Below are 72089 nucleotides of genomic sequence, written 5' to 3'. Positions count from 1 at the left end.
ACAGTTATTACATCTGACCTAAAATTAGAAGCATTTTCAACTTCTCTGTTCTCCTGCTAGAATATAAACTACACAGGACAAAACATATTTGGAAGAGCTCCCTTTGCAACAACTGCATTTTTCCTGCCCTGAATGCCACGGCAGTGGTGACCACCTGCACAGACTGGCTGCCAGCTGTGCTTACAGAACAGTAAATAAGTTTCATACAGCTCAAATTATTTCCATGGCTAGTTCCTAAATCTTGCAGCATCAGAAGGCCTTAAAGCAGATATTCTGAAAAAAAATAAGGCACACTGAGTGTCCAAAGAAATTGTGCCTCTTGAATCAGCTAATTACCTGCATGATTAGTCCTGTTCCTCATGACATTGGTGTTAGAGCCCTAAGACAGAAACATATTTTGCCTTTGTCAGATTTTGCTCGAAGCCTGACAGAATGTAAGTAAAAAAAAAAAAAAAAAAATAAATTGAATAAACAGGTACCATGAGATAAAAAAAAATGTAAAAAGAACGCAAAAAACCTGGATGATGTCATCAAGGCACATGGCTGGGACCCGGTGAGGCTGGATCAGGACCCCAGCTCAGGTGGGGCTCAGCTGGGCTCAGGACTGTGGGTGGAGAGGATGCTCTGGGCCACCGAGGCCCTGAAACACCCTCAGGGCTCTGGCACCTTCTGTACTCACAGCATATCCACAGTTACTGTTATCAGAGCCTGACCATACAAATAACCTGTCAAATTAATTAGTCTAATTAGATGAGTGCTCAGCTCGATGGTCACGCCACAATTTGGAGCCCAGGTCGAGCAGGATGTGCAGCTCTGCTCACCCTCCCTGTGCTGCTCGTGGGTGGGGGTGTACAAATAACAAATACAACAAGAGAAAACTGCTACAAATCTGCTTTTATTTCTTGCTTGTAGTTAAGTACATTGAAATTTTTGGTACATTGAAATTAAACACTTAATTTGTTCCAGCATTGAGTCCTTTGATAGTTATAAACAAAATTCTTTTGGAGCAACTCCACTGTTACAGCACTTAACAATAATTTTTGATTCCAGAAAAGCTTTGGGAAAATGAGGAGATGGGAATATTTTGCAGAAATAGCAGGAAAAATTAAAGCCAGAAGTTGTCACCATTAAGAAAGATAAAATGGGATAGGTGAAGGAAACAAGCAGTTTGTTCAATACTTCGACTCAATTATCACACCTATGACAAGAGTATTAAGGGCTAATCAATACAAGAGTGATATTATGTAGCAATACTTTAACGGGTTACTTCTGCAATTATTTTCTGGCAGACAAAAACCTCAATCCTTACTTTGGAAGAACAAGTCGTTATCCTTAATTTCAGAAGAAGCACAAAACAAGTTTTATGCTTAGGAAAACTGAAGTCCAAGATTTCCTTATGCCAGTGCTGGGAAATGGGCTCACTGAAGCATCCTGGAGACTCTGGTGAGCCATCAGGAATAACCACTTAAACCCATTTATGATTAAGAATAAATTCATAAAAACAACTATTACAAAGAAAATTAAGAAATGGCATGAACTGCTCAGATTATGTCAGTCAGCAGCACTTTTTAAATGTGTTTCAGTCAATTAAATCATATCAGTGACTTTTTATTGGTACTGATTAGAACCTATGGATTGGTCTTTTATCAGGAGCAGGTTTTAGCATACTGTACTTTAAGCAGAGCTCCTGTTAACATAAATTTTAATATTTCAGTGCCTTAAAAGAAGATTAAGTAGTTGAGCAGCAGACAAAATAGAACAATTTGATGGATTACATTTAAATCAGCCAAATATATTTTAATAAAAAAGCCATTTTAGACTTGCTTGTTTTCGAAATACCCCACACATTTTGAAACCTCCTCTGTAGACAGAGAAGTGTGTGTAAACAAAAATATATCCAGTATGAGCAGCTAGATAAGGTCACTGCCTGACGAGTGACATCACTTACCTAAAGTGTTAAGCATCTCCAAATGGTATGTTTGGTTTTTTTTGTTTGGTTTTTTTTTTTGTTTGGTTTTTTTTTAAAGACAATCTAATTTAAAGTGAATTAATGAAAATGACAGCATAAGGAAGTATGTGATGCTTGGGGATATGGTGCTAGAAGGGTTTAGGGGGTATTTTTACACACATTTTTATAAGCCCACTGAGTAAATCTCCGACTTCAGCCATTGTTTTTGGACATGAAAGAGTTTGAAAATCCTATTAACATCTTTGTGGAAGTGCTCTGGCAGTACTGCTGCCACAGAATAATGTATTTTGCATTATCACTTATTACAGCAAAATCCTAACTTGTGAATCCAAGGGAGTTCCTGAAATCATTTCTGCAAAATTATTCTCCTTTCCTTGCAATGTTTTCCATCTCATGTATTACTTTATTGTGAAAATATAATGGAGTGCATGACACCAGTCTCTCTCCTTCTCTTAAAATAACATAGTTTTGTGCAACTAAGAAAATGTCAAATTTACTTTTTGTGTGGTTGTTCTGCAATCTGTCTAAGTCACTCTATTTTTTTTTCTCCCTGGAGTTATTTAGCAACTCCACTTTAAATGAAATTTGGCCTTTCAGAAACATAGTTTCAGTCTCAGTTACTGAAAGATTTTGCTACTGGAAGGGATGGATTTAGAGAGCAGTTTCAACAGTGTTCTTGTGCAGCCTGTGTTTTTTTTTCCACTATAGCTGTTTAACAAAGTAAATCTCAACTCTGTGCATAGGTAGCAATGTACAGAAGAGAGAATGTTTCTGATTTTCAAATTTAAATCCTACTAGTGACATTCCTACCCATTTTGAGGTGGTATAATTTGGCTACAATGAAGACTTGTAATCCTAATCAGAGTAACTCAAAGGTTTTATTAAAAAATTAACTAGGAAGAGAATTTTTTGGAAAACAGAAAATTCAAAGAGACAAGGAAAGCATATAAGAAGAAGGGACACCTGCAATGTTCTCACTTCCTCTTGTGTCCCTGCAGGTGATTCTCGCTTTTGGGTTTGACTGCAGTCAACTCAGTGACTTTCCGAGATGCTGCAAACTCTGCACAGTCCCCAGGAAATTCTCCTCGTTATTTCTGTGGCCTGGCTGCCTTTGCCCAGCTCCTGCAGCACTCCCAGGCTCAGCAGGGGCTGGGAGCAGCCTCCCAGCTCTCTGCTGGCACCATTTGCTCGCTCAGACCTGGAGTCTCTGAGTCTCTCTCTCTTGAGCTTATTCCCTCACTCCTACAGACACAAGAGCAAACTTTCCCCCCACTAGAGATTTCTGCCTTACCAGACTTCTTAAAAGAGCACAGTAACAGAGAAAAAGGAGGGAAGAGCACCAATATACAGATATATGATCACATTTAAACATCATGCTGTGTTTATGCACACATGGTGTTTCTCCTCAGTTGAATGAGTTATATGCTCTCTTCAGACCAACCTTCTTTTTTGGCAATCCCTGAACATTGCAGGTATCTAAAATTCAAAGGGAAACATTCCTTTCAGAATAATTTACCACTCCTGTGAGAAGAGTCTCTTGCCCCCTGAGCCTTAAAGTGGATGTTGTATGTCCAGCACAGACATTTCTCTGTGGCAGCACAGCTGCTCTGCACTGGGGAGAGGCAGAATGAATCAAATTACTGAAACTTTAAAAATCCAGCAGGGTTTTCCCAGGGGACAGAATGAGCCACACAATCCATTTGATAATGTCTTCTGTTACACCTTGAAACATCTCACAGAGAAGAAGCTTCATGGTTCTGCTCAAAGAGCAGCAGCACAGAGCATCCAAGGTATCCAAGCTTCAGGAAGCAGAGCAGGAGCTTTGGTTTCCATGGAGCTCTAGGGATAACTTCACTTTAACTAAGATCTCATAACTGCACCCCCAAATTCAGAATGAACTCCCCAAATACAGGGTAGCAAGGCAGGCCAGCCCAAGGGCTCACCACATCCATCACTAAGGTTTTCCAGCAAGGATTGCAAGGCTGGGGTGCTGTGTTTAGAGATGTACATAGTTGTATAAATCAGAATACAGTAATCAAATATCATCATTCTTGAGTGCCTTCTTTTGTGTTTAAAAATATTATAATAACTCAATCTGGATAAAGAGAGAAAAGACATAAAAACCATGGGAAAATGCAGAATGGTCTGGAGCTATAAACTGTTCCTGTGCTCTGCAGACAGGTAAGAGCAACCTCTGCTTATGCAAATGTAAGCAGCAATGGATGTGAATTAACTTCCACAAATTAAATCCATCCTATGACTTCATCTTGTGCTTTTGTTTTTTCTCCCAGATAAGCAATTAACTTTTACATCTCAGTGCCAGCAAGAATCAATTTGAAATTTGCAAACTGTAGAAAATTATGATGGAATTTCAATGTTAAAAGCAGATTAAAACAGAAAAGATTTAATATCAGGTTGGAAGAGTAAAACACAGCTGGAGAATAAGTTCTTTTAAAAAGAATCCACAAACTCATGTAAAAGCTGAACGTAATTAAGATGATGGTACTTTATAATGTTGTTGGTTCTATTCCAACTCTGAAATCAGCTGATAAATCCTCTGTGGGCTTTGGTGGCTTCCACTTCTTCCAAAAGCTTTCACTGAGGGGAAAGGGAGATGGAGAAAAGGGGGCAAAAATACTGGAAATACTTCAGCAGCCAAAGGGGTACTTGACATGTCTGGACTAAGCTTGGGAAAAATAATAAAAAATTTAAAATCATGTCAAACTTAGCTCATAAATTCTAATCAAGAGTAAAAAGTAAGATCCCTTTTATGGGCATGTTTTATAAAAATGATTTTTTTCTTTTGATTGCTAGTTTATTAGGTGTCACTTCTAATTTTTCTAGTGTAGGAAGGAAAAGCCACCTATGATACTGAAAAATTGTGCTGTGGCTAATATAGAAATAACACAACAAAGGCAAGAGTTTCATTACTATTTTAATAGCTATGAAATCACCTGCAAAAATGTGCTCTGTTAATGTCTAATGACTGAATGTCAAAAATCTTTCCTGTCAAGGTCACTGTCCCAGAAAGCACAGCTGAGCCACTCACACACTTGTTGAAGGAGAAGAGCAAAAGTTTAACGAAGTTAATGATACTACACAGTGGAACTTTCTAAGATCTTTATGAATTGAGAGAGACAAAGAGTTTGCAGCCTGTAGGAGTGGATGTCATGGTTCATTTCTTCTGTTTTGTGCTATATTCAAAATGAGCAGGAGCAGCAGCATTCTGACCATGAATTGTTTCATCCATTATTTATCATAAATTTGTTCATCAATTTTATTTCAGAAGAAACTACCTGTGACTTTGGGACTGAAAGCCAACCCCACGCGAAAGGTAGATGTTGCCATTGCTTATACAAATTGATTCTGCTGTGATCAATAGTTCCTATTGTGGCCTAACTACAAAGCTCTGAGAACCAGGAGAAGCTACACACACACACACACACACACACAGAATGTTTTTAACAATCTTCAGTAGATTGAGCTATTCATTGATCTCTAGTGTTGCCACATTGGACCATCTGGTCCTGTTCTGTTTCTGCCTCATGAACTAGGAAAATGAGAATTCCTTTTCCAAATCACAAGTCACAAGACTTAAATATTCGGTGATGAATTACTACAGAAAAAATTAATTAATAGAACATCTGCCTGCCAAGAAGATAGAGTGCAAGGAACTAAACTGTTACAGTTCCTGGCCCAGATTCCCCCATTATTCTGGCAGCTAACAAAGACCAGAAGGCAGATGGGTCAATCTAGCCAACAATTTTTTCATGATGGTGTAACTGTCACCTGGCAAATGGAACTCAAGCACCAACCTCTTTCTGTCTGTGCCTGCAGCAAGCTGGGTGCTCTTCCAAATCCCTCTCAGCATCGATCACTGTCTTTGGGAGATTCTGTGACTTTGAAAGGCTGGTACTAAATTACCAAAGTACACAAGTCCCAGTATGTTATAACGGCTTTGGAACAATGAAGACACCACTGAAAACACTTCTGACATCCCAGAAATTGCTACTGCTGATGTCAAGCAAAAGGCACTGTTTTTACACATATGGTATGGTGACTTCAGTTCAATAATCTGTAAAAGTGGATGTCATGCCTAAGAATAACTAGCTTCAAATTTTTTTTTTAATTGAGCATTTGGAATTCTCTTATTCAAATCAAATATGCAATGCTTTTACTCCACACCACCTCTGCATTTGCCTTGAGGTGTCAAGGGTCATTGTTACTTTGGTAAGAGGTCTTTTGACTGGCAAGACAAAAGAAAATGTTTGTTCTGAATAAATTCCAATTTTTTATGTTACAAATGAAGTGAATGGAAAACTTCTACTAATGATATACTTCTCATTAGCAGATTGATCCCTCTGCTGTGGTAATCAAATAAACATTTTCTTCCCGTCAGTCATCACCCATTTTTATAACGACCATCACTGCCCCCATTTTTTTTTTTCCTTTTCTGAAGCATAACTTGAGATTTATCTCTGTGAAATCTTTCCAGTGGGTTTGCCGTAAGGAAGCTGATGGACAGGCCTCCTGGTGGGCTAATGGAACTTGTTCAACCACAGAACTAAATCCACAGCCAGACATAAAATCCTGCAAAGAGAAGGCCACTGCCTGAAGGGAAGAAAAAGAACTGAAACTCGTGATTGTGAGTGGTCAGCACTAACTACAGAACTCCCCTTGGGGGTACAGACCTTGAGCTCTGTATTATTTTAAAATAATTCATGATTGACATCATGTAAGCATGGCTCAGTCACTCTAAATGAATTCTCTTGAGGGCACAGCCTCCAGATAATTCGATGGCAAAAGTATGTATGGGATCATAAATTGACCTATTATGTATAAAGTGAAAAGAAACAGCATAAATGGGGGAGCCTGCAGTGAAAGAGAAATATTTTTCAAGCTGAAATGGCACCGGAAATCAATATGGCACAATGAATATGGAATCTCAGAGTGCTGTTCCTACAAGATTGTAAAGAGTAACTATCAAGGACCAACATTTTCTGCTTTGTTCTCCAACCTTTTAAAAAATCCCTTGTTTAGCTATACTTGAGAGATGAGGCTTTTAAGATATTGGATTTTTAAACACAAAAGCTACAGCATCTCAGCCCAGATCTGAGGCCAAATCTCTTTCTGGAATTATTCAGGACAGATTCTCACTGTGAAACGAAAGAAATTAGGGCATTAAATATCTGATATGACACTTGCAATGAAATTGAGAGATCAGGTTATGACCAAGTCAGTATTTATCTCATTGACTTCTGATATGACATTGGCCTAGAGCATTCCCAGCTGTAAATTTCTCCAAATTCAGGGGTGAAAGCAGTAATCCCCATCCCTCCCAAACTCCAAAGCTGAATTTTAATGTCCCAACTGGTCTGGTCAGAACTTAAACACTTAACGTAACCTGGCCACTTGCAAATGTGCTGAGAGATGCCAGAATCACCTACTGATAAAGTATTGTAGGAAAAATCAGGGGATAAGAATGTTTGAAACCCTGTGATGGCATCAATCAAACAGGTAAAACCACTGACTTTGGTGAGTTGGGTCAAAAGAGAGAGAAAGAACACTGTTTAAAGAAGAGTGAATGATTTTTCAACTTCAGAATAGATTATTGCAGTTGGAAGAGACCTACAGTGATCATCTTGTCCGAGAGCCTGACTTCAGCACTGACCAAAACCCCCAAACAAACAAAAAAACCCCTCAAAACCTTTACTGGCAAGGAAGCAACACTTGCTCGCCATTTGCACCAACTCTTGCCCGCCTCCCAAGATAAATTTTTGTGCCTGCCTTCAAGAAACAACAGCAAAATATCTGAAAATGTCAAATCCTTTTAGTTCATCCTTTCAAAACCCAAAAAATGTTTAAGAATTCCCCTTTGGCTTGTTTATAGCAATGATGGAATAGAAAACCATGTTTTGTCCTCTGTGTTTCTTCCCAGGAACCCTTAAAAGTTCGGTTTCAGGAGTCTGAACACTGTGCTCAGTGACCTTTTGCTGCACCATGTCATTTCTGTCTCCTGCAGAGAATTTCTGTTCTTTTTGTGGGAAGTCTGGGGAGAAAATTTCACAGTGAGAACTGGTGATTACACTCAAGCTAGAATAAGTTAATGGAAAAAGTCACCACAGTGTTCCTTACACTCTGTTTAAAATACTGTCCCTCTTGAGCCAAATAAAGGAAATTTCCACTTGAAGATCTGCTCCAATATGAAAAGTTCATTTGTGATAGTTATGAAAATAATTATTTCCATATGTTGAGAAGAATCCCTTTGTCAAACAGTGATTAGTTTGCTGTTATCACTCACGTTATTCCTGTAAGAATCTGTGCTGCAAAGATTTAGAAAACTCTTCAGAACCATGGTTTGTGCCAATTGTTTGCGATTCTTCTTCACATACAATTATACCTCTATTATCATATTCAACCAACACAATCACACAAGTAGCCTGATAACAGAAAGAAATGTAGATTATATTGTGCCCAAACATAAGCACCTTATACACTGTCAGAGTGCTTATGAATCCAGCCTTGTTCCTGGAGCATAAGCCCTGGAATCAGCAGATAAAATTCTGTTCTTTTCTTTGCCGTACACTTTGCAGTAATTGCATTACATCTTCATGTCTTGCTTTATCCACAAGTACATCACGATAATTTCCAGCTCAGTGACATGGACAACCTAGAGTATTTTAAAGGCATTGGGGAATTTGAGAATCTAGAGAGAACTGTGATGGAGATGTAAATTACTGTTATGCCATGCATATATTCTCATTTTTTACAGTATTATCTGATGCACTTTGTATTTTGAGCTAACTTCCACGTTCCAGGATAATTTTAAACGCCACACTGTTCCATTATGCAGGCGGAGATGAAAGAATAATTTTCAAAAGAAATAATTTTTTATGTTCTTTTCCAGCCATCTCATTTATATTTATAAGCAAATTATATTTTGGGATGCAGAGCTGTTTTCTCCCTCTTTGCAGGATCTCCTCATTCACAGTGCCTGGGTTGTATTACAGCTTAATCCAAAGACTACTGAAGCCACAAGATGAGAAAGTGAGGTCTATATCCCATGTTTGTCACTGCCTTGTCACCTCAAATAAATAAGCTGGAAATCTAACATATAATTCTCAAAATGAGAAGGTTCTGATAACTGGATGCAGATGTACCAGGAAATCTTAAATCAAAAAGTTTCCACATTTAGCTCTGTCAGGTTTCCTCCCTTCTTCACATCCTCGTGGGGCTGACATTTACCAATGTTAAGTCAAACTCTACAAAAAAAAGCTGAAAAGGAGTTGTTGGAAAGATTGACTTCATTAAATGGCATCTGCCTTCAACCCAGACTACAAAGCAGCACACAAAGGTGTCTGTGCACGCTGCTGGTGCTTCACTGACATCTGAAGAGACTTCGAAGGGGTATTGACCTGGCAGCTGTTGTAGCAGCAGAGTTTGGTTTTCTAAGCTAAAGCAAAGCAACTCTAAGCATTTTTCTGCTTAGAAAAGTAAGTGCAAGAAAGAGGGGAAAAAATCACTCTGGGCAACTTCTTTCTGCAACTCCGCCCCTCCAAGAACACCATAAAAATATTATTATTTAGGAAAGCTTGACTAAACATATTTTCTCAGCAAAAGTGATTGATTCTTGCCCTTGGTGAGCCTAAGACACTTTTTTTCCCAGCAGACAGCAATATTCTGTTAAGTGGCAATAGTAGCAGGAGGCTGCATCACTCACAGTCCAGAACTTGCTCTTGGCCTCTACGTGAGGCAACATTCTCCCATCGTGGCTGAAATAATTCAACAATTCAGCAACTCAGCTGCAGCCGATCTATCCCAAAGTTCCTGGATGTTCTTAGCCTCCAGATTTCAACTCTTCCTCCAAATTCCCACTACTTTCAGCGGTGCAAATGGAAGGTTTTTTCTCAGATGCAGAGCAAATAGCTGAAAGAAAAAGATTGCTACAACTTGTGCACACACAGGTCACAGAAAATGAGAAATTCAGTCAAAGCACTGTCAAAAGAATAACTTTTGAGTGATCTAAAAAATACCAGGTCTTCTGATCTTTCTGACAAGACTGTTCTGTGAAAATACAGTCTTTTGTTTTTCCAAAATGTAAAGTACAGAAGATGACAGGTAACACACCCAGAACAAGCTTCTCAACTCTACCCCTAGAAAGGAGACCTTCTTCAAAATACCTTAAAAAAATCCATTGTTCAGTGGAACTAACAAACAGAAAGGTTTCTAGAAATTGACAGTAAAGCCACTTTTTCTCATCTCATCACATCACACTCTTTTTCAGAATATTAAAGTTTTTTTTACCAGACATTTTAATTAAGTGCAGACTCCCTTCACAACCTTTTTGGATGGACAAGGGTTACTTATACATTGAGAATAAAGGATCCAATTTCTTTGAAAGCAGGTGTCTGTATGTACCTAAAGATTAAAAGAGAAATAAAAAACCCGTAGGAACATACAACAGTACAAATATCAAATTGTCACTGTGGATCTGTGACAGAAGAAAACATCCTAATGAGCTCACAAAAAACCTGAAAGTCCCAGGAAGAGACACGTGGATGCTGCAATGGCTGTGATGAACCAAATGAGAGATTGGATTCCTTTAAATTGTTATGTCAAAAAATCCTGGGCTGATACATTTGCCAGATGGAAAAAATAGTGAGTGACTGCTGAATAGCTTGTGCACCTTTGAAAGAGTGACCTGAAGATGGAAAGAATCACAGACATTTTCTGAGTGTTGTCTGCTTAGTCCTGGTGATGCCGAGCTGGAGTTTGCAATGCAGCAATATTCTGGATAATTCCTGGTGCTACCGAGGAGAGAAAGAAATCCTCACCAGCCTCAGGGACTTCAGCAGGCCTCACTTCAGTGTGTGAAGAGCAGAAGGAATAAGAGGAAATGATGAAAACATTATAGTAGTACTTTTCCAAGGATTTCTCTTTAATTATTGATTATAAAACCCCCATATTTCTAGATACTTAAAAGTCCTTTTAATATTTCGATGGGTCCTTTTGCCCTGTAATCAAAGCCCATATTTTTGTAGAGAAACAAATCAGACTTCTCTAATTTTAAGGGGTACTATAGCCATTATTGTAATAGATACAAATGAAATTGTTTGTACAACTATCAATAAAATTTTATATGATTAAATCCAAGTTGTGGAACACTGAGGGTAATACGTAATATGAACTACTCTCAATGTACCAATTGAAATTTGGTTCTGATAAACAGGAACCTTAACCAAAGGTAGGTGCAGTGGTTTTTCTGGTGAGGAATTCTGGGAAGAAGACAAGAAATGACTGTTTCTGCCTTATATTTCTTATTCTGACAGCATTTTGTTTTGTCAGGAGCAGAGTATGGACCCAAAGGTGAGAAATGAGTACATTTTTTCTTTTTCTTCTCACAATTCTATGAAAAAACCCAACCAAGAATATTCAACTGCAGCTGTTATCTTTGTTGTGCAAGTTATTTTTACAAAAATGTAAGCTTCTTGTGTTTATATAAATTATTTAAAAGAGGACATGTTAATGGGCTATCATAGTTTGTTTTCTAACATCAGGGATTCTCCATGGGTATGAAGAAAACATAATCACACATATGGTGGAACTAAAATGTACTATTTTTCTTGAATGAAATTCTCTTGTTAACTCAGCAGGCACTGCATGAGATCACATATCATTTTTCAACCATCTGCACATCTCACAGTATTACGGACAGAAAATTTCCATTATTCAGCCAGTAAGACTTTATGCTGGGTGACTTTTAAGTGTGGATTCACTGTAGTATCTTTCATCATTGGAGGCAAATTTGGCATCTATGCAGACGCCACTTGCATTTTTATAGCTTTCTATTGCAAGAATAAACTTCAAGTCTGTCCTCTTGCCACTCTTGTTTCTAACACCTGATGGATGCAACATTCCAGGTAATTTGGACACATGAACTTTTATATCACAGGCAAGTTAGGAAAATTCCTGGCTCAAATTTCAAAGTAAAAGGCACTTTAAGAAACATCAAGAGCCCTTGATTGTGATTAGCTGTTTGATAAAAGAGAAACATAATAAACCAAATAAAAAACAATCCCCCCCCCCCATATCAACATCTTTTTTGTCAAAAGATCAGAAGCCAACATGTTAATGAGCTCTGTTTTATGAAATGAAGTCACTGCTGTTAGTGTTCAGTGACTTTTGATTAATTCAGAGATCGTTTATCACAGTACAGCCTTAGTGAATTATGAAATTTAAAGACTGTACCAGGAATATCAGACCATGCCTCTCCTTTGGTGTTGTTGGCTATCAGGGGGACTCCAATCCCCAGGCACTCTGTTACTCTGCCTTTTATCCCAGCTTCTATTTTCCACTTAGAAGTCTCAATATAATACACCCATGAGAGGACGTTTTCCAGGAAGCTCTGACATGACATTCTTGTTTATAAAAAATATTGTGGAGATTAAATTCATTTTAATATCCTGAGTCTGTGCAGGTCTTCTTTCTTACTGGGGATATAGCACCTAATCTTTGAATACCCTGAAATTAATTAAGAATGTGATGAGTTTTACATGAAAGGGGTTTTTAACCTGTTCCTAGGCTTTAATTATTTTAACCTGTTCCTTAGTATTCACAGCTGACCCATTTGGGAGTCACTGATTTTTTAGAAACACGGTGGAAATTCTGTTTTTAAAGGAATATGCCAATCTAGCTGTAGCCAAGTAGTTGAACAAATAAAAATCAGGAATGGAGGGAAACACCTGAGCCTTTTCTTACCATAACTTAGCTTGTGGGTTTTCCAACTAGCCCTGCAGAATTCCCTTTGCACTTTCATTGTCTGCACATGCAGCATTAATGCAGAGAATGGACAACAGTGGACTTCAAGCAGACCCAGTGTAACATCAAAACAAGGAGGAAGGACAAAGATGTTCCACCTCAGCTCCACAACAATTGAGGGCAACCCAATTCTTTTGTTTCCATGACAAAAGCACACTGATGAGGCAATCAATGCTTTTTGGGGTCTTGTCATAGAACTCTAGTAAATGCAAGGAGTTAAACATTAGGTGCACCAGCAGAAACTACTGGATTTGGGTAAAGACCATAGTCTGAGAAAAGCTGGTACTACTGGGTTTTTTTACCACCCAGCTCCTCAATATTACAAACCAAGTAATGGGGTCAGCAACAATGCTTCTGTAAAATTAATTTGTAAACAAGAGAGCTTTTCAGAGGGATCCAGCAGCCCATCAGCTGAGGAAGTGCCTACAGTTAAAATCCTCCTTTCTTTCCCTTTCTCTCACTTTCTCTAAGCTGGGTACTTCTCATCAGATTTCATCTAAATAATATTTTGCTTTTTTTTTCTATCAAATTATTTTGTTTTGCCCTGCATACTGTGGTAAAGAAAGGCATTAACAGAGCCTTAATTTGCCTGTGGCTTGCTTGGTGATACTCAAATACAGCGATTTTCCAAAGAGGTTTCCACTTGTGTGGGGGTGGATGTGCGTGACACCACCTCTGTTCCATAAATGGCATTTGTCCTTTATTTCCTGTCCCTCATTTTTATCTCACTTTCACCTGGCTGGATCAGCAGTGTTTTTTCCAAGTTTCCATACAGACTTTGGCCTCACCTGCTTGTGTGAGACACTCTCAGGTGCTGCTCTGCAGTGCCTTCAGCCCTGCTCCAGCGCTGTCCTGGCTGTGTCCCTGCTCCATACATAATGCCATCTGCGCCCTGGAAAAGTGCCTCTGCCACTCCTTCTCTGCCTCTTTCCCAGCTCCACACACACTCAGTGATCAACGCAGAGCAGCCACAGCACTTTGTGGTCACAGGCTGTTATTCTGATGAGCTTTTAACTGGAACTTGCCATCACTGAACTTCCTACAAAGCACAGCAAGGGTTGTACCAGCCAGTGACCCCTTTGCTGCAGAGTATTATTAATTACTGCATCATTTGTAATTATCACATGAAACTGTAATGGCTGATTATTTGGAAACCTAATTTAGTGACCAAATACTGACAGGAACCATATCTTTTACTATTTTTCATTAGCAGCTGGTTGTTTTAACTGCAGGCTCCACCTGCAGAGGAATAGGTGTTCTCTGCAGATTCACATCCTGCTGCTGAACCTCTGGAATTTTTGCAGTACACTGAGATCCATTCCTGGAGTACTGTGCATGCAGAAAACCTGGAAAACTGTGCCCTGGATTTCAAATTTTCTTCTTGGCTCTTTTCCAGCTGTGTTCCCTCTATAGTTATGACTATATTTTTTTAAAAGGTGGCCATGCACGGTTTCTTAAATCCTGACAGACTGGTTCAAGAGTTCTTGCAGCGTGGTTAAAGATTTCTTACATTATAAAATCCAAATTTTATCACTTTTTGACTTTATATAATTTATCCGTGAGTTTTCTTTCCCTTCAAGTAGATCTAACACCTGATTGACATCCGCTTTTCCATTTACCAGTCCTGTTCAACATCTAATTAGTACCCATTTTCCTATGCAATATAGATGTTCTGTAGAGGACCTTCTATTCTGGCTAACAGTGAAACATCAAAATTTCGAGGCTAGAGACATCCCAAAGAGATGGTAACCAGGAGTCTTTGTGCAGCTAATTACAGCTTCAGAATATATTCCATGGTTAGTGCTCTCTTTTGAACACAACAGAAGTTATACAATGTAGGATTATAAACACAATGTTAGACAAGAGTGTTTTGTCTAAATATTGCTATTTAAAAATGAAATACCACCTGTAAAAAAAAAAAATCTTTAAAATAACGTATGTTAATATAATTAAGAATTTTATTAGCATTTACATTAACTTCCACAGCATCAAATTTTTGAGACTATAAAATGCTATGAAACATCTTTTTTAAGAGAACACCTGTCTAAAACGTTGTGCTGAAGGCCCCTGACCTGAATAAAGGTGAAAACCAGCATGGTTACCCTATTTATTGACATTTCCTTTTGTTGCTGTTGCTAAAACCATTATCTTTTATTGTGTTCTCTATTTCCCTGCATGACATTTTTAGCATTGGCAAATACTGTTGTTTAATTATTTCTAAGGGGTAATGAAAATATAAAATGGGGAGTCATTATCTGTGTGGGAGAACAGCACTGGGAGCTTTTACTCATGAATTTGTCACAAGGAAATGGGAGTCAATGCTGTGACAGCAGAATAAAGGGAAAATTTTGTGGGATACGCTGTCCCAGAAGGATGCTGGATTTAGGACAAAAGAGGTAAATTACTCTGGTAAACACAACACCGCTGACAGATCCAGAATACCCCACACAGGCCTGAAAAACAGATCCTAAAAAATGTATTGGCTACTGGGAAGAAGCTGGAGGAAAGAAGAAGAATGGAGAATAAGAATTTTAGAAAAAGCAGCTGAGGAAAATGTGGAGCTGGTTTTCCTTGTGTGTAAAGATAAAGACACAAAGGATCAGAGGACAGACAGAATCCCTCATGCATGAGAAAAAGCTGTGGAGCTTTTCAGTGGTTCTGAACTCTAGGCTGAAAATGAAGCATTTGCAGAGTCAGCTTGAGCAATGCTTTGCTTTACAAGAGCATGTACAACTTCCTGCAGTTCACATATTTAATTAAGCTCATTTGGGGATGAAATTAGGTATCAGAAATTAGAATAAAGCTGAAACTAAATATGACTTTGAACTACACTAATATCTGAACTTATAATACGCTCTGCTGGCAATGTTGCATTACTATAGATGTCTGTGTTATTGTCATGATACATAAACATTCAGGCACCTGAAGAATGTGCTTTAAACTCACGTTTATTGTAATTTGCCAAGCCTCTGGTGGTTAATAATGCAGCAACCCTTGCTTAGCATTAGCAAAATAATTTAAGTGAGTGTTTTGCAATGTTCCATGAAGAGCATTAATGCAATAATACATTCTAAGTACTTAAAAAAAGGAAACCAACAATACAGCAATACAGCTAAAAGGTCTATTAAATGAATGCAGAAGTAGCAGGCATCATAGATGACTTGAACTAATGTTTTTAAATTAAAGTTCCAAGAGCTGATAGGTTTGAAAACTATCCTTCTTCTGAAAACAAGGAATCGTGACAGAAACCAGTGAAAACACAAAACTGCAAATGCTTCATCATGAGAATTCTATGATTTTCTTATTTTAAATATGCACTTGAGGTGACAGAGCAGGTTATATACATATTGAGCCACTGCTTAATAGCAAATACCGAGAACTGTGACCTGTCATAATGCAGGATTTGGAGATAAAATGACAATGTGACTCATCAGCAAAAGATAGAGCTTCATATAGGAATAATATTCCCTTCTAGTTATCTCACCACATTGGTATTTTCATTTTGGGCAGTAATAACTACTCTTAAAAATAAGTTTATTTTCTGAAGTAGGACGAAATGGATGTTTTCATTTCAGAAACACTCATTATGCAAAGAGGGAATCTTGAGACTGCTATCACAGCAATTCATTCTTATGCACATTCTTGTCAAATATTAACCTCGTCTGCAATGCAAACAGCACCAAAGCCAATGGAAGGTGTGCTCATTGTAGGATGCTGCTGCACAAGCTTTCCAAATTTGACATCCAATCCCACAGGTACAGAGGATTAGGAATCATCTGGTCCTGAGGATTTGACCAAGGAATTATGTAGCAAAGACTTCGCTCTCTACTTTTGCCTCAGCCTGGTTCATTCCCCAAAATGTGTGTTGCCACCCTGTACCTCTGATCAATTCTCCCAAACTGCTGTTGGAAAGCATCTTACAGGATTTTCCTCTTGAAGATTCTACTTCAAATTATGCTCCACATCCCACATTCTGCTTATCCAGGCATCGTATCACAGACAGACCAAACATGCCATTTTCCTGATGAGCAACCAAGAAATATTAATTCAAGCATTTTTTAAAAATTCCTGCTGTCCGAATGTTGATGAGAATATTCCTATGAAACAGCTGCTGTTATATGACTATGGAGAAGGCTATTGATCTAGGAAAATAGTGGATAAACTCTCTCTTTGAGCTGTTTTTAGTGGTAGCTAAGCTTGAAGCATATTTTATTTTTATCATATTTTAATGCTCGAATAACCGGATATAACTCCTATTTCTTGTATCCTGTTTTTCTCCCTAATTATAATCATCCTGTAGTTAATTACAGAAAAAGTGCTAATAACTTGCATTATATCAGATAAAATAAATTCTAGTTTGTGTTTCTGAGTGATAGTTAATCAAGTAGTAGAGAGTTGGTTAAATGTTCCATCTCAAGCAACCACAGTTCACCAACACCTTTCCATTATTCATTGGGTAAACCATAGAGCTACTCTTTCCTATCAAAGTGGTATTTTAGTTACTCAATAATTATGAGGATTTTATTCACATTGCTAAAAAAACTACAGGAACATAAAGCAAAAAAAAAAAAAAGGTATCAGGTCTTTGTTTCACCAATTCCATGGAATCCCTCTCCACAACACTCACATGATGCCCCACTAAATAAACAAAAAACACCCCCAGAAAGGCTTGTTCAGAGAATAATTGTCAGAATCACTAAATAGATGGAAGAAAACTCATTTGGGAACTGCAGACCAGGGCTGAAATGGACTCGTGGCTGTTCAGTCTGAGGCAAATAACAAACATCCGAGTCTGCATTCCCAGTAATACTAATTAGTGTTTTTTAAATTATGTGATATTTCTAGGTGGCTTATTATTATTACCAATACTTATGAAAAATATTTATTCTATGAAATATTGTGTGAATACTAGGTTACTACTAAAACATACATTTTTATGGAAAATGCACCTCTCAAACTTAAGTACTTAAGTCATGGAAGCTCAAGAGAAAACTTTATTTTTATGTCTTTTAGCTTGAGGGTTCCTTATGACAGAGAGTTCTCAATGCCAGCAATGGCACTCAAATCCAAAGCTTTCTTCAAGTTGAAACTGAGTGCTAGACTGACAAAAATATTCTGCTAGGTTATTTCAGTTATTTGAAATCACTTACTTGAATTGTCTTGAGGCTGTTTAAGAACATTTTCTGGAGCAAACAGTAACATGAATTCTAAAAGAAACTCACATTGACTGTGAGGAAATTAAAGGAGGAACCTCCAAATCACTCCAGTACCTCCAATAAAGTGGCTCCACACAAAATAACTAAAAAATATAAATTCCATTAGGGTTAAAGAAATCAGAAAGGGACAAAGAATAAATTAGAGTATCCTTCAAAAAACTGAATTCATTCCTAAGTGAAGAACATGGAAAAGAAAAACTCTGGCATGGTAAATGGAAACAGGGAACACAATGAAGATCCATCATAAATTCAAGTCCTGGTGGAAGAGGCTGTAGAGCAAATTCAGCAGAATTATGAAGAATAAGCTCCTGGATAGTATTTTACACAGGAGTTCTAAAAGAATTCAAGCATGAAACAGTCAAATTATTCACTGCAATTCAACTCAAAACTGTCTCAATAACAGACAAAGATATTTCAGTGCCAGGGGCAAATATGACACCAATTTTCCTCAAAGACAACTGTGGCAGAGATATGAAAAATTACAGCAAATAAGCCCGGCTTCCTTATCACCCAAACTGGCAGAATTTGTAATAAACCTCCATTTATTAACAGACACCTGAATAAAGAAGATATCTTTAATGAGTCAACACAGCTTTTGTTAAGAAAAGGAGTACTTTGAAAATAAGTAGATAAAAAAATTGACTGATACCTCACATTCCAAAAGACCTTGTCCAGAAATGTCTCTAATACTCGGAAATATTGATAGCTGTCAGCAGTTATTGGAAAATATGCCTTGAGGGAAAGTAGGTCTTTTGAGTAGAGAAAAACAGTTACTGTTTTATGAAAAGTAACATTTGAAAATTAAAAGACAACTTGTCAATATATCATATACAGAGGCAGTTGCATTCTTAGCACAATAGAGTTTTCATGCAGTAAACAGCAAAAATAATTTGACTGCATTGTCCCAAAACACCAGAGAATGGCAATACATAAAAAATGAAAAAGATTGAGTAGCTGGTCATTTTCTGGAGCACAGAGTAATTGCATTTTGCAAGTTTAATGACGGTTCACCTGTGCTCTTCAGGAAAACAAGAGATAGCTCATATATATGTGCACATATAAATATATGTGTATTTAATATACATGCAGTGCATTACTTTTGCATATAACCACAGGAGGTAAATTAGATTTAACAATTTCTATATAAATTTTAGCCTCACACTGATTTCTTCATAAATCATAACTTCAACCTCAGTCAGCTAACGAGTGCTTTCAAAAAAACCTTAAGATGCTCTTATTCCAAAAACAATAATTAAAGGAAACTGAAAACATCTCGTAGTCACTTAAAAACAAAAAAGAAAATTGAAAACTGGTTTATGGTGAAGTCTCAGAACTTAGACACAGGCACCTAGAACAATGATTATTTTAGGAAAACAGTTTCTGACATCTAGGTTCAGATCCCTCATTCTTCACTCACCACGTGCCTGGAGCCAGGTTTAGCTCCTTTCCTTGGTCCTGCGGGTTTTGGCAGCTTCATTTTCCAGACAATGACATCAGCTCTGGATCCTGCTCTCCAGTGTCAGACTGTTTTCAACATCATTTAAAAGAAACACACGCCCATGGTGAGGTGCTTTGGGTTCACACAGGGTGTAGCCAGCACTTCTCCCCAGTGTTCCCAGTGCTTTTCCTGCCAAGTTTGCAGTCACTGTATTTAAACTCTTTTACTCCTCAGGAACTCATATTAAATGGCAGGCCCAGGGGGGGCTCAGTGGCCTGGAGACTGGGACCAACTGGGAAACAAGAAAAAATCACAAGAAAACAAAATGAAACTGGGCATCCTCTAAAACAGAGAAAACCAAACAATAATTAAAAATATGGAGGACAATATTCCCCATCCTTTTGAGATCCCATCTGTTTCCATCCTAGTGCTGACCTGGAAATACACTTGGATTTTCCTCAAATGAAAAAAATTCTGTGTCTACACATTACATGCACACACTCCTTCCCCTCCCCATTCCAGGAATGACATTTTCCTTTCTCCCCAGTGTCTTGTCTTATGCCAATAATGCATTTGGGCTATAAGGGACTGAATTAGGAGGCAACAGCAACTGTAACATAGAAATGATAGATCATTTTCAGATTTTCCTAACAATGAAAGGAATTGAATATTTCATTAACATTATTTTCTTTCTGATTTTAAAGCTTTGGAAACTGTTACAACATGTTTATGTTTGCATTTAAATCTATTTCAAATAAATATATGGTTGTATATAAAAGGCAATTTAAATACATATAATGATAAAATTAAGTTCCATTACTGCAATATTCTTTATTTTCTACCGTAACAATTCACCAAGATTGTTATCCTTTTCATCTTAATTGGGTAATGCATTTTCCTCAATGCAACTGTTTGAAAAACAAACGCTAGGTTTCTTTGAGGCAATTTGCAGACATTGTTAATCTCTGTAGCAGTTATGATGCGTATTTTCCTCCACCACTTCCATGGTATTTTACTATTGAGCCACAAACCCCTCATTTCACATGTGAAATACGCCACTGCAGTTGCGTTTTTTTCAGCAATATTTGTTCTTTTTTCCCTTAGAACTCGTAAACAGCCAGACAGCCACGAAACAGAGGAAAGACTGAAGTGTGCCAGCTCTCGAGAGTGTCCCATATCTGCTCTCCTTCCTGACAGCTGATGGCTGCTAAAGTCTGAGGAGCTGCATCAGGATTTCTGATGGAATTGGGAAAAGGACCCTCCAAAAACACAGCAATTATTTGTATGTGATGTACTTCATGCAATCACGTGGGTCTAGGGGCAGCTTAGAAAACCAAGTTAGAAAATAAGGAATGCAAAAACACCTTGGAAATCACTTGTCTCTGTGCCCCCCTGCTGCTTCTTTGCTGCTAATTTTATGCATATTGCCCTTGCAGCAGGGTTACTTGGACTTTTAGTTTGTGCTAGGTTTGCCTTCTTTACTCTTCCCTACAGTTGCAGTGGTACTTCCACACCAGTGAAGCTTTAGAGGGGGGGAAGTGATCTAAAAGTGAGGGTGATGATGGGCGCAGCACTGGCACCCCTCACCTGACCTTAATCCCCTTCCAGGGGCTGTGGTTTCTCCAAGAACCAGCTGAGTGCTCCCAACATTTCCCATGCCAAGGCAGGCCAGGCTTTAGCACCTCTGTGGAGGAGTTAAAGTTAGAAAAGAACTTAGAGAGCAGGACGTGTCAGTTTCTATCCAAGTCCTTTGCTAAACCACCTTCTGAATTTTTTTGGCCTTTTTATAAAGAAAGGTCTTGGCAGCAGCTTTCCACAGTTGGAGGCTCGCTACTAAAGAGCAGATGGACTATAATTCATTGCCTTTATTTCCCAGCTAGTGATAAGGTATCACCTATAGGATCCCTTGAAGCTCCTGTTTGGCTGAGTAGATGATGTATTGTCCTCCTGAAGGATTTTGTTATGACAATTAGGACTTGGATTTAATGAAATCTAGTTTAAACAATCCAAACAGAGAGTTAAGAGAGAGCCACACAGGGTATTCAGAAGAGTCTTATACCTAGAAAAGCTCTTCATAAACCTAAGTTTAGTGTATTTTCATAGAGCATTTAAGATCTCTGATATTTCAGTGTCAGAAACAAATTTCATTTATCTATTTGGAAGCAATAACTTTTATTTTTACAAAAATTACTCCTAGGTAATTAGGATTAAGATCAAGTCTAAATCAAAAGAATACAGAATGCTTTGTATAAATGGCATAAGCCTGGAGTAAAAGTTGGATAGGAATAGATGATTTATACTGCTTTGGTTCAGTGACCAGGGTTCAAAGTCAGCCAAGGATAAAATCAAAGTAGGTTTTTCACTCTGAATAATATAAATGTTATGTGGAAAGATTTATATTCTGAATGCTATCTAAGCAATTAATCCAAAGGGAATTATTTATAATTGCTAATTAGTTAGACAACTACAAACGATATAGTATGGAATTATATATCAGTTCTCTTCTCAAATCTTGTGGGCTAATGTAATTGTGTTCCATTAGTATAAATCCCTTTACAATGGAGATTAAAATAAATGGGACTGAAACTTCCTTGGCTTCTGCTTCCAGTCCTGCTGTAATGTATGGTTTGAGCCCAAATCCCCTAATAGGATGATGCTGCCCAGCCTAGGGACTCAGAGGTCACAGGCTCTTACCAAAGTCTGGGCTCTTTTCAACAGGGGCTATTTACTTCTATTTCTTCTAACATTTCCTTCCACTGTTTATTTGTTACTTACAAAAAGAAAGAAGCAATCTTCTACTTTGTTTGCTCTCTCCCATTCCATCACACACAACCCTAAATACGATAAATAACTTTCACTTTTCTGCAGATATAAAAGTGCCATTTCTATTTTTGTATTTCCTGAAGATAGAAATTTTTACCACTATCACTACAAACATTTATATCAATTATTTGAAGTTATTTTGCTTTTTGCTTCACTGGGAGATCAAAAAATTGTCAGAAAAGAGTACGGGCAGATTTTAGGGTTTTGTGGGGAAACTCACTGCTGTTAAATTCCTTCTCTCCTTTGTCAAAGGACACTTCCAGAATGGATAATTTACACAGCAAGCAACATGAGAATGGTTACACTGAGAACTAGATCCAAATACCCTTTCCTTATCCACAGAAGCACAACAATGGTATTGGAAGGATCTCCTGTTGTTTTCCATACACTTGGACATCCCAGACTCCAGGAGCTGGAGGGGTGCTACAGCTGTGCCCTTCTCAGGAGCTTCCTGAGGGAGAGGATTCATCCCACAGTTACTGTAGCAAGACAATGGAATATTAATGGAATATTTTCGCAGACATTTCAATTAACAGCAACAAAAATTAATGCATTATTTTTGCAGCTCTTGGAAAGTTTGTTGAACTAGAAATAATTTGTCCTGCTAGGTTGAAGTCTCCTCCTGAGACAAGGCTTTGGAATTTTCCACAGTTCAAAGTACTTGTGCACTGTAAAATGAAATGACCCTATTAATCTACATTGAAAGAATTTATAGTCAGCTTATGCAGAATAACTTTACCATTTCAAGAGCAGCAAGAACTTGATTTACAAGCTGCTACTCATAAAGAAGGTGGTTAACATTTTCTCTTTCAAGCAAGTGTATAATTTCCTTAGGGTGATGGGACACTCAGCAGGGGTTTGTGCCAGAAAACGTTTGAGAGTATAAACTACTCCTCTCTGCAGAGCCTGCCCAGTTACAGGTGCTCCTAGGAAGTTTGGGGAAATGGCAATGAAAGGGAAATCAGCTGTAACTCTGAGATCAGGTGTAGCACAGAGGGACAGCTCTGCTCCCTGGGACTGGACAGCCCCTTGGGTGGCTCTGGACATGGGACAGGTTACTGAGAGACCACTTCAAATCTAAACCAATTAATGATCTTGAACTGGCCTCTGTGTTCTCTTTGGGATTCTCTGAAATAATGACAAAAGGCAATGGAATCAGATTCAAGTATTTTTAATCTATTAGAAAATTCCATGTGCATGCAAAAAATTGATCTCTTGCACTGAACTGTAGGTTTGTACTGCCTGCTGCGCTGAAAAAATAGGTAGATACTGTGAAAATGCCACGAAGAAGACATAACACTGTGCCTAAAAAAACAGACATAGAAATTTCCTTTTGGGAAACTGGCTGAGAAGTGCACCAGAAATACTAACTAAGCTAAAGTACTGCTGTATTAATTAGTAATTTAGTATGCAGAGTAATTCTGAGGGAGAGACAACTAAGTAAGTCAAATAAAAAAGCCCAATAACCACTATTAGGAACTCATTGATTTGTTTGTCCAATTAATTTTAAACCTAACAAATTGCTGTCTGCCATGTGACTGATCTCTGACAAATTCACCATACTGAGTGGATGAAGGTATTTGCAAAGATTGGACACCAATAAAGCAGGATATGACAGTATGCGGGTTTAGATCTGTTTAATTGGAATTTCAACAAAATTAAATTGAAGAATAAGGTCAAAGTAAACTAGTTCTGGTTATTGATATAAATTTCATGTAGCTACAGGAAGATATTGAAGCAATTTATTTCAATCTAAAGTTTTGATTCATTGTTAGATATGTAATTAAATTTATTTTGTAGAAGCTTTACAAATACCTAAATCTTCATGGTGAAATATTATCCCTGTAACAGAAAAATTTAAACAAAACAAGTCATATAGTTATCTTTTGGATTTGCTTTTCTTCCTTTGGGAATCTTATTCTACTATTTTACTATTTTTATGCATCACAGGTATTTCCAAAAACTAGAAAATTAGGACTTAGTTCCCATCCTTCCTTAAGTGAGAGCTAAATTAATGTCAAAGATGAAAACCTGCATCCCTCATCGGGTGCAGACCTACAGGCAGCCCTGAGGTCAGTGAAGGATTTCCCCAAATTCACTGTAACCCCAAATTTCAACCTAAACCCCCCCATGATTTATATACATATTCATGTTACTGCCCCAGATGCTTACACAAAGTATACTTAGTGATGCACAGGTGATCTGTTCCACGTGGGAAAAGAGATTACTCCTGATAGCAAACCTGTTGTAGGGAATGTATGGAGGTAAGTCACCAAAAATAAAGGGGGCAGTTTTATTCCCATGGAGGCAAATCAAGATGAGGTTGAGATTAATTAAGCAGGAAAGTACAGCACATGACACCAAGTCTAATAAAGACATTTGCATATTTAAAGGAAGTGAAACAATATCTGCTTTAATTAAGTAGGCTGCTCCTTCAGGTTAATGCATTCAGGGGAAAAATTAAATCTGTCTCGAATCCCTGGAAGAAATGGAGAGTGGCTGTAGGAAATTGGCCTCCTGAAATGTGATTAATGGACTTGCCTGATGAGGACTGACTCCTGCTAAAGCATCAGGACTTGCTGTGAGCCAGGTGCTGACACCTGGAGCAGGGGGGCTGCAGTCTGCAGACACAAACAGTGGGGTGTCTGTGAGCCCCCCTGCACCCACAGATCAGTTCTCAGGTGTCACCTCCATGCAGAGGCTTTTCTCCAGCTGTCAAGAGGTGTTGGTGTCAAAAGATTTGACGTCTGATTTGCTCCAACAGCCTGAGTCTCACGTTTCCTCCACTTTCTCTTGTAGATCAAAGGGAAATGCTCAAAGGGTGAGTGTTTGCCATTGCTGTGCAGCTGAGGGCTGCCCTCTTCCCTTCTTGCTGGACAGACAGACTGCTGCTGGACAGCCTTTCTCTGTCACTCAGTGCCAGTGATCAGCAGAAGCAATTAAAATTACATTCTGCATTTCCATAGCTGCTGATTAAAGGTGATGGTTTCTAACATGTTCTCTTGTAAATGCTTTATATCCTTTGATTTATTCATGTGAGTCCAAGAGTAGTGAGAAGAAACCTCTTGAAGTGATCAAAATTCCATTCTCAGGAGTGTTTCAAGGTGAGGATCCAAAGATTCTTTATGCTCTAGCAGAAAATAATGCAAAGCAAGAACAGAAATCTGCTTTTCTATTCACAGCTGTCCTCATGTGGAGCCCCACAACACCTTTAGAAAGGGTGCCAGGCAGAAGGAAAAGGAGGTTTTAAGCTGAGTTCTCCAGAGAAAAATAGTGAAGGTAGAGGGATGCTCCAGGAAGATCAAAGGGGAATTTAATACCTGTGCTGTAGACACAAATTTATGCATTTCCAGAGTTTTCAAAGAGCGATTTGATGAGATGTCACTTTATCTCTAACATATTATGCAAATATTTTCTGCAGAAATCTGGCATTTCCATGGTATGTCTTGTGTATAATCTGACCAAGGAATACAGCTCAAGTTTCTTTCACCAAAAACCACTGCAAACATCTCTGCCAGGCACAAGGATTTTTTTAATGAAGAGAGTTCTGGATGCTAAAGCTTTGTAAACTGAACTTAAAAATATCAACAGCTCTGCAAATTTGTGCTTGAACCTTCAAAGAATCAGGGAGCAAAGTGTATAAAAGCCTAACTCATTAGTATCTAATAACTCATTAATATCTAGTAACTTACTACTACCTAGGAACTCAGTAGTATCTAGTGAAAGTTACCAGAAGACATAAATATAAGGGCTGAACAAATCCATATTAAATTCAAGGTTATTAAGTGAGTCATGCTTGATAAAATCACATCTTCCTATTTTTTATTGCCTAGCACTGCTCAGGATGCATCTAGCAATTAAAAACATAACTGTTGCACAATAAAAATTGCCAAAGCTATTAAGCAGCCATATAAATGAAAACTTTGACTCCTAGCATTTTCCATCAGGGTAATACAGAGTACAGTCAACATGCTTCACATTTCCAGGAATTTGAAGCCATTGCATCTTTTGTTTTTGCAAGTCAATCCATTTAGTTAAAAAAAAAAAATCCTTGGATCCACCCCACCATATTTTGCTAGATATGTTTGGGTTTTCTGTAATGAGAAAAATGTAAGGGACAAATTCCTCATTTATGAAATCAACGTTATTATATTTGGCTGGAGGATATTTTGATGTTTAAAAAAATGTTAGGGAGAGGATGTCCAAAGGTTAAAGCATCAGAGTGATAAACTGCACTTTAAGTTGGGGCATAAATATGGCCCCAGTAATGGCTGGAATTAGCAAGACAAGGTTAAAATTTAATTTTTGTAATAGTGAGATGTTAAAAGTTACATCCTGCAGTATCAGACAGAAATGGCTTGTGTTACATTGACTTTCATGGGAGAGCTGAGGTCACTGGGCCCAGCTCCAGGAATGTACTTAAGCACATGTTTAAGGGCACAATAATTATACACACACTTAAAATTTGTCCTGCCTCATTTTCTCAAGCTCTTACAGCTACAAAACCAGTGGAAGAAATCAAGAAATAAGCTGGTTCTCTGGGTGGATACTGGTCACAGAACCAGCTGGGTCACAAGCATACAAGAGATTTGCAGTTTTAAATATTTTTTCTTTCCTTAATCTTTGTTCAATCTGATTCAAATTATTCTGATTTTGGGGTACATGATACAATAAAAGTGATCATCAACCAAGTATCCCCTCATTATTTTTATTTTTTAATACACTCAGGAAAATGATAAAATCAGAGTTTACGTAAAATGCTGGCTGGAGAACATTAGGAGAGTTGTCATTTAATTATAATTTCCAAATGACCTGTGAAGCAGAATTGTAGAACCTGGCAAGACATGCATATTTTAAAAATGGACTATAAACAAGATATTAATATGTACATTAATTTTGGGTTTCATATTTATTTTACATCTGTCCATCAGGGTCATACATAAGTACTGGTAAAAAAAATCATAGGTACCTTTGAACTTGCAATATCAACATTTACACTCGATATTATTTTTATATCTAATCTTTTGCCTCTATCATCTTTCCTAGGGTATTTAAAAGCACTAGAGTGTAGTAAAAAATTGCCTGATTTATTTACAAATTATTATAATTTAGTTATTCAGAAGCAGCACATTTTTATCCTCATGTTTATCTCATATTCAGATGTAGCAGTTTAATAGGCAAATGTAATTTTACAAAGCACTATTAGATTGCGTGCTTGTTTTAAAGATTAAAGGGGGTGACAGATCGATTGCTCCTAAATTGTTCATTCAGTGTAACTATGCACATTTTAAACCACATTTATTTCATCTTCTGTGTACATAAATCCAATGAAACATTAATTTTTCTATTAAAAAGCCCCTTGTTATTGGAGGACAGGAATTATTGTCCACGCTCATGGAATTAGATTAGATTACTTTGGTTTTGATAACTTATATTAGAACAATCAGGTCTTAATTTTGTTATCAAGATCTAAACAGTGGATATTCCTTATTTCAGGGGTGTTGACATATAAAGATTACTTTTAGGGTAATTTTTTTTCCTAAAGCATTATTCCTAAAATGAGCTATAAAGCAAATTATTCCTGTACTGAATAAAATATATTTAAGTTAATGATTTTTGCACTTTATGAGCGTACAGTGAGAACAGAATAAACATTAAAAATCATTATAGATTTGTAAGTATTTCATTTGGAAAAAAATGAGCAACTTACTCTGCAGTCTGACTGGCCAATTAGAGTGATTTGTTTCTAGGAGGAGGATAATTTTGTCTTGGTAAAAAAAGAGAAACTGTTGAGTTTTATGTTATCATTTATTCCAAGTCAGATTTTGCCAAGGGTTTGAACCCAAATGTTAATTTGTTATTTGCCTCTATATTCAGTTTTGCTCCAGCACAAGGTTTCTGTGTGATGAACACAAACACAGGCTGGGGAAAGGCTTCCTGGAGCAGTTAAACCCTTTAGAGAAGGTGGATGAAAGTGGAGGAAAAGTTTTACAGACAAAGGGGAAGATGTAAATATGGAGCCACTTGAGTCCAGCTCCTCGAATGTCCATGAATCCATTTGTAAGACACTTAGGTGATACCAGGGAAACAAAAACCAACATTGTTTTCTTCAGAATTAATCATTTCAAACCCATCAAACTTTTTTTTTTGCAGTGCAGTGACTGGTCTTGGGGATAAGAGAAAACCAGACTACAGAATTCATCATGACCTCAGTGTTTTACAGTAACACACGATAGTCTCATGAGTAAAAACAAAATAGATTGTATGGATGAAGTTTACCCCATGTGGGATGATTATTAATCACTGTCAATCTGAATGGAGGAATAAAGTGCAGTTCAGGTATGACTTTCCCAGGAATGACAACTCACTGTTTTGTAGTATTGTCATGGATGAGAGAAGACAAATATTCCTACTAAATTGTCAGGTAATTCAGCTGTGGGAGGTAGCACCATTGCATAGCAAAAGTAGAAGTTATTGTGATCCTGACCAACAATAATAAATGAATACAGAACCATTGCATATGAACTTCAGTGACACAGACTCTGGGGAACTTTGCTAGTTTTAAAGTCAGTGTCTTACCTTTTTTAAAACCTCTTTCTTCAGAAAACATCCACAGAGATGAGGAAGTTGCTACTTTTTCTTTGTCCTTGCAAGTCCTCTGTAATCTTTGTTTCCAGACAGAAGATCAGGCTCATTGCATCTGGTAACGACCCTTCTGCTCTGATCAGATCTGTCAACTCACACTGGCCAATTATTTTGAAGTGTGCAATCCTGCGAGTTGATGTTTCTCAAGAAATATGAAGTAAAAAGAAGAAATATTACTACTTTAACCTTTATGTGGCATAAACTCACAATACTGTACTCTTGTGTCCTTATCCATGTTTTCAACAGGAAATTTAGCACTTGTCCATATAATGGAGGAGGTCCAAAATGTGCAAGGATGACTGGGTATGTCTTGAATATTTTTAAAACATTTTTTTGTCACCCACTTGAGACGTGGTTGGTATTGACATCTCTAGAATCAATGTGAGGTGGGAAATCTCATCCCACAGGGCTGTGCACGAGCTGAGCAAAGAGGCACAAACTTCAGTGAAACCACAACTGAATTTCTTTTTTCCTGAGCTTAGTTTATGCTTCTAAAATATAATGAAAAAATTTTTGCATGTATTTTTCTCCAACTTAATATATTTTCAACAAGCAGATCAGAAAGCTTCTTCTATTCTTCTCTAATTCTTAGCACAGAGAACAGTCAGCAGTGCCTCTTCCACTGTGAATGCATCTCCTCAGGTTGTCAAGGGACAGGCGTTACCTTGGTTTTCCTAAGCATTTCCTGAATCCTGAGTACGGCTGGACATCATTCTACACATCCTTCTACAAATCCCAGCCTGGAGTGCTGCTGGCTTTGTGATTCATAGATGGAAGAACACAAAGCAACCTTGCCCAAAGCACGATGCTCCCCTTTTCCTCTCCTGCCCTGGTCAGGGGGTCTGTATCAGGAGAAGTCTCACACTTTCTAAGGCTGCAGCAGAGCCTCTTTTAAGTGCTCATCTCTGTGTAACTTACCTCTGCCATGAGGAGCAGGGAAGGAAATGACACTTTGCAAACGTAGAGTTAAACACTTACCTGAAAGCCAACTGAGTGCCACTGAACTGTAGATTTCCAGAACCTTAAATTATGCCAGCCTTAGCATAGGAGGTTAAGGTGTTGACACAGCAATGTAATTAACAGTTCTTTATACAAGAAAGTGTCTTTTGTGACAAAATTTCCAATGCTTTAAACAGCAGAGGAAAAAAAATTAATGTCTGATCTTGAAAAACTTGCAAGACAAAGCAGGTGGGTAAGCAAATACAGCAGCAACCAAAATGCTTTGTTTGGTTGGTTTTTTTAAGAACTAAATGGAATTTTCAAATTCATTCAAATCTTGAAGAGCAGAATAACTTTTATAGCCTATTTCTGTTTTTAAGGGGAGCTGAGTGCCTAATTTGCTTTGAGAATGTAGCAAGTACATTCTCAGTTGCTGAAGGAATGAGGACACACTTGTTAAAACCTGTTCAGCTAATTTGACACGTATTTGCTAGAAGAAAATATATTACCTTACAAGTTGTCTACTTCTATATGATGCCAAAATACATCTGCAATATTTTTCTCTAGTGAACTGAGCTATTAATTTACATAACAGAATTGCAAATCTGAGAAGATTTTCCAGGAACTAAAGGGACTGATGTTAGCATTTTTCATAATTTACAGAAACAAGAAAAAAGACATTTGCTGGCATGCAGGTTTTAGGATTACGAAAACAAACCTCATCTACATCAGTGTAACACACACAATCTTGCTTTTAAATTGTTTTCTTACAGTCTGCATGGATTACTCGAGCACATCAGTGAACTGATCTGTGAGTACTCCTAGTCCAAGCATCCCTGCTCTACCCAGGGGTAAACAAAATCACCTGAATCCGCTGAAACCTGAACTGCAAACTGTGGGCAGGGTGTGCCCCACACACTCAGCACCACATTCTGATCTGAACTAAAGCCTGTACCTGCTAAAAGATGCCTTTTTTACCTATCTAATACAGAGAGCCAAACGTTTTGGCTTTTAATGGCATTAATGAGTTTCTGCCTCCTCGCGTGTCGTTCCTTCTGGCCCCAACGCTCCATTTTCACCATTAGATGTTTATGGAGCAGCAGAAGTTACTGGATCCTGAGTCTGACCCAGATTAAAAGATGAACATTAAAAAAAAAGGGTTTTTTTTGTTTGGTTGGTTGGTTTTGGTTTTTTTGGTTTTTTTTTTTTTGGTTTTTTTTTTTTTTTTTGTCTGAATTTTGTTGAGACTCTGGCTGACAGCTTGCAGAAGGCAGCCTGGAACAGGTCAGCACATGCCCCAAGCCCAGTCTGTCCCTGAATCCATGGAACTGCAGGCAAACTTGGCTTTCTGTAGTTTATAGCACTGCAGTGAACCACAATCTCCCTCCCCCAAAATGGGTCAGGCATGAGAATGCTCGTATTTAATTACTCAAGGGAAATATTGACTCTTTTAATTCATTTTCATTTCCTTTCTTGTCAATATCTCTCCTTTCTTTACTATTGCTTTTGTGTGCACTTGCAAATCTTCCTTTCAGTAAAACCACTGCAGAGACTCTTATTTCTCCCCCAATATATATATATTTAATTTCTTTTTCCTTATTGCCCTTGAACACAAACATGAGCCTGCTCCTTGAACAAACAATCCTTATTATAACTGTTGAAAGCAACCAGTCTGCAAAAGCCTCCCCTTGCTCGGATGGAATGTTAAAATTTGAGGAAGAAAGAACAAACTTGTTGTGATCATATCCTTGCCTCCAGAATTATCTGGCTAAATGAAAAAAAAAAATTGAATAAAGTTTTCTTATTTGCTTATGTTAATATTTACTTTCTATCTAATCCTTCAGCTGTGTGACACTATATTAGTGAGGTATCATGGGCACTGCATTTCTTTGTTTATTTGTTACAGTCATGATTACTTGAATGGGCAGTGCCCTGAGGAAAACACAGCTCTGCATTGCACTTATCCAGGACAGAAATTTCTTCCTGCACGCACGTAAAGGGGACCATACATCAAAATGCTGTGAACCAGAGATCTGACCTTATCCATGGATCCAATTTCTTCTTAGTCAAGTGATAAAAATGGACATGGCATCAGACCTGTAAAGAAAAGAGTTTTAATTGGCACTGCTGTCTGGAAATGCCATTTTAAAAAGGAATGCCAGGTGAGTCTTCAATTTTTTTCTAGCAGTAGTCACTGTGGTTATAGCTTTATTTCCTGGTTTATTTTCTTTACATGTTCAAATGAGAAGGCCAGCTTTGGTAAATACGGTAAATTTCATAATGAAACACAAACACTGATACACTCCCTTTGCTTCTCACTCTTTGCTGGGATGTGATTTATGTTGGTTGGAAGACAGATAAGTCCAGTATATTTAAAAGTTGTGTAGCTATAACTGTGTGGGGCTGTTGAAAGCCAATGCCAGGTTTACAGAAGTGCTTTAAATTTGCAATACTCTGCTCCAAACACTCCTACATCCACTGAATGTGTGTTGGCCATCAAAAGAGAATTAGAGTGTGTGCAGGCAGCTGGCAAAGAGGTATTAGAAGATTCATAGAAAGACTGCACCTTTTACAGTGGTGACAGAGAAGCCAGGCCAGGAGGAAAGAATTACATTACATTTCAGTTACAAATATTTACATTTCACTTTTGAATACTGTTCCAGACCCCATGAATAAGCACAAAGCAGAAAGCCTTACCCAAAGTGTCACAGAGTCACAGGCACAATGATATCTACGTGCAACAGCAACAGCAGCTTCTGCCTTAATTCCACACAGACCATGATTTAGTCAGACAAATGAGAATCCACGTAGGTGAACTCTGCTATTATATGCCACCAGAACAATGGACTAAAATTCAATTTCTGTCATTTTTAAACCATTATTATAGCATCAAATATCTCCCTTTGGCTTTATTGGATAACAGAGATTACGAAGGTGTATCTTACAATTATTTATGGCAGTGAATAGAGCTATATTTATGCAAACGATGACACGTTCTGCTGAAGGAACACACCATGTGAAATGTGAACATGCAATTCCTTCATGCAGTTTTTTAGACAGCATTTAAGCAGTAAATTCTGAATTACACATGAAGGGAATAGTTAAATTGTACCCGTTTATGGAAACGTGGGAACTGGACCAGGAAAAAGACCTTTACAATTGATGCAGCCACACCAAAGCATTTTGTTGAGCATAGAACAAAACCTTTCACTTAATCTGGGCTTTATTGAACCATATCATACCTTTTGTTTCAATGGAGTTAAAATTTAAGGCTAAAACTATCTTTAAATGATTTCACATGTGTGTCTGTGAAATATGAAAGTGGCTTTTAAGATTCCCTCCAGAATCTTTTTATTTCTCCTGAATTATTTGTAGCAAAATGTAAGTAGTTCCTCTGGCCTATCATTAATCATGAACAGCTAATTTATGCTTCAATACAATTCTATATATTAAAATAAAAATTACTTAAATTTCTGTGTGTATTAAGTGTGTATTAAGGTACAAAGTACAACATTTAGAGGAACTTCCCTTAAAATTCAAAAATTCTGAGGGTTTTAAAGTGAATATGCCAAGAGAAAGTTCCAAGTTGAGAATCATAGCATTGGAACTCATACAGGATATGTAGAACAATTACCAGGTAGAGAATCCACCTAAAATAAATCTCTCAACTCAACAGTTTCCTTTAGTAAGACTTGCCAAGATTGCAAAAATATTTGTATTACTAAAAAAAGAAGTGTAATTTTGCATGGAACTATTTTCCTTGTAGAAGTAGTGTGTCCTAGACTCACAAACCCATCCTCCAGGCCATTTCAGGGATTAGCTTTGATTCCATTAATTCATAAACACTTCAAAGGCAACACCTATCAGGAAAATATGCTTTATTTTCACCTTTGTGATGTATTTTGCTGTTCCTTCTCTAAATATCTAATCCACAGGCCCATTTAAGTAATATGCACATGTACAGCACAATGACGTACAGACAGTTGCAAATAATCCTGATTTCTTACGTTATTCATATTGATGCCTATCAGGAATAAAATTCCTCTCTTGGGTTATTTGCCTCTTTACCAAAACTAAAATGCCTCTTTCTTAAAGGACTGTGATTAATTTCTGACCTTTATAGATCTCATTCTGTTATTATTATGCAGAAAAGGTCTTTTGAGTCACATTCTAGTGATTAAATGGGTATTTTTGGATTTTTCTTTATCATATTAATAACAGTACACGTGTACATTATTTTAATTAGAAAAGTAATAATTGTACATAAACTCTTTTAAATGTCCTGCTCCTATATCCTCCTGAGATTATTCCATAAAAATTATAGAGAAATGAGATAGAATTGATATGAGTCTGGTATGTAGGTCAAAACTAGAACATTTCTGCCACTAAAAAAACAATCAAACCTCCTCAGGTATCAGTGCAGAGACTTCTGTCTCAGTTTAATGTGTAGAGGAATGGGACAAATCCTAAATCCATGAACCCTGTTCTAGTTCTGACCCAAAGCCAAAACAGAACCACGGATTCACAGGACCATTGTGGTTGGAAAAAACCTCACAGATGATCAAGTCCAGCCCGCAACCAAATACCCCCACGTCCATCGAATCAGATCATGGAGTGCCACATCTACTCCTTTTAACCCTTCCAAGGATGGTGACTCCACCGCTTCCTGGGCAAGGTTTGACCACCCTTTCAGTGGTGAAATTTTTCCTGCTATCCAACCTGACCCTCCCCTGGCACAACCTGAGGCCGTTTCCCCTTGTCCTGCTTGGGAAGAGAGCCTGACCCACTCTCCTGTCAGTGAGCTGTAGAGAGCAATCAGGTCTCTCCAAGCCTTTTCCTCTCCAGACTAAACCCTCCTAAGATCAGAACTCCAAGAATTTGATTCATTTCAGCCCCTTCTGAACCTGACCTCAAAGTGAAGTTGTTGGAGATGCTGCTTTGCTGTGCCCCAGAGTATTTGGGGTCTCAGCGTATCCCGCCTGCCTAATACCAGGATCTGTGTGTCAGACACCCAGAAAACCCAGCTTGTCAAGCTTCAGCCCAGAGAAGCTGAGCTTTGGAGGGTGTTAATACCACTGACAAGCGAGTGCCTGGTTTGAAGGGGTCTGTCTGACACGGCCCATGGAGACAGCAGTGACACGCGCTGAGCTCTGCTTTAATCAGCCCTATGACAGTAAGACACATCTCTGTCTAAGGACAACCAGGACCAAACACTTCAAAGCATTTCTCCTTCTTTTTTATACCCACTCTCCTTCTCTGATAACTAATCCAACTTAAAATATGGCTTGCAAATACAAACCTGATTTGTGACCTACCCAGATTAAAGAAGAGCCTTTGTTCTTCTCAGAACGTCTCACACACCAAAGGATAATTATGAGAGGTACAACCTCTATAATCATCTATATGACAAAACACCCAACCTGCAATGGAAAGATTCCAACAGAAATGTAAATAGTGAATTTAGAGAACACAGACACAACTCTGCCCTCAGATTTATTTCAATTGCCTTGCTGATGAAAATATAACTTTGATAACCAAAAATATTTCAGTGCTATGATATCCCAGTAAACAAAACTGGCTTGGAGAGGCAGACAGATCTTCAGAGCAATGTTTTTAGGTTCCCTTATGGTTTAATATAAGCATATGAAGCAAGTGTATATAAATTTAAGGAAATTATGATACCTCTTTGAAATGTAACAAATTAAATCAAAGACTGTGAAGTGTTGTCAAATCTTGAACTGAAGAGGCCACAAGAATAAGGAACGTAGAGAAGGAGAAGTTCAAACTACAAAATGGTGTAAGAACACCCAGACATACCCAACCTGTCATGTTTTTGGGCGTCACCCAGGGTCCTATCACTCATGTTCATTTTTAAAGCTGAATGTCGAATAAGATAAAATAGGACAAGAAGGGACCCAAACAAATAGCTTGGTGTCACACACTGCCAGCACAGCAATGTAGAATTATAGCTTCTTTAATAATTCCACGGTCCTGGGTCTCACACAGGTCTTGTAAAACTGAGGGGAAGACAGCAGAAGGCCATGAGAAAAGTGCTGCACAGATCCAAGCCCCTGAGAGAAAGTTGGTTCAGTCAGGAACCTTGACTAAAAAGCCCAATCCCATCATGCCTGCCCAAGTCAATTAGAGCTGCTCACTGCCCTCCACCCCAGGCTGGCCCAGCCTGTGGTTTCCTTAAAGCTGTTGATGCACTTTAATCACGTCTGCCCAGAGCCAGAGTCCCCAGGAATCAGAGTCCCCTCTTGGAGTTGAGAGAATTGTTCATTAAATCCGTAGCACTTCTCATACACCTTCAGCTCCTTGAATATGGGGAGCTGTTAACTGACTTGAACATTCCTAAAAGTGCATGTAGAGTAAGTTGAATTAAGCTATGTGTGTCACTAATTAAAATCATTGCGACTTGAGTGGGCCTTAAGGGCAAAAATCTGTTCCTTTTAAAAGGAACACACATAAATACTCTGGGAACATTTAAGTATAATTATTAGAGCCTTCAGGACTCTGGCCTAAAAGTATCAGAGTGACTGCATTCCTGATGGCAAAGTTTATTAGCACTGTTTGTTTTTATTTTCATACAGTTATTACATGAATGCCTGCAAGTAACACTAGCACAGAGGATCTGTTAATAATGCCTCCTGTATAAACACTAAGATTACTTTTGTTCATCTAATTTCTTTCAAGGCAGTTTTTAACAACTGAAAACATGGTAGTTGAGGAAATTTTAGTTCTTTATTCATAGAAGAGGCAAGGATTGCATTTTTGTCAGCAGTTAGGAACCAGCCCAAAGCCACCTGTGGGGTGTGTGCGCGTGCAAAGCTCTGTAACACTTCACAAGACTGTAAAACACAAATAGAAAACAACCTGGACTTCTTGGTTTTTCCTTCATGGTGCTTCTGGGAAACTGCTGTTTGCTCTCTCTTGTTACAAGACTGGCATCAACCTGGATCTAACTCTAGAATGGAAAAAGTGAGGTGGGAAATTTCCATAGCTCACAAAGCCACGTCTTTGAAGCAGCAAAGAATATAATCCACAAATCTCCTGGGACTGGACAGTGAGCAGAACACACCTGATGTGAGGAATTACACCAAGGCAAGACACCTGACCTGCTCTGTGGTCTGCTCCCAGTAGTAACCAATATTTTGCTGTGCTGCTGTCAGGCAGTTTTGGTGGCACACCGATGACACTGCTGTAACTAATAGATATTAAAACCACCCAGTTACCACACATTTATGGCTATACACATAAATGTGTATTTTAATGGCCTATTACTTTGTGTAGAGAACTATTTAACGACCCTAGGATAAGGATGTATGCACGGCTAGGTTGTTTTGAAAAGGCTTTATGTTCTCAGCAAGGCAAATCTCAACAGCTATTGAAGAAACTCAGATGTAGCAGAGAATTCCAGAGTTCAGTAAAAAATGAGGAGAGCAGAGGCTTGAGAGGGCAAGCACAGACTAACACCAGAAACCCCAGCTGAATAAACACAGATCAGTGACGATCAATCACTGATCAATAACGAAAGCAGAGTAGAACCAGCTACAGAGCATAAGTGGAACGTGTATATAGCTCTGAAATACATTCTGCAGCTGCCAGTGACTGAGAGCATGGACAGAACCATCTTCTAACTGTATGCAAGGTTCCAGTTAAATTAACTATTAACATGCCTTACTTCAGAACAGGGTAAGGAAGACAGATCCCTTTGATAACCTCTAATATTACAAAGTAAGAATTTATTGACACAAAACGGAAATCAAAGCCTTGCCCTGTGTAAGCATCACCCCTCATCCTCGAAGCTGGGAATTCACATGCAAGAATACGTTTATTTCCTTGTCATGTTTCCAAAACATACTTTACAAAAGCGTTAAACCATTAGGGGAGATGAATCATTATTCTTCTGACTTTTTGAAAGTAGATTACAGAATTGTGACCAAATCTCATTAGAATTATGTATCCACAAAGGCACTTCAGCAGATCCAAAAATCAGGGTAAAGCATTCTTAAACTATTTTGGCTTTTCTCTGCAAAGAGGTTTAACCATGACTAAGAGGAATATTTTTGCTGTCCTTTCATTAGGTTTGAGACTTGCCATTCATGTGCAGGAACTCTTAATGATCAACATATATTTTTAAAGATAAGACACATTTACCCATACATTTAAAAAATGAAGTCTTTTATCTTTAAAGACTAGGTAAAGAGGCTAAAGACTGAAAAAAAAGCACAAAAGCATGTCATTCAGAAATTATAAGTTTCATTTTAGATTAGTGAAATCATTAAAAATCAATAATGAAGGAGCTGATAATCAGACAAGAGCTGGGTGTGTATTGGGCTGGGGTCTGTGCAGACATCCCAGGTGAGTGGAGAGCATTAATGGCAAGAGGCAGAGCTGTTTGGGATACTAATGACAGCAGACTCAGGTGGAGCTGTGCACTCCTGCCAAAAGGGTGAAACTGGACTCTAGTGGGCCTAGGAAAGGAAAGGGATGCGTGTTAAATATCTACATGCACAAGATATAAGTGGAATTTCCAGCTTGTTTCTTTTTGCTTTGTGGGGTTGTGCATGCAGCCCCATTTCCTCCAGGAGAAGGAAGATCTCCTGCATCCCAGGGCTCTATCCAGGCCTCTCCTGGCCCCCAGTTGGACCTGGTCTGTTCTCTCAGGAGTGCATCTGCCACCCCACTGCTGCTCTGTGTTAATAGATTTTTGTTTTCCCTACAAACCTTTTTAAAAATATGCTTTATTTTACTTTTGTGGTATAAAATTGATGCCTGATGTGAAATTTTCCTTAATGAATATTTGCTGGAGTTGGACATCTGCCTGTTTGCAGAAGATCTTTAAACCCACAGTGAATCATTACTGCAGCTCCCCTGTCTTACAGGCAGCTCATATTTAATCTGCATGTTCTTTAAATGCAAAGCATGTTATATTTAGTGTTCAGACTGCAGCATTAGTAAACTGAGCCCTCATTTATGTGTGCATGTGGGTGAATTGGGTGTCTCACAAAGGATTCAAACAGATGCTTTAGCTTTAATGATATTTCTAATCATCTCACTTATGCCCCAAGGATATTTTCTTATGCTTTATTCTCCCGTCATGATTTCTACTCATTACAGTAAAGTGTTATTTTAAATCTACTTTTTATATTTGAACTTGCTTCAGCATCAGCTTCTTAACAACTTTTATTCTTTTTAAAACACACACTTTCCTTGTGCTGTCTAATTATAGGTACTGTCCTCAAAGGCATAGGCAGAGCAGAGAAAAACAATCACACAATTTAGTGGTGACTTGTAATCTTTAGTGGTGACATCAGTGGTGACTATTATGCACTTTCCTAAGAGAGAAAGCCAAGAATAAAGTCAGCTGAAGTCCAAGGCCAGCCTGGGTGGGGCATGGAGCAACCTGGGATAGTGGAAGGTGTCCCTGCCCATGGCAGGGCATGGAATAAAATGGGCTTTAAGGTTCCTTCCAACCCAAACCTTTCTATGGTTCTATGTTTCCATAAATTTTTTAATTCCAAAGTTCCTTTTTACTGTCTGTATTTTTCCCTGAGAAACTGCAGCCTTATAACCCTGTCTATTAAACCAGCACATGCTTAAAGATCACACTTGAATTCAGATCTTGTGAAATATAAATAAATATATTAGTATCTTTATGGCAAGTAAGTATGGTTTCAATTGTGTTATTTCAAGCAAGTCAGATTTCTGAAAGAACATTTTCTCTTTCCGGTATATTTATGTGTATGTGGATGTACCACTTCCTGTGGGAGGGTCGAGAAGAATTTTCTTGGTCTGTTTTCTTAGAAAGGAGGAAAAAAGAGGAAAATACTCCAATTCATTGGAAAGTTTGAAACACGAAAAACACCTGAGAATGTCAGAATTCCTTCCCTGTGAAAGCTCATCTTGCAATCATGAAAGCAATGACATGGTGAGTATTTGTGAGGAAACAAGATGAGGGAAAAATAGGGGAGGGAGGAAGCTGTAAGTGTGAAAAGGAACCACATGCAAGGGAAAAAACTTGCCTTGGTCTGAGTATTGATTCCCAGAAAAGACAGATATTTATCTGTCAGGAAAAAGAAAATATAAAAACCATGGTAAAATTTAGTTTCTTACATAGGAACATTGAAAAAAATGTCATTTTTCAGAACCCAGAGTTTCATGCAGGCCAGCAATGTCAGCTTCAGCATTTTCCCTGCTAAGAGCTGCTCAAAACTGCACTGCAAATGACAGGCCTTAAATTGGCCAGACTCACACAGAAGTCAAACTGTCATTAAAATCTTGATCCATTATTTTGTGCGGACATTGATTCAGGGTAAGCAAAAAACCAAGTTTTCTGATTAAAAATTTTGAATTTCATTGGAAAAAACAAAACAAAACAAAAAAAATCTGGCAGAAGTAATTGGCAAAATAAGTTTGAGAAGCAAAATTTGTCAGCTTCATTATCTAAAAAAATTAATTAGCAGTAGGTATTGATTATCCAAAACTAATCATAAAAAACCCTGAAGAACCCAAATACTCCTACTAATTTGCAAACTGAAATTAATCACCCATATCCAAATGTCTGTGCTTTTGAAGAACATCTGACAGATTAGGTTTGGTGGAATTGAGGACCAGGGAAAGTTTCCTAAATCATATTTTCAGTAATTGTATTTGAAAGGCACGTGTTTGGATTCCATCTGTAAACACAGCAATGGTATGGGACAAAATTAGAACTGATTAATTAATCTGAAATAGAAAAATACCGGCTTTGAAGAGTTCTAGAAAATTATCTCAGTGTACATATGGATACTTTAAAAATAGTGTTAGAAGCAAAACAAAATTCTGCCAAAATAGATGAGGGTCCATTGAAAATAGTTATTTATTTAATGGGTTTTCCATTCACGGAAGAGTCTAAACAGGTATAAATTTTTCCCTGTCAACAGGTGGTTTTGCCCAGGTGGATGCTTTTTGGCATTTTTAGCTTTTTTAGAAGTTGATTTTAAAAATGGTATTAAAAAGGGAAGATTTGTTTTCTCTCTATTTTCTCAAAGCCTTTTCCAACCATTCCATTTATCTTAGGCCCTTTATTAAATCATACCAATGCTTTGGACAAGGGAATCTTTTGGCGTGCCTTCAAAGCCAGTATTTACCCCTTCTTTATTTCCTACTTTTGTAGTCACAATTTGCCAAAACAAAGACTGCACACATGCAGATTTATGTTAAATAAAAACAAACATTTCTGTTGGCTACAGACTATGTTTCAACCAAATATGCTTACTTTGATTCTACAGAGAATTTAATCTTTTTTACAAAGATTAGACTCCAATCTGTCTAAATCTTGATCTTGGATCTAACACACATACTTTACCTCTGAAACGTGGTAAATCCAGCATTGTGATTCTCCTCTTTTGGGGGGCACAGGGAGAACTGAAGGTTTTTTCAGCCAGATTGACCTTTGGGAGAGGAAAAATCCCCCAGGATGAATTTTCTGTCCTTGGGACACACAAACCTGTGTCACACCCCCATGTGCAATGCCCACACCAGCTCTGTTGCCTGTGAATATTAACTCTGATGCTTGAAAAGCCTCCTGCAGATATTTTATAAATTTCCAGTTGCATGCTGGCCATAAAATCATCATTTATGAAGTTGATTTATTTTAATTAAGAACATAAGTGATCCTGTGTCTCTTGAGATTTGCTGGAATGACTCATGCACTCTTATTTATCTTATTACTTGGGGATTTAATATAATATTGAATTAAATATTTTTTTTCCTACTGAAGGTTTCTGCATCAGAAATCTACTGATTTAATGACTCAAGTACTTAAAGAAAGGATAATACTTTATTTTCTATTTTAACCAGCTGTGAAGACTTGCAGAAGACGTTCATGTTTATTATGTTATGATTTATATAATCTGTACTTTTTTCCCCTCACAGCTGAGCACGAATGAACATCTTGATTTCAGACTTTATTTGAAAATGACTCCAAGCATCCTAAAACTTATTCAGCCAAATTAATCTCTTTATATAATGGATAATTTATCGCTATTCATGAAAAGCTTAAAGAGCAATACTCTATAATTTGTACTATAGCAGTCTCTCGTTGTCTTGAATTACAGGCAACTATATCAGCAAGAGAGTGAATTTCCAACTTTCACAAGAGGCTAAACATTCCAGCATTCTTTAGGAGGAAATCATTATCCATATGTGTCACTCAAAATTGCACTTAAATTTTGGGGGAGCATGGCCTGCACCTCCTAAGGACAAGCCTTAATTTTATGATTACATTGTGCAGAAACTTGCTATGATTAAGGCCCTCTACTTTTAATATCTCAAAATTCTAATGAGCTAATTGTGTAATTCTAAAGAACAAAATTTGCCATCTGCTAGAAATGGAAGCCCAATTAGGAAAGCTAAAAAGAAAAGTGCATTCTCTAACAATTCTGTGTCATGGAAATTCTAGCAGGAATATCTTCTATCTTCCTTTATAATCACTTTTCTCAGTGTGGTAGCCCATTATGTACATGAAGCAGCATCATAGCATTTGTCAAAATATTGTTAAAATTTATGTTATTTATTCCATTCTAAAGGGGCAGTGGTATCCCTGTGGAGCCCTCTGAGTTGTTTATTATAATAATGCTGTATGTTTGCAGATATGCAACAAGGAAATCTCTTCTAAGGAGAACGATTAAAGAAGTGATTATTGTAACATTTTAGAGGTTACCCTCGAAACTGAAGTTCTTCTGTGACCACAACTTCACATTGTGCTGGAATTCCTCTGAACAGGGGAGATCTTCTACAGGCACTGATGCTCTTTGGAGAAAACACAAAAGGTTGGTGTCCCTCTCTTACAAACAACCCCCAAACACCCCTGAAACAAACGTGGGTGAGAATGGACAACAACCTCGCAGGAAACTCTGCATAAAGCTTTCAGCTTTCCTGGCATGAGGAAATACCTGTCCATTTTGACTTGGAATCAACCTGAGTTTTTATCATAAGGCATTTTAGGTATTTTCCTGCTAATGATACATTTGCTGTCAGCAGAAGACAAATAGGATGTCTCAAGTAAGCATTTAACCATCCAATTAATATAATTGTTAGATAATGAAGATCAAATAATTGGCAAAAATTGGCTTGTTATATTCTAATAAGGCAAAAAGTAAAAATATTATATTCTAGTCAGGCAAAAGCCCGGCATTTATGTTTCTACTAAGGAATTATATGGCACATTCCAAAGCAAAAAAAGCCTGCACAAAAGTTTTGTGGGATTTTTTTTTTTATACAAAGTAACATTTCTACCTCCGCTTATTTGGCAATAAGACTTTGAGCATCATTGTGTTCTCCCAGGTTTGTACCAATCTCTCAAAACCAACCAGTTTCTTTTATACTTCTATTAAACTCTTGAAATATCAAAGTCCAGTGGAAAATATTTAAAATATTTAAAGTATTTAAAACAAATATAAGGCATTTTTGAAGTTTCTATGTCCCTGGCAGTGGATTTGAAATTTAATTTAAATTCGCTTCCAACCCAAACAATTCCATGATTTTATGTAAGGAATCCACACTGTACAGGCCACTCACCACAAGTCCTCCTCCTCAGCACAACTCTTGAAGATGTTACAGATGGAAAACAAAAAGCCAAATGAAAAATCTTTGTAACATGGAAAGTAAAAGCAAAGGTTTAGATACAGAAAGACTTAACATCTTTAATCACTCATTTTTATTTTGCAAGACAAACCAGACATAATTTGAAATGGCTCAGTGAGCTGTAAAAAATTGACAATAGATGTATGTGAGAAGACTGAAAAAGCAATTATCTGAGACTAATTTGAGTTTATCAGGCAGAAATTAGACTTTTATGGGTAAAGTTAGAGTTTTGTATTAAAAATGATGCATTAAAATATATAAAATTTCAAGGGTAATATAGTTAAAACTTCCTTGGCAAATAACTGATTTTCCATCTGCACAGCTCCTGCCTTCTCAACAGCTTTTATTCAAGTAGGAAACACTCTAAAATAACAGATAATAAAAAATACTGTAACACATAAAAAGGAGGAAAAAAGCTCTGTTTGGCTTTCGACAGACTTTGTACCTGACTTCTGCAACATTAGGGATGCCAAAGGATTATTGCCAGCTCCTGAAGAGGTTGGACAGAGTTCACATCAGAGATGCAGCTCCAGTAAGACAGTTTTTGGAAAATGTACATTAGCAGAAATGCCCTACGTCTTTCACTGACCCCAGAGAAGACTTTTAAAGCAGTTTGGAGGGTTTTCCACATTTTAAAAGGTGAATAGATGCTACATCAGGGCAAAAGTCTAATTATACTGTGTAATTACATCAGACTTTTTCCTCTTACATTTTAAAAGCATTAAGAAAATTGTATTTTATTGCTCAGATTTCTAAGAGCTCTCCTGTTTCCCTAGAAGGTATCAATCCTGCAGCATTCCATGCAGTAGTTACTATTTAGTGTCCAAACACTTGTTTATGTAATTTTCATTTAAAATAAGGGATTGTTTAGAGCACATTCACATCCAACATGAAATAATATCTCCCAGGATGCAAAATGGATGTCCTAAGGGGCAGGAAATACAAATGAAAGCTTAAACTTTGAGCCTGTGAATAAACTATTGAGTTTATTAACTCAATAACTGCTTTATTAATCACTTTTTATAGTACTAAATGCACTGTGTGAAGGGCAAAGCATTCCAATAAACACTGGACTGAATTTATTTGTACAGGTAAGCTTAATTCTAGCACTTCCTCAGTTGTCAGTCATCAGCCTTGCTGTCTTTTTCATCATAATTTACCTGGGAACTATATACATAATGACTTCTATAATTGTATTTTTCCTACAATAATTCTGAGTGCTTCAGAGAGATTGTTTATTGCAGGAGGTAAGGACCAGAATCTTTCTGTAGGATCATTATGAAATCTTTTGTCTTGAAAAACTGTCTACATTGCACAATTTAATTTACTTGATTAGATGCAAAAGACAATTGAAAAAGGAAACAAGAAGTCAAACGCAAGGAGTCTTTCACTAAATACAGTAAAATTTAGATTCCTGGCAGGAATTCTTTCCTTTCAAATATTCATATCTTAATGAGCCTTGGAGAAGCCTTTATTGTCTCTCTAGTGCAGAACAACAATTCTCTAGGCCATAATTGCAGATTTGGTAGATAACTGAATCTTTTATCTTCCCAGAATCCTGGGAAAAATATTGGTGCCATTGATGAGCACACTTTGCAAACATGGGCAAACTTCTTGGATCTAATAATAATAACAGGTTCTGATGACTGAAACAACCAGAAAGAAGCAAAATTAATTCCTTGTATTTCAGTAGCCAACGTATTCTAGGAAAAATGTGCACAGAATTCCCACATTCCATGATTCAGTTCAGCTGGATAATTACATTGGGGTTGTATTTACTGATCAGACACAATACCCTGAAAAGTTTGTGAAGGACCTTTTTTAAGCCAAATTTATTGCCAAAGAAATAATATTTTACCACATCTGTCCTTTACAACTTCCAGATTTTCCTCAATCACATGGTCTAAATTCTTTGTCAGGTTGATTCCTTAAAAATTTTAGTGCCATGGAACAGGAAAGGTTAAGGTTTGTCACACCTCCTCTAGATCAGAGGGGGTGTTTGAAACGACATAAGTATCACGAGGAAGTATTCCTTAACACAATTTATACCTAACTGGCTTTGGGGAGCATGGAGGGCAAAAAGATGATGGAGGAGAAAGTCTTCTAAAAATGAATTTTGTGCATGTAAATGTTTTTAATAACCCAGATGTTTTGATAGCACTGCCCTCCACAAATGGTGGCAAGTGATTCTTCAGGGTGTTTTTCCTCCCTGCCTCTCATTCTTTTGAATGAGAATGGAGGTTATCTTCAGTCCCTTAAATTCTGAGCACATTGCTGCAAACAGGCTAAAGGAGGGGCTCTTTTCCTAATGTCTGTCCTTGATCATTCCCAGATTTGTCCCTAAAGGCACTTTCCATTTTTTTTAGCTGAGCCTAATTCATTTTTTTTTTTAATTAAAATGATAATATTCCATCTACATTCCTTTGAGAAGAGCTTAGTCTTTACATTACCATTATGTGCTATCTTACATGTCTTTACATGATAATGATTTTTCTGTTACTCAATAACTATGCTAATTTCAAACACAGGAGGTAAGATTATCTGCCTCCCAACACTTCCTTTCATCTTATTCCACCCTGAAACATGCAGCCCTTCTTCCCCTTTACATAAACATCATTACCAGGTCCTTCCCACTATCACAGCCTCCCATAATCTGTTGGTCTTTATGTACATAACACTGATCCTTGTCGTCTCTAAGTCTGTGCAACAGCAACATAATCAGGAGCTCACGATGAAATCATTACATTCCTGTGTTAGTCTCAATTTTCATTGAGCACAGCTCTGCAGTGGCAAATCCCACACTTGGCTACACCTCAACAATTACATTTACAGGTCATGGATGGTTCCATTCTTTTCATTTTTTATTTTTCAGTTTTCATTTCATTCAGTATCTGACCAAGTGATGAAAGTACGAGCATTTAAAATACAACACCTACAAAGAGCCCCTTTAGTCGCTGTATTTCTGTATGAGAGGGGATCTCACCAATCCATACCAATATCTCCAAGAGGATGGTGCCAGGCTCTGTTCAGTTGTGCCCAGTGACAGGACAAGGAGAAACAGCCATAAAATAAAACACAAGAAGTTCCACCTCAACATGAGGAAGAACTTCTTTCCATGAGGGTGGCAGAGCTCTGGAACAGCTGCCCAGGGAGGGTGTGGGGTTTCCCTCTCTGGAGACATCCAAACCCACCTGGACACGTTCCTGTCACCTGCTCCCTGTGACCCTGCCTTGGCAGGGGGTTGGACTGGGTGATCTCCAGAGATCCCATCCAGCCCTGACTATTCTGAGATTCTATATCACAGAAAACAGTTTTTGCCTTATTTTGAATTTAGGTTTATGCTAAGTTTAACGAGGCTTGCTAAATCTGACACATCCTATCTGGATACCACAGTGATAGATACATTAGATATACCAAAATAGATATATTAGACAGGCAGAATTAGCACTGTATGTGCTAAGGTTGATTGATTACTTGATGAGTATTATATTCCCTTCACTGTTCTCTAAACCCCAGCTTTATTAACTCCAACCAATTTTCTCCAACTCTTCAATTTGTAGAACTAATTGTGCCTCGTTGCAGCTTCCTCCATTTAACTGATGAAGACTTAAGAGACAGAAGACTTGTACAGATAGAAGTTGACTATATGCATAAAAAGCAGTTTTTTATAAACTGAAGCTTGTTTAACCATATTTATATGTTAATTGAAATGTTTATGTATAGGCAAATGCCTGTATATGAATATTTAATAAATTTCATTCTAGATTTTTAGTTTTCTTACAGGAAAATCTGAATTTTGGTTGAGTACAAGTTCCATAAAACCTTTACAACTTTTCTTTATTAACTAAAGAAAGGTAAAGAGATATTTGCGTTGTCTTCATTGTTTCTGAGTTAAATTTATAGCACTAAAGCCTATACTTGTGATTTATAGAGGAGAGTATCTTTTCTCCTGCTCAGAGCATCGATTTTCTATACCAATTTAAAGGAGGCACTGCATCTATAGAACAGGTAATGAATAACATCTTCATAGGCAGAAAGGCATTCCAAACAAACATTTGCAAGGATTGATCTCACCTTTGTTTTGCTCTCTGTCTTGGGAAATGTGTTGTGTAGGTTGTTATTAGTATTAATCTAATTTTCATGGCAATAGGTTTGTTCTCTATCCAGCTAAAGAAAAAATATATTAAAATTAATTTGAACTTGCATTTATAATTTTTGCATAAGTTTATAATTTAAACTGCAACTTGAATCAAAAGCTCTGTTTAGCAACATCAGATGCATTAAACAGTTTGAAACAGGAGCTGGTCTTTGGAAACCAATCATATCATTATTTCAGGGGCATAAAATTGACTGCTCTGAGATATTGTAGTATTATATGAAACAATAACTGTTTTCACAATTAAAAACATATTTGATATGGGAATTTAAAGACAAATGTTACTTATTATGTGTTTTAGTTACAGCAATCAGAATGAAGTTTGACTGTAAATTCAGCATTTACTATTTATTTATGGTTTAATTTGACAAGACAATCAATTTTTCTTCATTTGTTGAGGGTTTTTTAGCAGAAAACACACTGTCATAATTTCATTTTATTTTGTCCTCCTAAGTGAGCTTCCACAAGAAGTGCTTCACTGCTAAACAACCCTCTCAAGCAGCAATGGCAATTTAATTAGGTCTCTGCAGACTTATTCTGAAACCGTTTAGTACAAAGGCGTAATCTCCTGTCATGACATAATAATGTGGTCTCCATGGGCCAGCTCAGAGCTTGCTTTGACACTGCAATGACAAGAAAATAGCTTCATGTGAGACCTGCATGGATTTGTGCTAAAGCAACTCCTGCCCCATGGGAGCTGCCCTGCAGAGCCCACCCAGTGCCTGGCTCTGTCCTCGTGACCAGACCTAGAGGCACCATCCTTGGAAGGCAGAGCACAGCAAACCAAGGCTCTTGGCTGGCAAAAATCCCACCTGTGAGAGGCTGAGTGTCAGGAGCTTCGCTGCTCACAGAACCCTTTGTTTCTAAGCAGGGTCACCCTGTAAAATTCCCTCTAGGCCCTAAAACAACAATGGTGGGACAAACCCCAAAGGGCTTTCTCCAAGTCTATCAACTCCTAACATTTTAGATCTAAGTTTTAGCTGTAAAGAAGAAATAGGATATCATAGAATCACAGAATGCTTTGGGTTGGAAGGGATCTTAAAGCCCATCCCATTCCACCCCCCGCCGTGAGCAGGGACACCTCCCACTATCCCAGGTTGCTCCAAGCCCCATCCAACCTGGCCCTGGACAATTCCAGGGATCCAGGGGCAGCCATAACTCATGAATATCACTCGTATAAATTTTTTCCTCTTGTACCCAAGTCAGATTCATTATTTTCAACATTAATAAAAGAGATTTATCAAAAATTATTACAAACTTAAATTGTCATTAAAACAGTTCTTATCCCATCTGTGCTAGAAGCAGCCTTTGCTTTATTATCTCATGTTTAATTTTTCAGACTTCAGAAAGTATTTAGAATGAATGTTTTAATTGTTTAGCACAGATGCAAGAAGCAGGGTGGCTTTAAGTCAGCAAAATGGAATGCTGAAGTACCTTGTTGAAAATGGAAACAAATTAATTTTACAACAGCAAACTGAAAAACAAAATCTCTGCAACATAAAGGAAAATTTTATTATCACAAATACCTAACAGCTCCTTCTGATTTACCTTGAACACATTTTTATTACTTTAATTGGAAAACAGATGAAAACTTGTCTTACAATAAAGTTATGCAAATATTCAGCTTTCTTTAAATGGCCTCAGGAAAGAAAGAAGAAATTTTGGAATAAAATCCTTTCCAGGCTATTTCCTATGATGCAATAACAAAGAGGGTAGTATAAAAATTACTGTGTCATTACCATCAGAGGGAAGCCCAACGGTTGCAGAATTCTTGTCCCAGAAGACTTGTGAAAACCATAAGTGTGAACTGAACGTGTGTCTATCCTGGGATTACTTGAAATGACAAAAAGAATAAAAAGAATTGAAGAGGAAGATTTCCCTAATAGGATACATGTTCTGGCCCTTATCAACACAAGTCTTGATAAGGGTAATTCAAGGAGACAAACGAGAACCAGCTGCTTCCGTAGGTGATGATGGAATTACAGTCAGATGGACCCTGAGAAGCAGCTCCCTGCTTCAATGTAGATCTTAAAGAAATTGTCACTCACCTTTCACAATACACAATAAATAAATTGACCTGGAGATACAAAAAAAATAGATTTTTTTCACCCAATAAGTTTTAAGGTTTTTTTAAAACATATGGGATACATGAGACACAAATGAGGCTGTGTGTTAATTACTGTATAGAATATCAACTACAGGAGTACTGTCAGTTTTTGGGACAAGCAAGTCTTATTGTCATGTAACATGCAGTAAATGTAGGGGATCTTAGAGATATCTCATAAGATAGGTTATGGATATTGTCACCATAGGTATCAGGCATATTTACATTTATAGCTGATTTTTTGTGTGGTAAGGAAGCTGACACAGATCCGTCACACAACTCCACCATCATCTTTGACATATATACTTTGAAGTATTTCTTTCCCCAAATGCTCTCACATACCCTATAAACAAAAAGCTGCAGATTTTCCCTTCCTGTCATCAAAGATTTGGTCTTTCCAACATTAAGGTGTCCAGTCTGTCAACAGATTGAGCACTGAGCTGTCCCCTGCCTTATCCACTAGGAATATTTTCAGAAAGACAAATTTGCAGCCTGTTGCTCTGTTTATATCATTAACCTCTTGGCCTCAGCTTACAATCATTCCTTTTTTTTCCCAAAACTAATTTTTGTTTGCTTTCATGTCCAAGGTCACCTCCCTGTTCTACCACACCGTTTGGATGTGCTTATTCCTGACACACTGGATCACTCCATTGCTGCGCTTCCAACCAAGTGCAGTCCTATTTCCACCTGGAACCTGCTCTGGGTGTTTCTAAGGGACAACTCTGATGATTTTCCCTTTCCTTATTTTTCCCTTGCTGCGTAAAACAATTAGGCTGCTGATTTCTGTTTACATCTACCCACTGGAGATGTGTGGAGAAGACAGAGAAAAAGGTGTGCAGCGACAGGAAATACTGAGCACAAGAAGTTCTGGTTAAATATTAGGATGTTAACTTTTTTCTGCACCAGAAGTGTACTCAACACTGGCATGTGAACCACAGATGCTGAGGAATTGCCATCCCTCAAGACATCCAAACTTGCTGGACAACCTGACCCAATCTGCCCTTCTGCAAGGTGTGTGAAGGGGCAGAAGGAGTTGGAAGAGGCGACCTCCTGAGTGCCTTCCAAGCTGGAATTAATGTGATATTCTGCTGATGCAAAAGAAATAAAATTGAAGTGATGAGCGCCATAAATGCCTCCGTTACAAACTGTAATGAATACGAAAAGACTGGACAAAGCCCCATAATATGATTGCTTTTATACCCCAGTTTTATTTTCACTTATATATTGCTCACATTATGGGCTGTAACTTACCCCTGCGTACTGCCAGCACACAGACTAGTTTTTCATTTTCTTTTGGATCACCAGTTTTCCCTCACAGACAAAGTGCAAGCAAATACCTTTAACAGCTTTACAACAAAAGGAATTATTCCAGATATACCAGAATAGAGCATATCTATTATATCTTTTGTGCCTTTGATTCAGTGCCATACAGTGTACATTTCACAAAAATAAATAGTATTTACTATGATGTAAATCGAGAAGATATTTCCTAGGCATGGTATGAACAAGAGCCAGAAGTCTTCCATTTTTATGCACCTTTAACATTCCTTTTTATATCAGCACGTTTCTCATTCTGGCCATCTCTGACAGGTTTCAAATTATAATGTTCTTTTTTTATATTCTCAACACAGCAATCAAATCTTCAGACCTTGAGGAGAAGGAGGAAATTAAGGCCATTAACATGTTAGAGAACTGTTTGATTTACTCATTATAAATTATTCTGAATCTGAGCAGCTCATAAGACATGCCCAAAGGGAAGACAAATTTTGATTGGCAGTGTCAAAAAAGTCAAGGACATAGAGAGGTTTTGTTAATAATTACTAAGTGCCATTAAGAAATGCTGTGTGCTATCTCTCCAAAATCAGGGTGATTCTGATCCAGAATTTCCCAGCTATCAAACATAGTAAGACCTGAATTTATAATTAAAAGACAGATTAAGAATATATGCTGTAAAAATTCTCTTAATAACTATAAAAGATGAAAACATTTAAAAAAACAAGTCAAGCTGGAAAAACAAACTTGAAGGTAGCAAAACCCCTCAGATACAAGTTCAGAGGCAGCTATGCAGGGAGGCCTCTATATTACGGTTTCCTAAATCTCCTCATTTTTTCTCACAATATTTCTAATAAAAAGATCTATTTATGTTGCCATACCTATAAAAAAGAGCATTTATCTTGTTTTTAAAGCAACCACACACACACATTACCTACAGGGGAAGCACCTTTCCTATTTTACCTTTCTTATTCCAACACCTGTGGCCCAGGGACAGATTTCTACTCACGGCATCTCACTGTGTTTGCTACAAGAGAGAATTCTGTTCCATGCAGATCCTCCCCAGAGTCCAAAGCCACCACCACATCACCCCTGCAGGGCTGTTCAGCTGCCAGAGGTGTCAGCTCGCAACCTTCACTCGCCCAGTTTCTGATGGGAAGTGGTTTCTAACCTCTCACGCTGCTCTTCCCGGGTCTGTTCTCACAGACAAAACATGAGAAATTCTGAAGACAGCAAATACAACTTTGCATCAATTATCAAAAGTACTTGTGACAAACACTCGTTACACATCAGCCAACAGGACCTTCTCAGAACCCCACCTTTACCCTGTAACCCTTGTTAGGGGATGATTAGCAGCATAAAGCCATGTAACCCTAAATGCCTGTGCCAAGCACGGCGGCTCCACAGTCTGACTGTGCCAATTAAATGTGTGAACTTACAGAGAAATGTTACCTTATACAAGCAAATTGTGTAAAAACTCAGCTTTCAGGAAAGCAAAGGCCACAATATCTTAGCAAAGGAGGGAAGAGCAATTTTATCATCCCTCCACCTGAACCAAGTCAAAAAGTTACTTTTAAAAAGCAGGTGACAGATCTTAAAGATGGAACTCTGCAAATTGAAAGATTCCACTAAAAATTCAGACCTTCCCAGGTTTCGGAAGAGGTTCTGTCCTTTCTGTACCAACCAGGGGTAGCAGTCCAGATGAAACAGTAGTTCTGTGCCTCTGGACTGGTGTGTGATGCTCTCCTGGATCACAGCACTGGGATTTGGTTTTCTTCCTTAGGTGCTGCATATACAAACTCTAAACATTACCTATGATGGAAAAGAGGGGAAAGAGATCATCCAAGCACCACTCTTCTCGCTGGTATTACAAAACTCTTCACTCCACTGAAGAGGGAACATGGATGTGCATATTTAAATCACTTTTTTTTTTGTTGTTGTTGTTTTTGTTACTTCTACAAACTCTAGTAGGGCAGCCAACTAGAAATTCAAGGATGGAATTTCCTTCCATGTTGTCCTATGCTATCCCCCTTGCAGGCAATTTTCCCCTCTAGCAACTTTAAAGCCCTGCTCAGCTTCTGAAGCCACCTTGATGTGTGTGTGTGTTTCTTAAATAAATAAGGCAGCTCGGCTGCCCCCTGGGTATGGCACAATGGCTCAGTGACATCCTGGGAACAACTGAGGGATGCTGCAGGGTTCTCTCCTCGTTTTCAGCAATCACTGCTCTGTTAAAATTAAATGCACTTTATTGGAGGTTTCCTATGGACAGAAATTGCTAAAGCCAAGGAAGATCAAAATTTTCTTCTGGCACTGAAAAGTATTTTTAATTTGTACTAGAAATGACATGTTGTTCTTTTACAGCTGGAGCTGTATTATTGCAGACCACTAAAATTACAGAGTAGCTGTATCAAGGTTTTTTCGTTTCATTTTTACAAGATCACAGATAATTAACATTTTATTTTGAAAGCATTTTTTCTTAAAAAAAATCCCAGTCATCATTAATTTTTAATGTACTGAGTGAAGGATTTGTCTTTGATATCATTATTACAGACACTGCACGTCTGTAAATTTGAAATGATAGGACAGCAAATACCTTCAGAAGGACAGATGCTGCCTTTGAAGTCAGTGTATATATGGTTTAACATAAATGTAATTTCACAGCAAACTGCCTTTTATTGTTCACTGTTGTTTCGTCCTAACACTCAATGTCTTGTAAAAAACATTCGGAACTTTGATATAAATAAATAATGTAATACTTTCCTTTAAACTCTTTGAAAGTAAACTAAATGGAGACAGGCAAGGGGGATAATGAACAGGTTCCCTTGCACACAGAGTTGCATGAATTCCTGTGTCCAGCACACCCTGAGAAGCCCCATGTCTGCCACATCTGATGGCCAGCCTATTTAAAGTCACGGATCAGACTCCCAGCCCTTTTAAAGGCTACAGTGCAGCAATTTTTTTTTATCTGAGCACTTTTTTGTAGGTCATATTCTGTTCTACCATAAGCAAAAATTGCCATAATGCTGGTTTTGAAATTTTCCTTTTCTGCCTTTAAGCCCTGTAAAAATATCAGTTTTAGCAGTTAATGTGGAACAAGAGCAATTTCATTTTTAATCATTTCACAATAAGCTTTTAATTTTATTCTTTCAATAGAGAGGGGCACGTCTACCCCCAAAGTCTGCGAGTCTGGGAACCAAAGAGGGAGCCCACTGTCACAGGAAGGAGAGAAAACCTGGCCAGCAAAGAACTGCAATTAAAATTACACTTCCCTAAGGCAAGACAGCCTTTTGTCATCAAATAAAACATAGACAGCACCATGTAACTGACCTAAGAGTGCTGGCTCATTAGGAACCTGCATATTTATGATATTTACGATGGAATGATTATTGCAGAAGTGTAAGGAATATAACAGATTCCTTTCTGTGTTAAGGACGACATCATTTCTACAGCAGCCATGCTTGCAGAAATGCAATCTGGGGCAGCATTGCCAGGATCCAACCTTCAGGAGAGAAAAACAAAAGGATTGTGCACACAGCCCTCAGTGAGCCCTGAATTGAGGCTGAAGTTGACCATACAACCATGAATATTAAACCAAAAGAAATAAATCTGAGTGTAAGAGTGAAACAAGGAAAGAAAGACAGAAGAGGAAGTTGTGGATGAGTGGATGAAGCTCCCAGAGCAGCTGTGGCTGCCCCATTGCTGGAACTGTCCGAGGTCAGGTTGGACGGGGCTTGGAGCAACCTGGGATAGTGGGAAGTGTCCCTGCCCACGGCAGGGGGTGGGATGGGATGGGCTTTAAGGTCTCTTCCAACAAAAACCATTCTGGAATTCTGTGGAAGGGAAGATACATCAGACTAAAGACACATGGTCTACATGGGGAATGTGACAGAACCAGTCTGTCCATTTTCTCCTCAGAAATCCAGGGAAAAGTCTGATTGTTTGGGGTTTTTTTTCAGTAAAGCAGGTCACACTCCTCACACATACTGAACTTTAGAATTCTCATCAGGACAAAAGGAGAGGGTACAATTCTTGAAGGAGAACGAAGAGCCAGATCCTCTGTGCGCCCCATCACAGTCCTACCCAAATCAAATGCCTGAAAAAAACAATTTTCATTATCACTCAGCCTGGCCTTGACTGGGAGTTAGAAAATAAACCTCTACTGACTCCAGATGTGTAACTCCAACAACAAAAGCTGTTTTCCAAAGAAGAGAATAAAAATCCCAAAACGTGAAAGTTCAACGCCCTTCTGGTTTGCATTAAACAATCATGAAATGTTAACACAAGGGGTCGAATTCTCTTCCTTTTCCTGGTGGTTTGGCATTGCTGGGACAGCTCTGCCTTCAGTGCAGTGATACCTGACTCACAGAATGCCAGTGACGTGGGGATAGGGGCCAGAGTTGGATGCCACTGATGAAACATGACAAGCATAAAAAATTAAATGAAAGAAAACATTGCCTTTGATTTGATAGCTGTGATCAGCTTGACACAGAGTTGGTTGTCTAAATTTCTGGCTAACTTGAGGGTGGAAATGTTGGTAAGTCAGGAAGATTTCCAAATTTCTGAAGTAGTAATAGTTCTGTTCCAACAGATTTCATTGATAAAATAACCAGTAACAAGACAATGCTTGCAAAAATATTTCCCACTTGGGTGCCACAACTGATTAGTCATCCTGTTACATTACTTTTATTTTATCCAATGAATCTTCTGTCAGAGAAGACCAAGGAATATGCATATTTTCTACCATAATAGCTTTAATTTTAAAATATTACTTCGTTTTCTTAATGTATATTAAACAGGAATATATTTTCTTAACAGATGCAGAGATTAATTTTCAAGCCTGCAGCTAATCATGTGACTATTGTACCTATTACACCAGCTTTAAGTGCAAAATTTTACAAGGACAACAAAATCAGCAAAGATTATTAAAGTTTTATCCTTGTTCTGCTATGAATCATTTAAATTTCAGAGAATTTTCTAATAACTTAGATAAATATTTAACACTTCTGATTTTCTGTTTCGACATTCTTCTAAATATAATACAAAAATGGCAAATAATTTACATCTAGTGCAATTACAACCTATTTTACTAAGATAAATATTCCAAAAAGCAAGCCTCTTTCATATTATTATTGGAGATAAATATTGGAAGTATAGTCAGAGAAAACTGTAGGACAGAATTACCAGCTCCTTATCTCTCACTCATTTATGTATCTTTATTTATTTGTACTTTTAAACTAAAAGTCAGTAATCAAACATTTTATAGCAAAGAGTTTGCTGGAATGTCCCCCTTCTCCATTTATTGAGGACATTCTGGTTTAAAAACCTCTATCGAGTAAAGGTTATAAGCAGAACTTGGAGTAAAAGGATTTATCGAGGATATTCTGTTTTTAAAATGCTTGTTGTGTAAAGGTTATGACTAGAACTAGGGAACTATAAAAGCAGAGAGCTGGGTTTTATTAAATATATTAATTTGAACTAAATGTTACAACCCAGAATCTCCCACTGGTTTCAGCTGATGCTCCTTTTGAGCAACAAAGGTTGATAAACACTTCCAGCTTGTGATCAATCTGACAAAATACAAGGTTTCACTTGCAAAGTGCCAAAGATTGCACCAACTTCTGTTGCTGCTGTAAACATTTAACAACTTTCAGAAATATTCCTGTATTTTTACTCTCATAAAACATTCTTGTTCTGCAGAGCCCTGGTTTTTTGGGGGCCAATAATCAAAGCATTCAATTCATACCTTTTATAATTCTGTTCCAATGACATGAAAAATTTCTGAAGAGTTATTTTCCTCCTTCTGTAGGAACACTATTTCCCCTGTAGCCAGGTAAATAGTCATAGATCTAAAAAAGGCAATTGAATTTATATGTCTTAAAGGACTTATCTGAAAGGGAAATACCCTTTTCAATCTTCAGAACCAGACACAAACCTGTTTTCAAATGTTACATTTTTATATACTTCACAGTTTATTCTTATAAATGATGGATCTACTTCCAAAAAGTGGAAGAATTCTGTAACGTAAAAGAAAAGTTTCAGCTTAATGAACTGTACTCTGGATCTACCATTTATATAACATACAGATAAAAAGCCTTCACTGAAAATGATCACGTTAAAGAATAGAAATAATACCTTAGAATGATGTCATGAGCTTAATTTTAACTAACTTTGGACTGTCTGAAAAAGCAGAAAAAAATTAGTAAAAAAGACAGAATTATTGAGTACAACTAAGAGAGCACTGTACGATACACAATGAAAATTTCATCCATGAATTGCAGTAAAGATTTTTATAATTTTGGTATCTAATGAAATTTATTTCTGATACATAATTGATATTGAATTTCTCAATGATAATCTCATTTATATCTAATAAATTATGGACATTGATTCCATTTAGACTCCCAAATAAATAAATAGATAACTAAAAATACAGGGTTACTCTAGATCTAAAAGCTTTCAGTGAAAAAAATCCAACCAAACCTACTCAGGTACAGCAGGATATGTGGTGATACAGAAATAATATTAATAACAGTAAATTTATATGGAAGAAATTAACACTAGAAACTAAAAAAGTTAAAACATTCCCCCAAAACTGTAAAATTTCTAGAGATCGAGGTAGTAGATATATGTAAAACAATTATGATCAGCTAACAAAATAAATAAAATATATTTCTTAGCTTGGAATGAAGATAAATATTGTATGCTCATATTTTTATGTAAATATTTTTACAGCTGGAGGCTCTCAACCATAAAATATAATGTTACATATATTAGAGGAGCTTTACACATTAAAATAAACAAAAACGGACTATAGAATTGGTTTAAATTTCTACTACTTTTGAATTTCTTCTACTTTCCGTACTCAGAGACTACAGACAGCAGCACAGCTGTGTCTGTCCTCAATAAAAGGACCACAAGAGTCTCCAAATCCTGTTTCAAAGAAGTCCCTAAAGTTTCTATTTAGCAAATTCACAGTTAATGTAAATGTCTATTTACACTTCCTGTCTCAAGAGACCCCACACCAAGTTGGGCATTCCAAAGGACGTCGACACTACAGAACCAACTCCTACCAGAAGAACAGGAGACACATCCAGTCAGAGGTTTTCCATTCCCAAGCTTGCAATGGATTTGTTGCATTATAAAATAACTCCATGCTTTGAAAGAAAGGGGCAATAACACATCTTGAGCTGTTCCAGGGAGGGAATGATTACAGTGCAAAGCAGCCTAATCAGTGCAACATTATGTTAATTTTTATTAGTCAAAACTTATATCCTGTGTGTGCAGCTTAGGACCAATGAGGAAAATAAAAGGTTTGCTGAAAGCTCCTGCAAGAGCAGGTCACATTTTAATACTTTAATGGGCAACTACTGCATAATGTTCCCTCATATACTTCTCTTTGTAAACTTTATGCTGACCTTCGAAACTGAGATGGATCAATACCATTTTATAAGACTATAAAACTGTATGAAACACTAAGTCAATACTGTATTTTTATCACGCTTGTGATATAATGCAGTTCTGTACATCAAATAACCCTGAGAGCACCAGAGAAGGCTAGAAATTTTGTTTAAAGATGTTAATTCAGCCAAGCACTGGCCAACACCAAATTTGCTGAACGCCAAATATTTTCATCAGCTCAAAGACACCTTAGTGAACAAAAAGCCCCCCCTGAACACAAAGGATCAAGTTGATGCAGACTTAAATTGTCCAAATCCAACTAAACGTGGGACAATTGTAACTGCATGCTTTAATGCTTCTTTCTGCTCTAACTCAACTTTTTCATGAACAAAATGTACTTTAACTCCAGAGTAGGTGTTACAGAGATTTACCACAAATAGTGTTTTCTTTGCTCTTGCATCACGGTTTTTAATTCACAGGAGCTCATTGTGTTTTTATAAAACACACATAAACACAAATGAACATTAAGAAATAAACATGACTTGAAAATAAAACATAATAGCAAAGCAGAAGAAAAGAGAAGGAGGAACACAAGATTATTTGCCTTATCTTGAAAGGAAAAGTAAAGAGAAATAAGTAGCTGCAATTAGAATTTGTAATTATTTCTGAAAAGCTCTTGCATTCCAGGTGCAAGTGTGAATAAAACCCTTTGGATGAGAACATCTGTATGACCTTACCATAAGTTGGAAAGCAATTAGGCCAACTCCTCTCACCTCCCATAATGAAAGATCTCTCCGTCCTTATGGCAGACCCTGGTTTCCTTGGGCCCAGGATCAAATCTGAGTCTTGAATCCTTTCCAACATTGGCTTCATCACAGGAAGCATGGTACAGAAACAGGGGAGCCTGGTTGACACATCTTTAATCAGAACTATTTTCCTCTGGTGGCCAAGGCATTTCTCTTCCCAATTGTGAGCTGCTCCCCATCCTTTTTGCAATTAACACCCATCTAAACCCTCCGAGTTGGAGGGATAATGTTCAGCTTCAAGGACAAAACTATTTCATTGCCCTCAGCGTGAGAAATCTGTACACATGAAATGTATCCCTTGTAAGAGAAATCCCCACACATCCCATCTCTAAAGAGAAAAGTATTTCTTCTGCTCAAATAAAGCTGCAAAGGCAATCTCCAAACAAACATTCAGTTGGATCAATAGCTGGAAATTGAATAGAACAATGTCTCATGCTGCTTTATAGAATTTTCAAAAGATTTGAACCACACAAACCCAACTTTTCAAGTTCCACCACTGGGATTTATAGTCTTGTTTCCTGAATCTAGGAAAAAAAAAAACTAACAAAGAACAGATTCACATACTAAAATTTAAAAGAAAAAGTGTTGTATGGTCAAAAAATATCAGGGGTCTACACTTAAGCCTAGAAAAGTAAGGGCATTCCAAGTTAAGCTCAGGTGGTTTTGTTTACCTTGGAGAACTTCAGAGCTGGAAAGGGGTTTTGTACATCTTTCTTTTTAATGCCCAAGTTCAACAGCTATAATTCACCTTTATTAAGATCTGATAACACAGCTTTAAAAATGGCAATCAACAATAACAATCCATAAAAACAGCCTTTCTATGATTTTTAGGGGGATATTTTTAATTTATTTAATGCCTTCTTTTTTTTTTTTTTCACTTAAAAACCAATATATTATAATCTTTCTCTATAAACATGATAACAATTACTTAATTTTCTATATCACAAAATCAGGAGATAGATATTTTGTATATTAACTCCCGGCCTACAAGATGTGGCTTAGACATTACCTTTATGGAGAAAAGTAAATTTGCTCCATTACATGGAAAGAAAAATCATGAAGAAAAAGACATCAAATTATAATTCATATTAAAAAAGACAAACTGAACCAAAAAAAAAAAAAAAAAAAAGAAGAAGGAAAGGAACACCTCTTTCGAGTAGTTTGTTTTTCTTTGTAGAAAATAACTTCAGGCCTGGAATTTGTCTTAATTTATTTTGGTTAGGAATTGTACAGCCATGTGATCTAGGAGAGCTATCCAGTTCCTAAGGTAAGGTGACAACAGAAGTTGAAGGAGCAATTTCCCACGTCCCCAGGAGCCCAGAGTCCTTCCAGGTGTGATTCAGTTTTGCTGTCACCTGTCTGGTTATGCAAAGTTCCCTGCTGTTTTCCAAAGCAAACCCAGATGTTCCAGAGAGGACATAATTCCCACAACGTATCATGGGTGAGGAAAAGAGGTTTTCAGATGAAGAGGTAGGGATATGGAGCTCTCAGATCTGGATCCCATCGTGTGCAGCACTGTGTACCTGTCTACAATTCTGCTGTACACTTCTTTTTCATCTTCCTAAATCACACTGATCTGTCTCCAGATAACACCAGTCCTGCAGGCTGCTGGATCCACAGTTGGTGTAACTGAAGTATTCTTCTGAAAGAAAGAGATATGAAGTTTGTCCTTATCAGCTGTGCATCATCATAGGCAGTCCCAGAGAAGAATAGTGAGAAATGTTACCTCTTTTGAAGAAATAGGGATTTTTTTATAAAACAAAGGGTAAAAGAATGAAAGAGTCAACAATTTTTAATAATCCAGTAGAAAGTTGTTCATGCATGCCCAGAACTACCCATCATCTAGATCTGATACAGGATCCCAATCCCTGATACAATCATGTATCAACCATGGCTTGGAGACTTAATTCTCACCAGAAAAGATGCAGCTCAAACATTTACTACTAAAGTACTGCTTTGGTTGAAGAAATAAGTAGAAAAAGACATCCTATTATGAAGAATAAAGAGAGGTGACAGGTTGGGATTATTACATGTAATTACTTTAAATGACAACGCCTTTTTTTCCCCCTGTTTCACATATAATTTTTTCTCTATTTTATTCAGTTCCTTAAATCTAAATGCAAAGAATGGGAATTATTTTCTTTCCAGTAACAAAACAAGTTTGGGTTTTGTTTGATTTCTTTTTCTCACACAGTTTAACTTACACTATATTTGTAATCATTGCAAAGAAGCTCAGAAACACACAATTTCTTAGCTTTCTTTTTTTTTTTTTTTTTTTTGCTTTCAACATCTCAGGGGGAGATTCTACATTTTTTAGAAGATGTGAACAAATAAGTCATCAGAAAACATGTCAAACTTGAAAGTCTCAGGCTCCAATTGTTGAAATAAATACAACCTACTCTTGTCTCTTATAATTAGGTCTATTGATTTATGTGTTTTGTGTTACTTGCATTTCATACAAGTATTAACAGATGAGAAAGTAGCAAGGGGAAATAAAAAGAAAGCAAATAAAGTGGTTTAGCATAAATTAAATACCTAGAAGAAATGAGATGCATTATTATGGTGTAATGTAATCTAATCTGGTTTTATTTATTTCTAGCTTGTTTTACCTGAGCTGTTACTCTTTAAATTCTTCCAAGATGTCACGCTTTGCTCTCATTTTGTCAAACAAACCTACCTCTGTGTAAAGAAACCCCTTCCCTGCCTCCCTCCCATCATCTCATCCCACCCCTGCCATGGGCAGAGACACCTTCCACTATCCCAGGCTGCTCCAAGCCCTGTCTAACCTGGCCTTGGACACTTCCAGGGATCCAGGGGCAGCCACAGCTTCTCCGGGCACCCTGTGCCAGGGCCTCCCCACCCTCACAGCCAGGAATTTCTTCTTAATATCTGAGGCCTCTCCAGAGCCTTCTTTTCTCCAGGCTGAACATCCCCAGCTCTCCCAGCCCGGCTCCATGGAAGATGGGCTCCAGCCCTTGGAGAATCCTTGTGACCCTGCTCTGGACTTGCTGCAGCAGCTCCACGTCCTTTTTATGTTGGAGCCTTCAGAGCCGGCAGCTTCCCTGTCTGAGCTGAGAGAGCTCCTTGCTGCTGGGTCGTGGTGAGCTCCTCACCAATGGACACCCCAAGTCCTTCTCCTCAGGGCTGCCCTCACACTCTGAGATTTTCTAGTTTGAGTTCATTCAAGGATAGCTATGAGACATTCTGAGACTTAGGGCAGCTTTAGTAAATATTCCTCAAAATAATAGATTTTTGTGCTGTATGCAAGGAAAAAAAACGTTACAAATGTATTTAAATGGCCATCAATAGTTTGCTCTTAATACCCTTTGAAAATCAAATGTAACATACTACCTAACTTCTGACTTCTCAAAATATAGCAGAATTATTTGTAAGCTGAATGACAGATAGCTGGAATTGAATTGACTTCTATAACCAGAGCTCTCCTCCCTTGATACGTATATATGAAAATGGAGTGCACTTAGGAATGTCAGGCTCTGCTTTCTTCCAGAACTGCACACTTTTTTCTGGAAGTAAAATCAATACAATAAATCAATACCTTTCCAAAGTACACAGCTGCAACAGCAAGGCATTACTGTCTTCAAGTTGTGCTGCAATGATTGGAAAATATTCCTAAACTTTCATTTCAGAACTAAAATAAGTGGTTTTTAGTGCCATATTTTTTAGATCTCTAAGGGTCTGTGTATATAAGCCTTGCTCCAGCACATCAAACCTGAGATCTGATAATATTGGAGTACAATCACCAAAATAATAACAACAAATTTTCATTTCCATTTTCCTCCAACAAAGTTCCTTACCTTTTAGTCTGAAAATGCAGTAGAGTGTTTCATTCCTCAATTCTTAATTTAGGACTGAAAATTTTACTTTTTCTGTCATTCAATCTCTAATTAACACACTCATTCCATGATGACAGACTTTGAATATTTTTAGTTATTCCTGCTACAAACTCCTAGGCACTACAGCTGTGTAGAGCATATATTTCCTCATTAAGGCAGTGGTGATACAACTAACATTTAAACGTGTGAATATGTAATTCAGGAGTACAGGGATTAGTTATCTGGCTGAAAACTCATGAATACATATGAAAACAGTGATTACCTAAAAAGATCCTTTGCAGGTTTCTAATGTAAACGTGTGTGTTCACAAATTACTTGGAATGATATGAAGTAGAGCTGGTTCCCTTGAGAGGCAGAGTTGCTGTTCCATAAATTGTTTCAGGCCTGTGTTTATTATCACTTTTTTTTTAGAAGAGTGGATGATTCTCTATCAAAACTTGATAAACATTCATTATAGCTGCATCTATTACACCAGCAAAAGTGTGTCTAATATTTCTACATGACATTTATATTCCAGGAGCTTACTGTGTCAAATGAAAAAAAACTTGCTTTAACAGAGCAGGCAAACAAACTTTCCAGTCTAAATCCCTTATCTTTTAACATGTATAAAGCACCTTCCATAGAATACCCCGTGGTTATTACAAATAAAGTTTAACTTATAAAATATTAACATCTGTAGCCATATGCATAAATGATTATTCACATTGCACAGTGTGAGTGGATTTTGACTGGGAAATATCAGATCTGACTGAAAGATTGAGCCCGAACTACAGCAGAGCTTCAAGAAAAAGACTGGAACTGAGTTCAAGATGAACCAAACCTAAGAACAGGAGATATCCAGGAAGGTTGGTTGTCATTTTGGGGGTTAAATAAGGAGAACAGGTGGTGTAGCAATCCCAAAGTAAAATAAGGAAGCAGTCAGAAGTCCATTTGTCTTCGTGGTGTTTCCTGTGAGGAACAAACCTGTGGAGGAGCAGGCGGTGAGCTCCAGTTTATAGGGAGAGGTGTTGTCTACAAGCTACTCATCAGCTCGGAGAGCCAGAGGTAAGAACCATGAGCCTTGGCAAAGTGGATGATCAGGAGGCTGGTTTTGGGGTCTGGGAACACTCAGGCACCTCAGTTTTGCCCCTGTGGGGTGACGTGTGACTTCATGGGAAGTGAACAAGTGCGGGAGCTCGCAGATACCAAAACACAACCACGAGCAAAAGCACCACTGCCAAAATACAATCACCTAACAGCACTGTTCACCTAAATGGATCACAAATGTACTAGAATCACCAATATTCATTTATTTTGTGCCCTTCACTGCAAAATTGGCAGCAATTTTGGTTGCATTAATGCAGCGAAAATGGGACGTATGTAATATTTCTGCTCTCATAATAATGTAGCAGGATATCTGAGGTTGGTAGAATTGTCAGCAGTTCAAATTACATATAAATTACCTCTTTCCAAATATTTGACATACCAACGAAATGTTTTTGCAGCCAACATTTCAACAACAATCTGAGGTAAAATTGCAGTTGAATGAAATTCTCTCACTGTTTTAAGTGAGAAGAAGAAACTGGACAGTAAGCAGCTGCTCATGACTCTCAGCCAGTCTTCTGTTAGGATACTCGGGATTACACTTGCATTTATTTCCCCTAGAGCCTCTGCTTTATTTGTGGCAGCAACCAAAATACGTATGCAAAGGATTAGAAGTGCTTTTCAAGGTTAGTGCAGAAATTGGAGTTTGTCAGAAGATGGTGCTGTTAGGCTGTTTTAATCTAAGAAAATTACTTTTAATTACAAAAATAAATTTAATCTGTGTGGAGACCCCAAATTGTTGATTTGTTTAAAACATGAACATTTTTAATAAATAAAAAATTTTGCTTTTGTTAAGGCAGAGCTTTGACCTTGAACTACTTCACTAAGTGTGTACTGATGCACTTGGGAAATGTTCTCTCAATGGGAGTGAGTTTTGTTTCTGGCAAATTAAATAAAATCCAGGTGCAGAATTATTCTAGTTAAACCTGGGATAACATGCATGGCTTCAGACATCACAGTTTTTTTTCCAATTATTGGATATATCATAGGTAATTTTATTAATAATTTCATCTTAGCAGTGAACTGACTGCAAGGCCAAGGTCAGACAGTTCCATTAAACACACAAAGGGCATTGTTGAGGGGAAAGCAACTCAGGGAAAATTCCAATACAGCATCATTATGAACATCAAAAATGGTTCCTAAAAGAAATCTACATTTCATGCTCTTATGTTGAAAATATAATCTTGCTGTATCTCCAGCATTTCCCAAGAGATGTTCTATGTGAATACTTCTGAAAAAAATGTATAATGACTTCCAACCATTTTTTTTCTTCACTATTTGTTTGATATTTAATGATAAGTATTTTTCATAGCAGATTTCAATAAAGGGGAAACTTGATCAGCTACTGTGGGGTGGATATTTACAGCTTTTTCCTCTAACCAAACACTTGAAATATATTTCCAATTTCTTGGCTGAATTAAAGCTCTGTCTTTAAGACCAGATCAGAGAGAAGATCTGCTTAAGAGACTCTTGCCTTGGAGAGAGGGAAGGGGGCACCAGGGGAAGGAAGCCTAAGAACAAAGCAAATAATTCTGGTTCTTTCCACGGCTCCCTGCAGCCTGCAGTTTACAGGCTAATCTGAGCACTTGACTCACTTGTTCTCTTGGCTCAGCTGCTTGGAAAGCTGTTCAGTATCGGAAAAGAAATAAAATCACAATGAAGAGTTACAGAACTAAGCACTGTCTTCTTTCCTTCCTGTTAGAATAAGAGGCTTTGAGAAGTTAGATTTAAGATGCTACAAAACCCTGGCAAGCAACAAGGCAGAGGTATGTTATCTTAAGGTGATGTCTCTCCCAAAAATTTTATTCTGTTCTTTAGTTGCCTGATCTCTCTGCAGCCTGGTCTTACTAACAGCTAAAAACCACACTACTCTCCCCCAAATTGGACCAACAGCACTTACAAGTAGGTTTTTCTGTGAATATCTGGGGCTTTGAAACACCTTCAATTTTGAAAAAAAGGAGTACAAGGAAGCTAAAGAGTAAGAAGAGCAGACAGAGCAAGAACACAGAGGACCATTGCACGGGGCATCTACACTTCCATCAGAGCAGGAGTTGTGACGTGACAAAGAAAGAACAATCAGAGCTTTGCTCAGATGTTTTGCCCTAAAACTTTGTCCTTGGCATCACCTTATATTTCTGCTTGGAGAACCTCCTCTCTGACTCTGTCCTTCCCTCCATAAAATGACATTTGCCACTTGTCCACTCAGATTCTGAACTATTTCAGCTGAAGCAGGTCCTGGTCACTCACCTGCAGAGTGCCTGGGAAGCTGGCCCAGACCTTGGCTGCTCCTTAGGCACTGCTGTGAAGAGTACAATTAATAGCATCTCCTCCAGGGCTTTTTCTTCACTTGGAAACCACACCAAGCTAAATCACAACCTTGAGGAGTCACTTAGTGGTGTTTTCTAATTGAATGTAATTGTCAAGTGAACCCAAATCCTGGGAGGTATTGCCACATTAACACAGCACCTCCAACTGCTTAGTCATTCTGAGGAAGTGTTGATCTCCCTTCCCATGGCACTACAAGCCAGGAAATGTAGCAGTGCAACAGCCAGAACAGCAGGATATTATTTCTGCTTCTGTCATTTGTTCATCACGTATTATTGAGGAAAATAACGTGTGTTTTCCTGAGCTGCTTCGCTTGTTTTACAGGAAACAATAACTGTGACCTACTGGGGAGGGGAACCGAAGGACACAATTCAAACTTGGAAAACATGCTGAGATAAGAGATGTTAAAGAAGCTGAAATATTTATTAAGAGGAGTTGATCAAATACCATTTTTCAGAATTACGGAAGTTTCTTACTTGACGTACAACTGGCAGAATGATAGAAATGATGTTTTCTATGAATTTAGTCTTTAGTCACAAAACACTTTATCTACCTTCTTTTGTTGAAACACTTTTCTCATCACCCTAATAGTTGGAGCTCAGAGGTTTTAGTGGTGTCAGCTGTATTCTGAAGAGTAACTTTAGAGGCCTGTCCTTTTTGTATTAACAGATATAAATAGCAATATCAAAAAGAATATAAAAAAAATCATTTTTGCAGGCTTTGCACTCTGCCTGCTGTGCAACCCATATTCTTGACCTACTGAAAGCTAATGACAGAGTTAGGGCTTAATACTCCAGCAATCATGCAGGTAATCTGTCAGGCTGAAAGGATGAGCTCCCATATTAAATAAGAAAGTGCAGAGGGAAATAAAAAGCTGCTAACACGTCCAGCTTGTTATATTAACTTTGGCCAAATCCAAAAAAGAAAGAGAACTAAGACTGAAACCAGTGGCCCAGAGCACAGGGAATTTAAGTAACTCAGAAGAGGCCAAGGCTCTCTGCACTTAATGAAAAAGCCACTGACCTTGAAGACTGATCCCAGGTACCTGATTTAGAACCACTGGAAAAACAGAAAGGTTATGAGGCAAATAAGCTGTTTCTTCCATAACAGAACTTCTGAATGATGCCCTGGTTGAACGTAGCAACTTAGACATGCTTGCATGTTATATTTTCTAATTTTCAAAGTCTGTATAATTTATCTTAGTTAAAGATCTAGTACAATTTGCTTTCACTTGTTGCAGGAAAAGGATTCATTCATTTAGCTTAAAGCTCCCTGTGTTTGAGCCCACATCTGATTTTATGCAGGCTGGCTCTGTGTCATGAAAATTCAGTGCAGTAATTCAGTTCTGTGAGTTTTTCACATTATTAAGATACTCCATCTGCCATTAGGGGAGAAAAATCATGCTCATATATGAGCAGACTTTCTCTTACTTCTGCTTATTTCCTTTCCTCTAGACATTTGGTAAGCAGGGACAGCAGAGAATGAAGTTTAGAGACATAAATCAAGAATTACACTTTTCTTTTCGCAATTTCTCTTTTCTATAATGACCCCTGACAGCAAGGTTGGAGGAAGGATGGGTGCCTTTCCCCTTGCCTTGCTGATGACTGTGCATGCCAGAAAAACAATTTACCAGAAAAATCTGTAGGACAAACAAACAAACAGAATATTGTCACCTTCATGCCTTTTTTTCCCTAGTTTTGATCAGTGGCGGACATCTATCCCAAGTGCAAAATGCTCAGATAGACCATGGGGTGATTACATTGTTATAGAGGGTTCTGCATGTTACTCTCACCCTTCCATTTCTCCATCTGATCCATTCATTACAAAACACACAGTCAGTCATCTTCCAGCAGCATTTGGGCCACTGGGGGGTATTTGACAGTTCTGATGAAAATTAATTGAAGCTGAAACTATTAACACTGGTTTGGATTGACTTTTCTTATCTCAGACCACAGCTACTTGAGCACGTTAATTACGAGGTTGATCTTTCCGAGCATGGGAGGGAAAACAGTTGTTCCTTTACCAGTTGATACCTTGTGCAGTGTCCATTTAGGGGTGTTCCACTGAATGCTAATTAGCCCGAGAGGCAAAGCCAGCTCTGCTCCACAGAGGTCACATTTTCAAACACAAGCCCATGCTCTGCCTTAGTCGAGCACAAGAAATGATTTCAGAAATACGAAGGCAACCAAACGCAAGACTGACAAAGATTAGCAAACACACCAATTAATAATTGCATTACGCTACAGGGACAATAAATCCTCCTATAAAATACAGAACCAATTACAAGCCACACAAATCATTAGCAGCCTACTTAGATTTACGAGGAAAACTGCGACTCGGTAAGAAAAAGCAAGCAGTGTGCCAAACAACCTACAAAGCACATTCCCAAACGTTCTTGAGAGAGTTTGGGAACACTGACTTTGAAAAAAACAATCACAAATCTTGGAGCTCCTGGCAGATGTCATCCCTTGGAATCCCAGTTGTTTATGCGCAACCAACTGGCTTGAACATTGTCTCATGTTTCATGGCTATGCGTTAGAAATATAAAAATGTGTAAAGCTCACCTTGAGGAAAAAACCAAAACACAGATCTCATCAAGCAAGGTAATGGCACAGAATATTACTACAAAGACAGGATAGAATAATAATGATAGAAGCATAACTATGGAAATATTACATAAAAATTTGTGGTTTTTAACTAATACTCATGGTTATTCTGCTATTGATTCCTTTTGTTCAAAAAAGTAGTTCTAGACAATCCCTGAGATGCAAGGAAAGAACATGACATGCCAGCAGGTCTTAGCCAAGAAAACATTCTAAGAAAAGAAAATTCATTTTGTTTTACATTTTCTGCCCAGACAGCCTGGGTTACATACAGAATTGAGGGGTCTTTACAGACCAACTCTTTACCCTTTAAAACATCCAATGGAAAATGCTGCATTTACCAAGATCTCATTCTTCAGCTTACTTTGACAAAGAAGAAAAATCAAACTCAAACCAAAAGGGTTATAATTGTTTAAGGTATAAGTTGATCAGCTTTAAGAGGTTTACACGAGCGTAAATGTAACAGTAGAAATAGTTTATACAGCAGAATATGTCAGCTGTGATCCTAAAAAAATTCAATTAATTTCTCTTTCTGGAAGTTTCTGACATAGAAGACAGAATGATTTAATTAAAGATGGGTCAGCAGCAGTGACCTGGTCCTGCCAGGGCCATGGCTGGTGTGACAATGTGCTCACACAGCTCCCCCAGGCTTCTCATGAAGCTCAGCATCCCAGTGATGAACAAACATCTATCACATGCTTGGTTATTGTCTCTCTAAAGAGATGTCCACCCTCAAAACATCTTTTTTCTAAATTGGATGAAAGTATAATAAACTAAAGATGAATTGATGATTTTCAGTCATGTTCAAAACACATCAGCAACAGAGTGAAAGCTGTCCTGTGCCACCAAAGAGTGAATCCTCACCTCATTGATTTCCAGCAGGGTAAACCCTGATTTTGTGTGTGATATTACAGGAGAGGAAGATGGGCCATACATTCAGATCCATTCAGAAACTTTTTTTTCCCCAATTTCTATGTGCTCTAACAAGGGAAATGCAGCAAACCAAAGGACAGAGGCCGAGTGTTTACCACAGAGAACAAATGCACAACGTTCAGTGGGGAAATCAAGAGCTTTCCACTCTGTGAAAGGAGTATTTGATCAGAAATACTGCACAGAAACACAGAGCTCTAAAAGTGAGGAGAAAACTCTTTTCAAAGCCATTGCTTATTAACTGAAGCTGTGAGACAAATTGTTAAAACTTGGAATAGGGGCAGGACTAAACCTTACTCAGCTACTGATTATCAAAATTCTGCATATCTAGAAAGGAAAAGAAAAATGATTAATATTTTTTTCTTGATATTTTCTGTGTGCAAACTAGTTTTTGAAATAATAATAAAAAAAGCATAAATAATATATTAACAACTAATCGAAAAGCACTGACATGCCATTTAATAAAAAAAGTAACCATTCCCTAAAAAATCTAACTGAGGAATTACTACAGTCAGCTTAATTTAAGCCTTTTAGTCCCATACGTAATACCAGGAAAAGACAAAGGGTTTTAAAGAAAAAAGTACTAAAGTGTCTTGTGGTTTGATTAATAGTGAGGGACCCACTAATTAATAAGGTATAAAGAAAACATTATTATTAGAAAACAAGCAACACCTTTATTTAGATAATTTGTTGATTAAAAGGCACAGATCAAGAGACAAATTGACACAAGTTTTTAAACTTTTAAACTTTACAAGAGTGAGAAATTTGGTAAAACGAGACACCTTTTCCTTCAAACTGTAAATCAACATTTTGTTAGATATTCCAATATCTGTCCTAGCCTTTGGCATTGTTTCTATCAAACTCTCCTCTGACATGTGCCAGTTCCAATGAACATTTATTGTGGAGAGAGTAAAGGGCTGAGATTTGACCATGGACATTTGGTGTTTCTGCTTATTGCTCATTCTAACTCATTCACATTCTGTATGAGCCCAATCTTGTATTTTCCCATTGGAAAACAAATGTCCAGATCTCAAGGAATGTATCCTTCTAAATCAGCCTTTGAATGCTAGCTTAAAAACAATTTTGGCTTCTTAGTTGCATTTCCCAAATTCCCTTATTACTGGCTTTCACATTGAGTAACCATTATTTATGATCAAAACTCCTGCTGAGATGGACAGCAGCAAGTTAGCCAAGCCTGGAGATCAAATAGTTTTAAATCAGCTGGCTGAAGAGGTTTAAAATAAATATAAAATGACAGAATCCATTCTTTTTTAAGGATTCAGAAACCATTGCTGTAACACCTCAGCAGCAAACAAGTTAACTGCTAATTTCCTTCAGCCTCCGTTTGCTTGGATCCCTTGCAGGCTCAGCTCTGTTAGCACTTGAAAGCTGCTCTATCCTTATTCCAGGCCTAATTCCTTACTGCTGTCTGATGTGAGACAAGGCAATATTGAAATACCTGTCTACTATCATACAGGAGATGTCTGGAGCAGAAATCACTCAGTAATTTCACTGTTGAAATTACTTGATTACTGCCTTGAGAAGTTTGAGGTAGAATTCAAATAAATAAGGAGCACAGGAAGTAGAACAGGAAAAGATATTTCTGCACTGAGAGAGTCTGTAGCTGGTTAAGCAAAAGAATGAGTTTCTAAAAAGAGACTATAAATAGATTATAAAAATTATTATTACTTAAATATGGCCTTTAGCTGCTTCTACCTGCCAAAAATGCCATTTCTTTTAACTCATTTCTGCATCACTGTGTACTCCCAAATATATTTTTCCTTCCTTAGAAAAATATCTCACAATAATAGGGAGACCTTTTCACAGATCCTGCAAAGTTAATTGAAGCAAGGCAGGTACCAGAGGTAATTGAAGCAAAGAAAGCTCAGCACCAAGGTGAAGTCATCTTCACTTAGGGTTCATATTTAGTAGGCATTCAGCCTAACAACACTGCTAAAGGGAATAAAATTTGGTGTGTCAGGTTTAATGATACAGAAAGTGGAGAGAGGGTATTAAAATGCAGCACAGGTGCACGGTCTGAGGGAGTTTATGAGCCCTGGGTTTTATTACTCATATTC

This window comes from Corvus hawaiiensis, chromosome 14 (assembly GCF_020740725.1).
Source record: "Corvus hawaiiensis isolate bCorHaw1 chromosome 14, bCorHaw1.pri.cur, whole genome shotgun sequence".
Lineage (NCBI taxonomy): Eukaryota > Metazoa > Chordata > Aves > Passeriformes > Corvidae > Corvus > Corvus hawaiiensis.
Note: the sequence above shows the minus strand (reverse complement) of the source record.